This window comes from Electrophorus electricus, chromosome 3 (genome assembly GCF_041902795.1).
Source record: "Electrophorus electricus isolate QZ-2024a chromosome 3, ASM4190279v1, whole genome shotgun sequence".
NCBI classification, from domain to species: domain Eukaryota; kingdom Metazoa; phylum Chordata; class Actinopteri; order Gymnotiformes; family Gymnotidae; genus Electrophorus; species Electrophorus electricus.
Genome location: NC_137499.1, coordinates 22,022,296 through 22,093,568, shown reverse-complemented (window position 1 = coordinate 22,093,568; position 71,273 = coordinate 22,022,296). Strand labels below are relative to the sequence as shown.

Genomic DNA, 71,273 nt, shown 5'->3' with positions numbered 1-71,273 from the left:
TTCCTAGCTTCCGTCTTTCTCGTCTTCATTTTGACGTACTCGATATACTGAGTAGAGGTAAGCGCGGGTTTCTATGAATACTTAAATATTTATGTGCAAAAAACAAAGAAACAATCGTTTTTTGGTCTTGAAAAATAGTTTCCTGTCGTTCGTCTTGGAAACCTCAGTGAGACAGTGTTGCTATTACTTTTTAAAAATTGGAGATCTTTTTTTCCTTCTTTGCAATCGCACTCAGCTTTTTTTTCTTGGTCCGGCCGTTGTTGTCTCTTCATGATGGACAGCATTACAAAAAAAGAAAACAAAAAAGAAACAAAACAAAAACAACAAAACAAAACAAAAAAAGTGCTTCAGAAACGGCTCTCGTCTCGTCTTGAGAACGGGGCTAACGGTTGCCACGTCCATCCGGCCGCGTCTTCCACGACGTGGAAACGACGACCATCCCGCGGTCCCGATCTCGCACTGTGACTGACGCGGGAAGAGGGATGCGACAGGACGGTCACGATGACCGCTGGAGGGACGATGTCGTCCGAATCAAGACGCTTAGAAGCCTGAGTGCCTTAGGCTGGATCCACTCGGCGCACCCCCCCCCCCCCCCCCCAACTGGCTCCACCGTCGCGTTCATCTACCCCTTTGCTTTTACAGACGAGTTCTTGTTCTGGTTAAATGTGTTAAACGGCGATGTGTTCAGCCCATGGCGTGTTTGGCAGGTGTTCGTAATCTGTAATAGGAATGTTAACTGTATAGTAACAGCATGACTGACCAAATGCTGCAACGGCATCCACATCTGCGTTTCCTATGGTTTGGGTTGGGTTTTTTCTACTGTATTGTTATATGCTAAAAGCATGGCATCACTGAGAGATGACAAAGATATAATTTTTGTAATAAAATTGTGATATAACAGATTTTTAAAATTATTTTGGTTATTAAGAGATAAACCTCTGTATCGTGTGTATGAGTGAATGGGAGGTCAAGAGCCTGACAGACAAAAAAAATGGAAGAAGGAAACACCAAACAGAAGGATGACTGGGGATGGGGAGAGATATTTGTGGAAAATGGATCAGTATTACATGAACTGTAACGGAGCCGAATTCTGAGTGTCCATCGTACAACCAAGGTCACAGGGGTGATGACCTCAAAGTGCCACGGGCAACAAACGTGTGCATGACTGACACCTGTCTCTCCTGAGCACACGAGGGAAAACGAGAGACATATCGGAAAAGAAAATCATTATAAGGAAAATATAAATATGGCGTGTAATTCTTAGCTTCGTAACCACTCCGACGAGTGCGAGTCGGCACAGGATCAGGGCTGTGATGCAGCGCCCTCACGTGCCAGGTGCTCGGGCTCGAGGGGGCAGTACTTTCAGTTTGGAGTCACGGGTCTGGGTCCCATTCCTGGCACCAGACGCACCCTGTGTGGGCCTCATCTGCAGTATTTGGGGGTTCTGTAATTATCTTCACTTAGCTAAGCTGGCCAAGCTAAATTAACCTCCACAGGATCAGCTTTTATTAATTAACATTAACAAACAAACAAAAAAAAGTGAGGAGTGGTGAATGATGGGAGTTTGGGGCATATTGCTTTTCTCTGAATCAGATCTTGAGATCAGACGCAAACTACATGCGTTCATTCAGGAACCACAGATTCAAATAACAACCATGAGAAACGGTTCAGCTCCAGCCCTGGCCACGGAGGCCTACGGCCATGCACCATAACTTCAGCCCTCTCACACAGGATCCAGCCGATCAATTCTTCAGGAGCATTTTGGTACAGGGCCATGGTGTAGGCTATGAGTTGTGCTCAACATGGAGGGTAGCAGATGTACAGGAACAAGTCTGGGCAGCGAGGATGAGAAACCTCCCACAAGCCTCGAACACTGCACAGTTCAAAATGTTAGACTCTGCCCTTACAAACAAAGCCACAGAAACGGGGACATTTTTAGATTTAGATTTAGGGGCAAATACTTAGGAACATACATTTTTTTTAAAATGCTGTAGAAAAAGACCTTTTGAAGCAGAAGGATTTTTGGTTCTTATGTCAGAGGGCGTGTTAACATACATGGCTGCTTTGTAAAAAAGCTCCTTTGTGCTAAATCTCCTTCTCTACCACTCTCTCTCCAGCAACATGAACTATTCATTATGACATTTAGAAAGCGAATAAATACGTCGGGGAGGGTGCTTACTCATTCACCTTGCGTCACCAAGGCAACAGGATGCTAGCGGAAATGGTGATGTCATAGTCACCCGTCGGCTTGCCTTGCAGGCAAAGCCTGTTGGCTTTCGCTGTGTGAAAATGGGCCAGACCGGGTTACGTTCCTGATCGCCGGAGGTACGGCTGCGAGCAGCTAAAGCTTCGCCATCCCCCAGTGCAACCCCATGCTAAGCTGACGATGGGTTGGTGCGTAATGCTTCGTGCTGCTCGGAAAAGTAAGCCTTTCAACCTGGGATGGAGAATGTTAGCTGCCCTAGCCATCAAACACAAGGTCACTGCACATGCCAGCTTTTATGTTCTCTCTCTCTCTCTCTCTCTCTCTCTCTCTCTCTCTCTCTCTCTCTCTCTTTCTCTCTCACACACACACAATCTCACTTTGAGGTTAGCATGATTCAAACACCACTATGTATTACACAAATCAGCATGGAAAGCTGTCAAAAATTAGAATGAAAACATAACATCAGCAAAATTAATTAAAGGTTTTAGTACCATAAATTAATATAAATATTTTACCCTCTGTGAATATTTCAAACACAAAAGAAATCAATCTTCAACTCACAACTAATGCTCAAATAAACATGTAAACATCCGAATATCTAAACATACATATACAACAAGTGACACTGAACCCTGTGACTGACTCATTTGTGTGAGCATGTGTACACCAGCTGTTATGGTGCAATCAGCCACTTCCAGCCATTTTCTGCATTCTGATAAGAAGATTTGTAGAGCAGGTCTGAAACTAGAACGCAGAGCCATGCAGCACAGAGCTCCTCCTCCTCTCTCTCTCTCTCTCTCTCTCTCTCTCTCTCTCTCTCTCTCTCTCTCTCTCTCTCTCTACCACCTCTCTCTTTCTCTTCTGCTGTTCATTAAAGGCTATGAGTGCAGCCTCCGCTGCCTCTGGGACACTTCGAGGGAGACTGGGAGAGAGAGAGAGAGAGAGAGAGAGAGAGAGAGAGAGAGACAGGAAGAAAGAAATGGAGAGGATGGTAAAAAAGAACAGACAAAGAGAGGAAGGAGAGAACCAGGGATAATGAGAGAGAGCTCAGTTCTGGTAGTAGAGCTGTGAGCATAGGACTAGTGTCAGTTTCTAAATATTGTTATATAATGGCTTTTAAAAGGAGCAGAATGTCAGACTGGTCTGGGATCAGGGGTAAAGGCTGGCGGAAGCACCACTGGTTTGTGTTAGGGAGAAGATGCGCACAAACTGGGAATATAAGGGATGAACTTTCCCATTTCCTCAAGCATAAAGATTCATTCTTCAACCCTCCTGACCAAAACTCCTACATTAAAACTTTCCGGTGCTGTATGCACAACTGTTTGGTCCGAGCTGATCCAAACACAGTTCAGCACCCACGGCTAAATCCATTTCTCTGAATTCTTATCATAACAGTAGAAACTGATCCTTGGACAGCCACTGTCCCCGGTATCTCCATCCAAAGAGAACTGGTGGGGGAGGCTGAGGACATACGGTTCACGTCCCCTGCTGATGACCCGTTGAAAGATGCATGAACTGGGGAGGTGTTCAGCCAGACATGAAAGAGGCAAGGAGCGGATGGAGGGACGGAAAGAAAGAGAAGAGGAGGTGACGGATGGAGAGATAGAGAGAAGGGAGAGGGAGAGAGGGATGTGTAGAAGTGGAAGAGATATCAGACAGGATGTCGGAGTTGCGACAGAGGGAAGCAGTGGAGAGGGGGTGCTAGAGTAACCCCTGGAGATGTGCAGATGTACCTCCATACTGTTCATCTTATAGCAGATTGCCATGCTAAAACCACTGCCAACTGCTATTGTTACCCCTCTGGCAAAAGAAGTTAACACCTCCTGTTATGCCAGTACAAGGGGCGTGATTGGCACTTAGCCTGTGATATGTGATTTACTAGCATATATTAGTTAGCGTATCTTTAAAGAAAAATAAAATATAAGCAAATAAACAAACAAATAATAAACAAAAAAGGTTCATATTGTCATATCGCCCCATTTCCTCATCTCACTACAACACCCAGCAGGCAGTTTGTCACCCAACCCAGCACTCCACCAATCCTGAACTTCACATCAGATCGTCATCACCAGAATATTGACCGCACCTGTGTACTTGGTTATTTAAGTCTCAAACACTCTTCTTCTATGCATACCGAGTGTTATTTTGTATGACCGTTATGTGTTCTGAACCCTGACTATGTTTATTTGGTTTCTGATTTCTGCCTGCCCCTGTTGGATCTATTTGCCTGGATTTTGGATAGTCTTTCTGGTTTTTTAATTCTGACTGATTTCTCCACATTCAAGCTACTCCATTCCTTGAGTTTTGTGATCTGCTCCACTGCGTGGTCCTGCAATAAAGCCATTTCATTTATCTGCAAGCGTCTGATTTTGGACAGGCCGGTTACACATATGTGGAACAGAGCACGAGTCCAGCATTAAGCCCTTTCTTACCAGGGCTTACTGGCGGCTTCCCACTCACATTCCTCACTATTATAACTACGTGCATTTCATATTAGTTTTAAAATATAGATGCTAGATAATTAAGAGGGGTTGCTGAATACTAACCTTTAAAATTAACAACTGAATAATAAATGTGGAGTTTAAGAGGTAGACTTCCAACTCGGTGTGTTTCTGAATCCAAAGGTAATAGTTCACCGGTTAATTACACAGACACACATGCACGCACACGCACACTAGAGCATGGCCCCGAAGCTCATATGAAAACAGACCGACATTCTGAGAGTAAGAGTCACGCCTCATACATATGGAGGAGACCTAGTCTTCCCTAGAGGCTGGAAGACTCTTACTGTAATCAAACTACACTTCACAGAAGCCCCGCAATGCAATGCTTTGTGGGAAGGTAGTCACAGGCAATGGAATGGGCTAATGATCCTGACCTTGGCTGTCCTCCTGGACTGCCTGATAGCAGAGGCGGTGTGATGAAATAGCCATGAGTAGAGACTATAAGGCTGAGCAAGTCCACCAGGGTATAGGGCCTACAACTTCCACGAACCACGCGGAACCACACAGGAGCTACAAGCGCTTCTTCAAGAGGTGCGTTACGGCGGTGGTGGAGAAGGCGGGGAGAAAGAAGGAAAAGGAAAGGAAGGGAGAGACGGATGAAGAAGAAAAGAGAGAAACAGTGAGAGGAAGGATGGCAGAGACACTGGGTGAAAAAGAGAGATGAGAGCACATCTAGCATCTTCTTCTCTTGTTCCAATAGCCTGCTTTCTCAGCCGCTGTGTGTGTGTGCGCACGCACGAGTACTTTCATTGTGAATGCCTTTGAGCGGCACACGCCAAAGCGATGGCAGAATGAATAAATGAACACGTTCAAGTCCGAATCACGCTGCCCTTTTCTTTATCCTGCCTGTTTTTGAATACGTTTGGGAAACCCACATGCCCCTGGAATATTCCCCCCCCCCCCCCGTTCAGAGGATTCACTAAGGAGCAAAAGCAAAAACAAACAAATCAACAAGCCCCATTCTCTGGGGCACAAACTAAAATGTGATAATCAGGGTGACTCTGGCAAGTCCCAGAATGCACTGCTGTAACCACTGTTTGACCGGTGATTTGTTTATAGTGCAATGCTCTGAGGGAGATAACACTGTCTGCCCTCTTTACATTTAAACTGAATTTCAGCTTGCATTGACTTGGATTTGGAGGCTCTTTACACACACACAGCTTTGTTTATTAAAAAAACTTAGCCAGGACAAATGAGATAGGGGAGACTGGGCATGGTTGTAACAGTTTCAGTTTCAACACCTATATATACATATAGACAAATACCTATATTTGTGTTAGAGCCCTTTGATCTTTGTACAGGGCACCCTTATTTGTCTACTCCAAGTTGCAATGTTTTCAACTATATCACAGAATTCAATACTTGATGCCAAATACAAGGTGTTCCATTGTTACAACCTGCCCTACTGGAGTAAGTTGTAACATGACTTGTTTTAAGTTGTTTGCATGTAAATGTAAGTTGTATGTAAATATGCATCTAAATCAATTTACTGTGCACAATCCAACACTTAAGCATCTAGCAGGATTCTACCTGAATACATACACCTTAGTTAGTTACTCTGTGTGTAACGAGGCGCGTTCATGAGGAGAGCAAGAATGATCAGGGGCAAATTTCTCACAGTCCCGGGTCAATGAGCAAATGTGGAGAGTTTGGGAAAATACAGGGAACAATACGAAGACAAAAACGGAAATAGGCTACAACCGAAAAACACTAATGCAAGAAACAACACGAGACAGGGTAAGCATGACGACAGGGTGCGAGGGTGCGTGACACTACGATCCCGACACAGGTGTCCGAAAACAACAGAGATCATAATCACGGGCACCTCATCCTGTACATATCAACACAGCCCACATATAAAAGAGCCGATACATGCATATGCATGCACAAAAGACCCAAATAATGACTATGTGTGAGACTCTGATCTGCACGTGTCAGGGCCTCAGTAGGCCTGCCTCGTGAGGGGTCATCCCGAAATACAAATCTGCTGCACTTGTGTTCCTAAGCAACCGGCACACATTTCGACTGCTGTGATAGCTCACGCTGGGCATATGTCTCGATCCTTGCTCTCTGAGTTTTCATAATTTCTTGCAGAATCTGTTCAGTGTCATATGCAGACATTCTCTACGGCGAAGGACTGTGCTCCCCTGCCTCACCTCATCTGACGCGGATTTAAGTGTGCGCAGTTTCTCTCACCCAGTGAACTGTCACTTGGCAAAAAAAGGAGAATATAGAAGAAAAAGGTGTACTAACCCCTGCCAGTTAAGACAGATGTAGCAGCATAGTGGCTAGAAATGAGCATAGATGAAAACCTACCTATAATATAATCCAAGCTATACAATTCCAACTTCAACAGTATCAGTACTAATTCAAATCTACACTTGGTCCAAAAATCTACATTCTCACCTCAAAATAAGTGGTTTTGGCTGTGGAGACTGCGTGCATGTTCACACAGCTTTGCAGTTTCACATACACGGGCAGGAATAAAGTGGTCGTACATGAAACTGGTCACACGTTGTCACAACCTTCCCCAGAACAGCAGTCCAAAGAAGAAGTGGAAGACGGTGTGGTTTATGCTTTAGAATTGGATTTCAGAACCTCATCAGTCAAATAAACGTAATAAGTGCAGTTCAGCTAAACTCCAGTGGCCACAAGCACAAACACCTACATACAGGTGTACTGGAAGGTGCTTAAGGAGGGGACACTGTCCAAGGGGCGGGGCTTGGCAGGGACATGCATTTTTTGGGAAAAAGTGTGGCAACCACGGCACACACTGAAGCTGTGCTATAGCTGCCTACCTTAACGTAACATAAATGATGTCATCTTTAAAAACACACTAGCACATTGTCTAGCACATGGTGGCCACTCACTAGGCCAGTTGACTGGATACTCAAACAAAGCGTGGAGACCTGCAGTGTTGTATTCATTGTCATTTTTTGGAAACATTAATGGTACTTAAGAAAAAAAAATCTGATATTCTTTCTTGCTGTTCTTTCTTGATGGTGTTACTTGAATGTGTGGCCATGTAGATAAAGAGTACAAATAATGATAACAATTTAAATATATTTTTCACACGCTTCTACAACTCTGTTTAAACCCATTCTACACACAATTTCTGTTTTGAATTTTTTTGGTTACAGTTATTGCTGAGCGTAAGAGGCTACAGCCTGAACCCGGTAACTACATGCAGCACGTGTGTGCACATACACAAAAACACACACACCATCTGATGTAGGTGCGTGTCCAAGTTTGGTCAGACATCCTGGGTTTGGTTTAGCCTTACGTTTGTAACCAGACTTGATCCACCAAGCTGTCAAACACCAAACACAGCTGCCCTCAACATTATATCACGACTGTGAGAACTTTAAAAAGAAAATAACTTGTGTTAGTAGTAAATAATGTCTAAAACAAGGATAGGTGGAAAAGGGCAACACTGATATAATGGCCTCTGAGTGGCTACCATGTCTCTGTGAAAATTGTAAATCGCCGCTGCTTGTAATTTGCAGAGAAACTGTAGCTGCGGCGTCGATACCATTAGTCTTTTCATTGTGTTTTCTTTCTTTGATGGTTTTTAGAGGAAAAAGAGTGCAGGAAGATTCCTTAAAAAGGGAGAAAAACACACTATAGCAGTATGAGATGGAGACAGAATAAACAGGATTTACCTGAAAATGTATTCAGTAAACACCATATACTTCTTATATAAAGCTTATTTTTTATTGGCTAAACTTTTTTTATTGGTTATTGTTCTAGTATTCAATGGCAGTAATTATTTCAGAAATCTTCGGGAACATTCTTCTGCCTGTATGGATCCATTTAATGTTAACTCTGAGGATGGCGATCGAACAAATGAACCTTCAACTGTCCTGCTTCCAAATCAGTTGTCGTGATTCCCACGGCGCTAGTGTAGTGTCGTGTTGTGTTTCTGTCCTGTCACCTTGTTGTGGTGTTTTTGTGTTGCTCCTTGTTCCTACCCTTGTCTTGTCATGTGTTTCCACCCCCTGCGCCGGGGAAAGCTCTGTTGGGGGGTTTGCAAAGTATGTTGAACTTTGTATATTTAACCTGCCTCCCTCCTTCAGATGAGGTGAAAAAACAGTTTTTAACAAACTCTGCAGCCTTGCCCAGGGCCACCTCAGTCCTGCAGTCTGCAGTCTCTATGTCTGTGCCTCTGCCTGTTCTTCTGTTAATGTCTCCACCCCCTGGCGTTGCAGATGCCACCCTGTCTCCATTGTGGACACTACTGTCGTCTCTCACCTCTGGCGTCGAGGACATTGCCTCTGCCTTGCCGTGTCTCCGTGAGGGCATCACCTCCACCGCGCCCTTCAATCCAGAGGGCATCGGCTCGGGACCTTGCCGCCAAGAGGGTACCGACCCCACGCCCTGCTTATGTCATCCACACACACCCTTGAGGGAGTGGGTGTCCATGCCTCCACGCCTTGCTTCCAGAACCTTCCAGAACCTTCCACTCTGTCTACTCTTCCTCTTCCCAGTTTGCTTGCCAACCTGGCAAGTTCTCCTGATCATCCTCCAGGTGCTGATTATTTTTTTGTCCTGGTCATGGTATTAGTTGCTGTCCATGTCCCCACGTCCACACTCCTCCAGTCCCTTATCCCGTCTCCTATGGTCAAGTGTCCTCTCCAGTCCCCTCAACCGGCTGTTGAGTAGTCCCAGGTCCCAGCTATTGTCTTGTCTTTTGTCTCCTGTCCTGTCAGGTGTCTTGTCCTCTGTTTCCCTTTCCAGGTCCTCGTCCTCACCCCAGGGGTTGGAGACAACTGTCCTCATCCCGGAGGGGGTGATAGTAGGTTCTGTCACGGTTCCCCCCCCCCCCGACATCCTGGTTCCCATTGTGCTATTACCATTGGGTTTTTGTCGTGTAACCATGTGACTGTCTTGCATTAATTCCGCCTGTGTTTTACCTCAATTCGCTTCCTGGTCCTTGTGCTTGGTGTAATTCAAGTCGATCCATCTTGTTGTTCACTCCATAGAGCTTGTGGTTCACACCATATCCCTGCTTTTGCGTACTTTCGTTTCGTTTTCCCTCATTTCACTCACCGTCGACGGTTATGGACTCAACCCCAATAAAGTGCGCTTGTTTACGTAAACGCGTCCCGTCTCGCTCCTCCGAACGATACGTCGAGCCTCATTTCCCACTTCATTTCTCTCCACCTCAATACAGCTTCAGACAAGCAGCGAACTAAAGGCGGCAGTGAAAGAACGACACGGGCGAAGCCGAAGAGGTCGTGCTAGTTATGCGCTCAGACAGCGCTCAGTGCGGCTCTATTCAGAGCGCAGGGCGGCCTTGCTGCCTTTCTTCTCAGCAGACAGAGGAAAAGCTCCGTGGGAAGGTCAAAGCTGTCTCACTGACACGGAGAGTGGCCGGGTGGGGGTGTGGATCCTGCTTGACTTCAGGTTCTAAAAATCCTGAAATCTAATTCGTATTTTGTTCTTAAATGATCATAGGTGTAACGCGTTACAGCATTTGACCGTACAGTGTGCCGGCCACCAAGGAAAACCTGTGGCGTGTACTGAATATATGAGTTGGGAAATAATCAGTAAGAATGACCTCCAGAGTACACACACGCACATACACAGAGAGAGAGAGAGAGAGAGAGAGAGAGAGAGAGAGAGAGAGAGACGCTCTGGCAGACACACACACAGGGATGAATAGCTGTAAGTTATCAAAAAAAAATGAATCACGAATTTTTGATGGTTCATTTTCCTTCAACATCAGAGGCTAACCAAAAGGGCGTGTGAGAGATATATAGGTAAAGAGAGAGTCTGTTGGCATGACTAAATCAGAATCTCCCCTCTGGGGCCTCTGTGGGTCAGAGTCTTTCCCGACTTCAATGGCTTCAACAGTCTCTAAAAACTGGGATGGACAGCAGCTCTCCTTCTGTCTCTGTCTCGCAGGGGGGACAGTGTGTAGCCTCCAGTCTCATAATAGAACTCTCCTGTCTGCTCTGTGGCAGAGGTGTGTGTGTGAGTTTGTGTGAGTGTACTGGAAAGTACAGGAAGGAAAAGGAGGATGTGTGTCTTTGCAGAATGCCGAGCTTATGTAACAGTGGGTTTGAGCGGAACCCTTTGCTCTGTCCACACACACACGCACAAACGTGCATGAACACATGCACACAAGAACACACACACACACACACACACATGTAGACAAGAATACACACACACACACACACACAAATGTAGACAAGAATACACACACACACACACACATGCACACAAGAACACACACACACAAATGTAGACAAGAATACACACACACACACACATTTATATTTACATTTACAGCATGTAATCAACAATGGCCATTTGTTCCACTGTGTGCTTTTACATAGCCCTTCATCGTTCAGTAAACCAGTCAGATTACACTTCATTAAAATCTCAGTTTTACTGTTTCATTGTAAAAAAGTGCTGTTTTATAAATACACATGAATCATATCAAGAATGCCCCCCTCACTCACTCACTCCCCCACCACGCACCACACTGGTCAGAGATCTTCTAGATCCTCTTCAGTAAGGTCCTCCACACCTGGAGACTAACACACACACACATATGCACACAGACACATATGCACACAGAGAACTACAGAGCTCAGGATCAATAAGCTCAAACACAGATGGTGGTTATAGCAAACCCCTGCCATTGCCACCCCTGGCACTAGGGAAACGGATCCGCTCTTTAAGAGTCCACGATGAAGGTGTCATTAAACTTAGCAGCTAACCTTACGCAGCCAGGAGCTATAGCTCAGTGCTAGCTTAGATACTCTTATAAGTCAGTTTTCCTGCATAACTGATTCAAATCAATCAGTCAATTGGCCAGCCATCCAACCAATCAGATCAACCAACCAGCAGCCCTACTGTACACACTGAGCATCAGACATTGTGGGCAATAATCCGTGGCAATAAAACTAGCATGGACGGAGAGGGCGGCCCTGTTTCAGTGCCATGCCTCTGCCATCTGAAAGCCCGTGGAGAGTTTGTCACACTGAGGCAGTTAGCCAGGCCAGAGTGAAGACACAGCAGACACAGGGTAATGGTAGTGCTGTGCGGAAGTCTCTCAGCCTAACGCTCCAGCACAGGTCACGTTTCAGACATTAGCACTTACGGGTTCAGGGGGTGGGGACGGCTGCTGTAGGTTTACACAGCTGATCTAGGGCCAGTCTGCAGTTTTTATTGTAATTAGAAGAATGAAGAGTTGCTAAAGGTGTAACTGATTCTGAGATTTTGTGAAGGAAACAAACAAAAAGTACCGATGAATTATTTCACTTGACATTAGTCTGAGTAAGCCACGATATCTAGAAGCAGAATAAAGGAACATACGTGCCACAAGAAACATCAAGGCAGCGTCTGCAGCTGAGACGGTTCTGACATTTGACTAGAAGACAGAGGTGTAGGTCTGAGTGCTGGTCTGAGATCAGTAGCCCAGCACAGTTTACTGCGCCGTGGAACACGAGACGTAGGGGGCGGAGCCTGTCGTCTTATCGAAGATTTCGCACCGTAACCCGGACAGCCTGCGTAGATAGGACAGAACAGTCTAGAATATTCACTCACTTCTAAGATAAACATAAATAAAACTGTTTTGCGGGGAAGCTACATAAATAATTTTTTGGGGGGGAGCTACATTTATTTGCCCTTGATCCAGTTATATGAATACTGAGAGAGAGAGAGAGAGAGAGAGAGAGAGACCGACCGACCAAGTAAGAGAGAACTGCCCTAATAAACCACACAGATGTTTTTGCGCCCGGCGTTCAGTTAAACTGAATTCTGAACGAGCAGATCAATAGCTGCATCCCAGGCTGCAAACGGCCCGTAAAAGAAACTGCCTTGGCTGGCGTTAAAATGTTAGAATCTGTTCAGTTATTGGACGCCATCCTGTCGATTGCGTGATCTGTTTGCGAAGCGCATCGACACCCCCCACACCCCGACTTCTCAATCTGTACGCCATGGCTTCTGGAAACCGCTGTGGTTTCCAGTGTTCCCGACATGTCCGTCCGCCTGTGGCTCTTCTGCCCAAACGGGAGCCGGAGCAGGGAACTCTGCTTCCCCGCCCTCGCAAACGGGCCTTTCTCCGTCTGTGCATTCCCATCACTTATAAAACACACAGGCCATCCGGCCAGATGCCGATTTATGACTTTTTATGCTCTCCCTGCCGCCGACAGGTTTTCCATTGTGATCCAGAATTCCTCCCCCAAATCCTCCCCAGCACTGCCGCTCCACTTTCTCTCATTATTCCTCGTTCTCCTCTCCTCCCACCGCCCCTCCTCTCTCTCCTCCTGTGTGCCTGTGCTCTTTGCTCCCCTCAGCACTTCTGATGGCCCCGCCCCCTCCTCCGCGCCAGTGACTCTAGCCTTAGGCTCCGCCCCTCCGCCCCAAACACAATGCTGCTGTGTTTGCACTTGCCTAATGGCCCTCTGATGCTAGCGTTAGCCCAGCGTGCGGAGACGGTGATTACACACTTCTGCGATGTTCCGCTCCAGCGCCCTCCAGCGTCTCTCCAGTCTCGCGTCCCACATGACTGCGTACGACGTTGCGTGCAGCCGAATGTGGCGATCTGGGAGGTTTGCCGTCCTTCCGGCATTCGCATCGGAGTTCTGGTACAGGCGGGCATAGCTACCAGCCCACTGATGTGAGCTCCGCCCTCCCGCAACCCTGACAGCATCCTGACTCCGCCCTCCCGCAACCCTGACAGCATCCTGACTCCGCCCTCCCGCAACCCTGACAGCATCCTGACTCCGCCCTCCCGCAACCCTGACAGCATCCTGACTCCGCCCTCCCGCAACGCTGACAGCATGCTGCCATGTCTCGGTGAAATCAAACGCACGATCTCCAGTTATGCATGTGCTAAGCTTCATGGCCATTCTCAGAGTGTCAAAGGTTTGACAAAGATTTTCAACAACAACAACAACAACAACAACAAACCCTAACAAGTATGTTTCACTGCAGTGTGTAAGTGACTGGACAAACTATGAGAGCTTCACCATGCACTCACACACACTTCAGTTTATTTATTTATTTATCTTTAAATAAAACAGAAAGGACATATTGTACTCATAACAAAACACACACACACACACAGAAACACAAACATATAAACAACACTCATGGACAGCCAAACACACACAGGCACTGGAATATATGTGCTCACAAAACAGGGCTATATGCACACATGCACGCACTGCTGTAGTCAGCGTTTTCCTGCTCGGAGCTACTTACAGATGCAGGTGGGGTTATTACTGCCACCCCTCCCACCCCTCCCACCCCCTCCTACCCCTCCGGGGTGCTTCATTATGGCTGTGCTGGACGCTGTTGGAAACACCCTCATAAACATTCACAATATTTTCTCATTTCCACTGCAGTCACAACTCACTGCTACAGTATTATTAACTAAAATACACACACAAACGCACACACACGCGCACAAAGATATATGAACAGTGACATGAGCATAGATCACGCCGACGAACAGAAGCAATCGTAACCTCACAGGCCCGGTGTGAAAGATAACAAAAAAAAATGATGATGATGAAGGCTTTTCTCTAAAAAACACGGAAAATGAGAGTCTGGCATTTGGAGTTCTTACCTGTCCTCTCTGCTCCAACTGGGAATTACCCTGGCAGCGGTACGCGTGGAGGAGGCCCCACTCTGAACATTCTCCCAAGCCGTTCATTTCTTCAGAGGCTATATATTCCCTACAGGAACCCCGACTGAGAGATGGAGGAGGGGTTCTGTAACAGGGGGCCGGGGGGTCCCCAAGGAACGCCCCTCATCTCCAAGCCGGGGAGCCCCATTTGCACCCCCAATCTCTGGCCTCCACTGCTGGTGGTGGTGGGGGGTAACGTGCGCGGTCCTTTGTGGATGTAATCGACACACAGACCAGTGTCCTGGAGCACGGCGTGGCTGAAAATGGAGCAGACCGGCGGAGACGACAGCTGTCGTTTACTACACAGAGCAGGTACCTCTGAACCACGGGCGCGGCGCTGACTAACTACTACTGCAGTAGAGCAAACAAATCACCAAAATAACAAACTTCAAATTATAAATATGTATGTACTTCTTATGCTTCTAGTGAACAGAGCAACAGGTGCAAGTCTGTACAGTACTAGTTACATTTTTATTAAATTCTTCACACACACTTGCGCACACACAGAGCGAGGCAGACGCCCTCCTCCCCGATCCCCACACAGAGCCAGAGATCTTAATAAGAGCTCAGTCTCTGTACTCTCTGTGCCCTGAGGGCAATCCGAGCATGACGGCTTCCCTTAGCACTTACTGCCGTATCTAGCGCTAATTATACTTCATTAGCTCAGCTGTGAGCAGAGATGTGGAGCTTAGCCGTGCACTTCGCTTTGGGAAGGGGGTGGGGGTGGGGGGGTTGACCGAGATTTTACCGATGTTGTACTATCTCTCCGTGTGAGGCGTTTTATCGGAGCCCTAATGAAGACATGCTGATACTCAGGGACACCAGGAGCCAGAGAGAGAGAGACAGAGAGTGGGGGTTGTAGACAACAACAGACAGACAGACAGGGAGAGAGAGAGACAGAGAGTGGGGGTTGTAGACAACAGACAGACAGACAGACAGACAGACAGACAGGGAGAGAGAGAGAGACAGAGAGTGGGGGTTGTAGACAACAGACAGACAGACAGACAGAGAGAGAGAGAGAGAGACGGAGAGTGGGGGTTGTAGACAACAGACAGACAGACAGACAGACAGAGAGAGAGAGACGGAGAGTGGGGGTTGTAGACAACAGACAGACAGACAGACAGGGAGAGAGAGAGACAGAGAGTGGGGGTTGTAGACAACAGACAGACAGAGAGAGAGAGAGATGGAGAGTGGGGGTTGTAGACAAAAACAGACAGACAGACAGGGAGAGAGAGAGACAGAGAGCGTGAAAAAGAGAGAGAGGTTACAGGTGCGTACAACAGATCAGGCAGCTGTTAAGCAACGTGTCTAATGAAGGCCGAGATTTTCTTCTCTCGACTGCAGCGGAAATATTTACGAGGCTTTCAACGCTTCCTTTTTCTTGAGAAGCACACAAATTTCATGCAGGCAACATCCACCTCCACAAAACACCCACAGGCTTTTAAGCCGCGACAGCGGTCCACACACCGGACCACAGGCTACGGCATCGGGAGCACGTGCTCTCCGTTACTAGACCCAGAGCAGGCACATCCAACAGTTGGCCCCACAGGTGCGGACGGAAGAGTTCCCAGAACTCCTGAAGGAGCGACTGAGACACAGGAGCAGGAGGAGTGGAGGAGCGGCACAGCAAGGAGGGGAAGACGAGGGAGGGGCCGAGGAAAACCAGAGAACACTGGCCAACGATGATTTTTGCTGCAAAACAGGCAAACAAACAAGTAAGCAAAAAACAACTAAACCTGTTATGAATTTTTGCATGTTGGACCCAAATATGCTTGCAGACTTTCTCCCAGAGTTTGCTGTTCCAGTGTGTTCCCATGTTATTATGTAGAGTATGGAAAGATGGTACCAAGGAATTTTGACCCCCTCTATATTGCCCCTCTACTGCTGGACACTCAAGAGACAGACATACACACCAAAATCACATACATTTTACAAGTTTGTCCATATTTTAAGTGTAATAAAAACCTTATTTATGAATAAGTAATATATAACTAATGTAAAATTTAATTGCCCTGTAACTTGTATGTGAAAGCAGAAGATGTACTATAAGGTCCACTATAAGGAAACAAACAAACAAACAAACAGTAGAATTTTTGTTGCTCGGTGGTATGTGTTGGATATTGGCAAGCTGGGCGGAGTTTCAGGCGTGACCCTTCTCTCAAACGTCAGTTATTACACAACAAATATCATCTGACCAACACAAAGAATCATGTCCATTACTCAGGTAGTCCTAGTTACAGCTTATACCGTGCGAGGTCCGTGGAGTAACGCTACGAAACGAGACTGTGTGTACGCTATCTGCGACTTAAAAAGCGACTCAACACTTTCGATTATTCATCTTCACTTCTCTGCTGAACTCCCAGCGTTTGCGCGCCGGAGGAGGCTCGCGGAAGGGAATTACGTAACCGTTATATTTTTGCACCATCGTGCAAATCTACGGTGTGATACGCCAGGAGCCTTTAGCTCAGCCAGATCCACAAAGCATTACACCGGCTCGCTCCCGGCTTGACCGCGCGTAGAGGGTGAGACCCCCGCTGGGCCTCGGGCTTTCGGGATAAACGTTTGGAAATGTCGCAGCGTTCCTGCGTCGGCCGGGGAAGACAGCTAGAGGACAGCAGACGGCTTCAAAGTCGCCCAGGGAAGGCAGCCAGCGCGTGGGTGTGTGAACGTGTCATGGGACCGGGGAGGGGGAAAGACACGACTGCAGAAATGCGAACGCGCACGTGCATTCGTACGCATAACGTGCCTTGAGAAGTATCCAAAGCTTTTAAGTCCTCGAGTTTGTCTGGATTACAAAACCTGCACATATTGGCGTGTAAGAAAGAAATACGGGAACAATATACTCTTAAAGCAAATTTTTCCAAATACATTTTATTGTTATAAAATAAATGCAGCGAGTCCCTGTATTTACAGCATCCATCTGGCCTTTAGTTTTTACCAGATGCCCGGTCCATGCGGTGAAACGCATCGCCACAACACGGTGCCACCACCCCCGTACTTCATTGTCGGGGTGGTGTTTGTTGAGTAACGCTTCTCCACTCTCATGCTTTCTGCAAACGCCACACGTGCTTTGATGTTTTTCCGCAGCAATGGCTTCCTTCTGGCCATCCAGGACACGCCAGTCATATGCAGAGCTGTCGATATTGTTAACTGGGTTCACTTTCACTCCAGTTTCATTCACCAAACCTGTAGCTCCAGCCAAGTCACTGTTCCATGTCTGTGCCTTCCCTCCAGGTCCTTTTCTTGCTCCCACGCAGAGTTTCGAAGGACAGCCTCGTCTAGACAGTGCCTGGGTGATATGGTGAAGCTTCCACACGTCTGATGCAACTGTTCTCACTGGGCTCCCCAAACGTAGCATATATATGGATATAACTTACCGGCCTTTTCCTACTGTTTGCATGCCTCTAACTTAGAAAAAATGATCTAGTAAAATTAACTACCTAAGTAAAAAAAAAAAAAAAAAAAAAAAAAATCATTACAACGCTCTTTGGTCTTCATCGTCACATGTTTCCTTCAGATCCACAGTCTGAATTAAAGGTGAATTTGTTGAAATGAATCATGCCAGCTGTCCCAGTCAGGGCTCAGTCTGCCAATCCAGATTCCACAGCACAGGAGATTAATGTTAAAGCAAATGGCATTTTCACTTAGTAGTTGTTTTTTGCCACAGAATATGTGCTTACATAAACCAATATCATTTAATTGATTTTGAGTGTCGTTCTTTTAAAATAAAATATGATGGCACAAAATGAGGGTAATTTGTAATGCTGATGACTTAAAAATGTTTGAAGGCACTGTATATGGAATTGTTAAAAGAATGGATGCGCTCAAACAAGGGATTCACTCACTTAAATAAACAAGGGATTGACCTGAAAAAGGGTCCCCCCACACCCCACAACAGTGTGAAAGTACTAACCCCCATCAAACATATCTTCATTTATTAGCTACATTAATCCCACTAACAGAGGGACTCCTAACAGGACACTGTACTAATCTCTCCACCAGCAGGCAACTGTTCCCATTAGAGAACATTGCCTTTAACTCTGCCCTCGACAGACGGCACACACTAACCCCCACCCGAACAGATGCACCGTACTAATCCCCAGAGGGATAAGGCTTGTTCTGTAATAAGTGGAGGGTTGCCCCAGTGCGCTACAGCGTACATCTCTCTAAATGCACCCATATGTCCTCTGTGTGCGATCGAGTCTCATGTGACTAGTGGTGGGCTGAGGAGAAAAATATATACACACACATCATGTACAAATTACATGTGTACGAGGTGTACACGGTCCTTACACACAGAACACGCACACTGAGTATGAAAATGCCTGTTCTTGTGAGATTAAATCTTTCAAAATGTTTTACTGTTGTCACTGGGATTTAAGAGTGGGTGTGAGCAGAATGACAAATAAATTAATGCCATTCGCCTCTGTGCCAGTGCGTGTGTGTGTTTGTGTGTGTGTATGTGTATTTATATATTGCACAACACTGCATGATATTATCTGTCTGTTCCACTGGATCTACTTGTCTAGTCTTCTGCCAGCGCAGGCGTTTATGTAGGTACTGCGTACGTATCTGGCACTAATCAGTGTCCATGTATGCGAATGTGTAGGGGTGTGTGTGTGTGTGTCTGTGTGCGCGTACTAACACACGTGAAAGCCAATCCAAGATCACTGGTGGTGTAAGTAATGCCCCGGTTGCCAGATTGCGACAGCGCATAGCTCAGCGGTCTGAAGCGGATGATGTTCAACTAGCAGCTGCTGCCATATTAATATTTATCCATATGAGGGTGGGCTCAAACAAGACCTGGCAGCCGCGCCAACACCCCACTCCCAACTACATACGGTACACATCTAATTTCTCTCCCCCTTCGTTCTTTTCTCTCCAAAGATCTCTCTTTCTCTGTCTCCTACTCTTTCACTCTCCTATCTCCATCTATCCCTCTCTCTCCTGCTCTCTTCACTCTCCACCAGCGATCGGATGTTTGGTAGGTGTTGCGGTGGCAACCCCTACGTCTCTGGCACAGTATAGGAACCTCACCCTCGTGGCGGAATTCCCCAATCACGCTCCACCACGTTCCAAACGCATACCAATAATTCTCCATCATCCACGGGAACCTGCACATCTCCAGAGGGACAGCTGGCTGCAGTGCTCCACCATAACCAACCCTTGCAAACTTCAAAGTGATTGTACTTAATTTGACAAAGTAACTAATCGACCGAATATTTAGCTCGACTCCACGAAAAAGGAGGAGTTCACAAAAAAAAGGAGGCATGTACATCAATGGAGAGAACAAGAGGAAGAGAGGCAGAGAAGGGGGAAGAGAGAGAAGAGAGGAGAGATGAACAGAAAGGGCCAATGATGATGAAAAGTAACAGAGAGGAAGACAGCAAAGAGATGGAGAGAGAAAGAGAGAGAGAGAGAGAACCAAAACTAGTGGTGAACCGATACTTTGAGAAATTCTTTTTATTTGGCTGATACCGATAAACCCCCCGCCCCCAAAAAAACAAACAAAAAAACATGAGTTCAAAGTTCAAAAGTTCAAAGTGGCTTTATTGTCATTTCAGCTATATACAAGTACACAACAAAAACGAGACAATGTTCCTCCAGGACCATGGTGCAACATAAAAACAACAGTGCAACAGACAACACGCTACACAAGTGCAAACATGAATTGGCCACATTGGTTGACCGCTACTCAAAACTCAAGTTTGAATATCGGCATTGCCATGTTCTGTCTGTAACAGTCTCTGCTGGGAGGAAAACACCACGTGGTGCTGGTTAAGGCTTTGTATGACCTCTGGGGTCCCCCATTCCGGTTCTTCTTCTTTTGGCTTTTGCTTTTTTCTTCTGAACACTGGAGCCAACATCTGAATGTGGGTGTGTCAAAGACGGTTTGGATGCCATGGTTTATGCTTAATGAAACATAGCAGGATGTGCAACTCCAACCACCCGGATGAATGGACCGGATCCGTGTGCGGAGTTCATATGGCTGCAGAGAGGATGCACAGATCCCATCGGGTGTCCAAGCAGCGATGGGGAAACAATTACAAAACGTGATCCATGTATGAGGGATGATGAAACTAGCCAAAACTGCTGATTGGTCCTTTCAAAAGTCCAAACTGACCAATTGATGCCCTGGAAACAGAGACATGTGTTTGTGAGTGGTGGAAGCCCTTGGTGGCGATCTCCTGGGGTAAAGCAGGGCAGCTGAAAATGTTCAGTGTGTACGGAAGCTCTGCACTGACTTTGGTGTTAGCAAAGGCCCTCTCTAAAGAGAATGGCACCAGAGATTACTACTAATTGACTACCTAAAAATAACTTCCAGCCTTTCAGTGTTCAAGGGCACCGTTAGCTGAGGTGTACAGTTCAAATATTCTACTTATCTCTCTTTCTCTCTCTGAGATGGGATTTTACAAGTAAATAAACTTCCCTGTGCTCAGCAGAAAGCGCCATGTTAACCACGGGAGCATGTGGGGGGAGGGGCTTCTACATCTAGACAACATCTTTTAGGCTCCAGTTTTTACGAAGGTTTTCATATGACTCTGTAAATTCTCTGAGGAGATATATGGCAGTTTTCGTTTTTTGGCTGGAGACTCGGACTGAGGACCCACCCGGAGGGTGAAGCAGGCAATGAGTATTGAAGACCAGAGGCTTTTAAAGGGATGGACATGCCACGAGCCAGCACTGGGAACAGTACGTCCCCTTCTTTGTCTGTCAAAGTCCAAATCCAGAGTCCCTTCCTTTCTGGGCCCTTGGCAGTTTGAAAGGTATCCACTTGAAGTGCTTTGATGTGAAGGACATGTACAGCGGTCGTGGTAAGGTGCAGGTGCAGACCAATCTGACAGGCCTAGTGGGTACTCCCATGTAGCTGCTCTGCAATCCATCAATGACCATGCCAACAGGGCATTTGTAATGCACAATTGCCAACTGATTTTGCATCCACTTTATTCCTATGGTGTGTGTTTTCTCTTTTTCAAAGGGAAACTTTTATTGTTTTTCTCAAGGGCTTTTTTTAAGCTTTAGTTTCTTTACTCCTTGTAATCTTTATCTAAAGAAAAAGCAGAAATGAAGCAGGGAATGACTGTTGAGGACCAGAGGCGTGTAAAGGGCCGGAGCAGTTAATCAACTAGTCAACTTTACTTTAGGTTGGGCTTACACACAGATGTTTTAGTAGGAAGAGAAAAATGGCCACAGGTGTCCGCACAATTACAAATAGTGTTTAATCATTGATAATCTTTTTGTAGTGAAGCCCAAAAATGGTTTCGATAGTTTGTGCTCTCTGTTGAACCGACAGTTTGAAACATGTGGCTCAAAGTAAAAAAAAAAAATCTCTCATTGCAGTGGAAACTGTAATTGGTGCAGGTCGATATCAACACTCACACCTCGAGCCTCGATTCCCTAGGCCCGTTAGAAACCAGGCATGGCCAAACGATCCCTGATATGCTCCTAAGATCAAACAAACTGGGATCAAAGGCACAGAAATCGTATGCTTCTGCCTGTAGCCTTGATCTGCTCCTCTCCATTCCCTCCTGGTTCAGAAAGACCCCAACACTTTGGAGGGGTTTCCCCTGCTCTGGCTGAGGGGTGGAAATCATACCAATTAACTCAGTGAAACCATGATGTTCTCCCCTTTATGGGGGTATAACGAGGCAACAGTGGTGCCTCCATGGGTTGGGGCAGGGTGAGTGATTATGCATATTGACTGGACAAAGCCCTGTATCAAAGACACCTGCGTTGGCAAATACTTTGTGAGGAACAGACACGAGCAAATTCCTCTGCTGATTGGGCAGCACAGAGAATCCTGAGCACGTCTGGGATCAAAGGTCTGGACCTCTAATCCTCTGCATTTCTCTGGACTGTATGCCGTTGCAGGAGGAGTGTGTGTGTGCATGCACGCAGTAGCTGTTCTTGTAGCCTCGGGCACTCAGTACTGCTTTCAGGGCGTGTGTATGTATGTGTGTTCTGATAAATAGTGTTGCTGAACATACACACTGAGCGCTACTGTCTAAAATCTGATGCTAGAAGCTTCCGCTCTTAGTGCTCACAAGCCTTAATCTTAATCACAAGATCTTAATCTGAATCTAATCCTGAGCTGTAATTTGTGAGTTGTTTACAATCCAATTTCCTCAGTAACACACCTGCACACACACACATGTTCCACTGTGGATGTGCATCATGGATTATTTATGAGAGTATAGACAGCTGTCCTACGCATGCCCACCCAGGAGACGCGTATCCTTGGGAGCTGATCTCAGGCCAGCCTTCCCGTAACACCTTTGGGAGGAAGCTGCCGACTGGACTGCTTTGCAATCAGATTCCAACAGCCCCATCTTTATGGTGACGACACAACTCCGTCCTGTCCAGGACTCCATTTGAGGGGTTCCACTGACATCCTTGAATTCAAGCAGTGCGTTGAAAATTCTAGAAGCGAAGGGAATTTCCGATGAGAGTATGAACTCTAGAAATAAACTCACCTCACCCATGAAAGGGTTAAACGGACCAGTTCAAATGACCTCCAGGGCAGGACGGCCCTGCCTCTGGTGAGCGGCTTCTGCTGTAACCGTGTGACCAAGCTAAGCAGTAGAGTAGCTGTGTCCCTGTGCACAACACAGGAAGACGAGTGTGTGACTTCTAGCGAGAAGAGTGTGTTTGGGGGATGAACGCCAGTTAGCAAGAAGGTGACGAAGAGCTGTTTAAAGTCTCTCTTACTTTCCTCCGTCTCCTTACAGCTGCCACCTTTTTGTAAAAGCCAAAAAAAAAAAGACAACACAAGCCTCATGTGGTGTTAACAGAAACTCAAACCAAAAGCGAGAGAGAAAGGAAAGAGATAGAAAGATATCAAAGGGGGGGGAGGGAGAGAGAGAGAGAGAGACAGAGAGAGAGAGAGAAGGAAGTGAGAGGGAGACAGAGAGAAAGAAAGTGAGAACCCCAATGAGGCAGAGCTGTAGTCTTTTGAATAACTGTGATGGGATGAAGGTGACAACCATCCCCCCACCCCCCACCTACCCCTGGGAGACTGCACCACTGTTCATGGTTCTGACAGGCTTCAAGATCACAGAGCCCTGAACCGGGGACCGCCCCAGAAACCGGTGTAGGCACAGGCTGTGTTTCCACTGCGTGTATGTGATGTGGGGATACACTCATAGACTTTGATGAACAGACAGGGAGCAGAGGGATGGAAGTGTATACGTGTGTGTGTGTGTGTTACAGATCAAAGCATACTCCCATCTCCTCTCGTTTTCTCTAGTTGAATTCTCTTGTACTACCACATTTCTACTTCCATGCCTCTCTCTTTCACCATTTCTGATACAGAAGGAGGCTACCAACAGTGTGATTCATGGAAGGTCTCTGGTCAGCAGTAGTAGTGCTCAGTCCTGGGCCTGCAGTCTCAGAGAGTCTCAGCACTGCACAGCTCAGTGTGTTCTTGACCAATAACCATCAGCTTCTAATCCAAACCCTTTATGAGTTAATAACCAAACTCTTCATGAAATAATAAACTTCTTATGAGCCAATAAACAAACTATGAACTAAGAACCAAATTATTTATCAGCATATAACCGAAACCTTCATCAGCTGAAACAAGTGAATTTAGAGCAAGGTAACACTATGCTGTGCTACCACACAAAGTAGTGTGTTTAATACCCTAATAGTCTAGTCTCTAAGACTCTACTGGTTCTCTCTCTGTCTACTCCGACGTCCTCCTGTTCTGGGTGGAGCACCGGTCCACACATGAACGTAACCACACCGCACACATAAGTGTGACCTATTTAAACAGCACACAGCACTAAATGGAACTTTGTTTTACGATTTAAGTGCAAAGTGAAATCAGTGTAGCTGCGACACCACAAAACACACACTTACGCCCCACTGATCGGTCTGCAGTGACGCTGAGGGCAACAAACGTAACAAAAAAACAAGAACAAAAATAATAATTATCAAACGGAATTTTAATACAGATCATATCTTCATATGTCTCATTCTTTTTCATCTCCCCAGACAAACATCAAAAGAGACCAGATCAAAGGAGACGTGAACACGAGAGATGTATCTGGAGTGTAACGTTTCACTCCCAGTAGAAACTGAGGCTTCTGAGGTCTGGCCCACTCATGGGTCTATGCCGACTCATCCCTGTGTGTGCGTGTGTGTGTGTGTGTGTGTGCGCAGACACTCATCCCTCTGTATGTGTCTATACAGAGACTCACCTCTGTGTGTGTGTGTGTGGGGGGGGGGTGTCTACGGAGGACCAGAGGGGAACCGTCTTCGCAGGTATTCTCTGGAGCGAATGTCAGCCTGCAGAATGCACACACAGACAGAAAAGTGTGAGCCAGTCTCATCCTCACACTCAATGTTTTAGAGCCACCAACTTATTACATTAACACAGCAAACCCAGACCTGATCTTTTTCCCTAAACTGCTTTCAATCACTCGGGTATCATCGCAGCAGTAGCCTGGCCACGCTCCATTTTTCCCTCTACATTTATAACTCAGTCTCTTTTCAACAGTGCCAGGCGCAAGGACAGGAAGTCATCTGGAAGTCAACGTGGGCAACAACTCTAGAACGTTCTCCCATTCTAGAACCCATGGCAGGTACTTCAAGCTTGTTGCTCACACAGGTGTGCAGCATCACCAGTTAACCTCTCACATCCCAGGGCGCTCAGCTGTTCCCAAGCAACACGCTTAAAGATTAAAAACTGAAGGACAAGCCTGGAGTACAACAGGCCGAACAGACGATAACTGTGATGTGAGGAAGTAAAACTGGCTTTGAGTGAAAAGGCCTAATGAAAAAGCAACAAAAAGTTAGTGTTTGGCGAGTTCTCACGTTCGTCCTTAGCCTGGACGTTTCAGGCCTGGTGAAGCTTGTTGGCATTACATAACGTGCTCCGCAGAGCGAGTTTGGATGAGCGCCTCACCGGTCCTCACGCGGCCGTTAACTGGGCTATCTCCCAGCGTCTGTCCTACAAGGTGTTTGTGACTCAACTTGCAGATAAAGATGTGCGTTGGTGTGTGCGTGCGCGTGCGAGCATCTGTGTGTGAGAGATTTGACTCAGCACACAGTTAGACAAAACTGTTCATGTGTGTGAGGTGCAAGTTTGTATGAATTACATAACTTGCTACTGACTTTGTGTGTGTGCGCGAGAGAGAGAACAAAAAGCTGCAGCTGAGTGTTAGGGTGTGTGCGCACGCGCGCACTCCTCTCCGGAAGCCTTCTGCCACTCTGACAGGAGCGTCCGTCTGCTGCCCACAGGAAGCCCCCATAAAGCCAAACTATGACTAATATCCCCAGCATGCCTAGAGAATCAGATGGCACCTGATCCCCTTTTAAACGCAAACCCCACTCCGCCCCGGAGCGCAGGCGGGACAGCAAGCCAGAAGAGAGATGTCAGGGAAGCTCAAAAAAAGTTCAAAGTTGCGGCTAGCGGTGTCCGCGGTGTGGTTTAGCACTGGCCTGGGCTGTGACATCGAAGCAGATGAGGAGGTAGAGAGAGGAAACAGCTGGGAAAAAAGGAGGCCAGAACAAAAAGGAAGCTGGATGAAGAGTGGGAGAGAGAAAGAATTAAAAACATGGATGAGGACAGAACAAAGGGAGAAACAGAAAGAGAAATATTAAACTAATTTTTACTATAGGATTCCAGTATAATCTCATCTGAGACAGGGTCAGTGTGTAATGAGCATAAACAGAGACTAGCTGGTGCGTATGAGAGTGTGTGTGTGTGTTTACCATGTACAGGGACCCAGTTTAAGCATGATGTGTGTATGCCCATTTTGCTTTGTTCGGGCACATCGGAAGAGTCCCATGGGAAAATCTGGCGTGTGCATGTATGCTCGCCTGCATGTGTGTGTGTGTGTGTGTGTGTGTGTGCGCGCATCCGCATTTGTGATCCCGCTTGCTTGCATGTTTGTGTGCTGTAATTGTACACATGCTTCACAGATTGACAGGGCGGAACAAGCAAAACAGATGATGTCCTATTGTTCTAAATATGACATCATATATCATGGACACGTGCTAGCCGGCCCGCCCAGCGGAGCATGGAGGACAGAGGATGGAGCACGGCTTCCCTCGTCAGTCTTGGTCCTCCCAAAGTCCCTTCCCAAATCCCTGCCCAGGCAGTTTTTCCGTGCCACTGTTTTCCTTGGCTTGCTCATTAGGGATCTGGATTCAGGCATGTGTAAAGCTGCTTCGTGACAAGGTGTTGAAGAAAGTGTTGTAGAAATAAATCTTTGACTAGTGCAAACCAGAGGCACACGGGGCAGTGTCGCTCTCAGCTCACGGCTCGCTTCAGTAAACAATGAACGCAGTAAATCAAGTCAATAATTGTTCTGTCTGCGATGCCCTGCTTAGGTCTTCACCAGAGGGCTGGATTGGGGCTTGTCCCCTCACCTTCTAAACACTCATTAAGGATCATTAATTATGTTGGCACTGTGTGTGTACAGTGCTGGTTTCTTTCTCATCACGGCTCAGAAGATCCTAATTCCGCCAGTGTTTTGAACTCACCTTAAGTCAAATATGCCAACATTTTCTGACAGGATGATGCTAATACATGGTCAGTTTGTGTATTCAGTTACACTGTGTGGAAAAACCAGCTCAATTCCCACTCAAGTCTGCGGCTGGACAAACAAAATGGTATCTGTAGTTTCATGTCAATCCTTTGGGGGTAGGTGGTGACGACTAACGAACACACACTGACAATGTGTAGCTGATAACTGAAGACAGAAGGAAATTATGTCATTAGGTCCGTTTCTGGAAGCTGTTTGGCTGGGAGTAGGGGATCGGGGAGGGGCTGAAGTATTTCAGGGGCCCAAGACTGAGATCCTGCCAGAATACAACCAAACCAATGTGATGCCCATAAACACACCAGGGGGCTTTTTTCTGCAACTCTGGCACATTATAGAGTGACAGTCACATGGTAACAAGACTGTGGAACCCTGCAGAATGAGAAGATTAATATTCAAAATGCAATAAAGACTCCGGTTACTGTTGGTTCGGAAAGACTCGGAAAGTAAAAAGCTTTTATGATAATAGCTAGATGATGTGAATGTGAAAATAAGAAAATAAATCAGGATGCTGAAAAATAATTTCAAGCCAGTAGTGTGTGTGTGTGTGTAGGGGAAACACAAATGAATGCCAGTGTTCTCACTGTACCCACAATCCCACTGAGAGCCACAGAAACACTCTGGTTTGAATTTGTTCAACTGAGGAGACCTCTCTCTCTCCCCCCCATCTCTTCCTCCCACTTCCCCCCCCCCCCATCTGTCTCAGAATTTTCTCCTCTTTTCTTTGCCTGTTCCTCCACTCTCCTCCATCTCTCCTTCCGTCTTCATGCGTGTCCCTCATCCTTGGTCGCTACAGGTGCCTGAGACAACGACGCCTCCTTCGCACCCGCTGCAGGCAGCAGGTGTGGTTCCTCTCTGCCAGATTCACTGGAGCTGCGGTGGGTTTATAACGCCTTTGGGGAGGGGGGAGCACTGTGCCAGAACGCATCACGGCAGGCAGGACAGCGGAGGGCTAAAGCAGACCCCCGCAGCCCCCAAACAAATGCCTGCATCAGCAGAGAAACTGCCCCACTGTAACGTCCACTTGCAGACACAACAGGGACCGAGTGCTCAAATGCATCTTACTTAGTCTACTGCATGGCCACGCACATGCGAGCATGCATGTGAGGAGGAGATTTTTTTCTTTATATTCTTTTGCTTCTAAATAAATAAATAAAAATAAAAACCTGCAGTGGCCGTCAGACTGGCCCCCATCCATATGCAACCTGCGTGCAATGAGAAACCCGGCCCGGCTGGGGTGATGAATGAGGAACGCTGGGACCGCTTAATTACTGTGCTTCTGGTCACTTGGACCGCGGCACTCTGCTCCAACAGCCGGATCGAGTTTGTGCCGGATCTAGTATAGCGCGTTAGCGAGGGCTGCCATCTCCACCGCAGCAAAAAGGAAAAGAAGGAACAGCAAACTCTCGCGCTATCATTTTCTGCTCGGGGGCACGGCTACAAGAAAGGAAACGAGTGGGAAACACGGCAACAAGAACAGGAACGGAACATCGTTGCTCAGTTTCCAGGGAACGTGGTTCTCTGTTTTTTAAAGGGTACCATTAGGACCTCAACACAGTTGTTTTCCAAACTAAAGTCCCTGCCATGTCATGTACGTAGTCGATCCACTTGGTATTAAAGCTGCTAGCAGCCAAATACCAGTTCAGCCCAGCTGGATGCGTGGTGTTCCCAGTTTCACCCAGCTGGATGCGTGGTGTTCCCAGTTTCACCCAGCTGGATGCGTGGTGTTCCCAGTTTCACCCAGCTGGATGCGTGGTGTTCCCAGTTTCACCCAGCTGGATGCGTGGTGTTCCCAGTTTCACCCAGCTGGATGCGTGGTGTTCCCAGTTTCACCTAGCTGGATGCGTGGTGTTCCCAGTTTCACCCAGCTGGATGCGTGGTGTTCCCAGTTTCACCCAGCTGGATGCGTGGTGTTCCCATGGCAATGGCCTTCTCTGATGTGGGCTGGTTAGTCACTAATTGGATTTAAGAGTTCGCAGTGGCCATTAGCAGCGATTACGGGAGATATTTGCTAAAAGGAGAGAAAAAACAGGATGGAGAGTGAGAGAGGGAAAGACGACAGAAAAAGAGGGAAGGATGAAAGAGGAGGTGGACAGAGTGTGAGGAGAGTGGGAGCCCTACAGGAGATGCAGGGTCCAGGACATCCATCAGAGACACGAGGAAACCATGTCCTCTCGGTGCCGGGGGTTTCGTACACGCGGAGTGCCAACGCTTTTTTATTTCAGCTTCCCACTCTGCTCTGCCAGTGGAGGTGAAGACAGCAGCAGAGTTCTGTTTGGCCTCTCTACCCCCCCCCCCCCCCAACTCTCTCTCTCTCTCTCGCCCCCCCTCCTCTCTCCACCTTCACCGTGATTCCCACACTCTCCCCGTCTCTCGTTCTCGGCTTCCCTCCTAAAAATACTCCTTCACTGACATGAAATCTCTCCCAGAACCATCTCTCACGCGCCCTCATCCTAACACCACCCATCTCACCCTGTTTCCGGTCTGCTCGTCCCCCGCCCTTCTCTGCGGGTGGGACCGTCCCCTGTCGGTGCCCTAGATATGAGAGCCTTCATACCAAGACTGTGATGAAAGTGTACCGAGAGCTTTTGGCCTGTGTGTGTGTGTGTATGACACAGACAGACAGAGAGACTATGTACACAATAATGTGTCGTGTGGTTTGCTGAGAATATGACACATTGAGGGCTAGCTGTGAGGGTGTGTTCCTTAACGAGAAAGCTAGAGGGAGGTAGAAAAAATGGTGGGGGGGGGTGAACTATCAAGTAGTTGACAGAAGTTAAAGATTCTATCACATTGCTGCCACACAGTAGGCACACGGCTACAATGTTATTTCCCCTCTGATTGAATTACTACACACAGATGGGCTGCACACCAGTGCTCAAATACCTGTGTGTGTGAGTTGTACACCATGACACACAGATGCATCATGACTGCACTGCAGAATCAGATGCTGTTTAAGGGAAAGAAGCCGAACGTAATGATATACAGAGATGTCAACGCCGAATGACACTGGTATACTATAGCTGAACAGCACCTCCTAGAGGCAGAAAGGCCTTTCTGCAGTGTACATGCCTGTCCTGGACTGCATGTTGTCTTCACAAAGGGTTTGGCACTAGAATCATTTAAAATGAGTGACAAATCAGGCATAATTTATTGGTGTGTGTGTGTGTGTGTGTGTGTGTGTGTGTGTGTATCTGTCATAGCAGCTCAAGTATGGCTATGCCACATAGGTTCAGGGTTATCTGGGTCCAGGTATCAGTGCAGATGTGTATGTATGCGGTAGTGTGCTCAGGTGTGTGTGTGTACCTGTCTGATGGGTTCGGGCACACGGTAACGACAGCAGGAGTGTGTGAGCCGGACCGCAGTATTCAGGCTGATACGATGGCCCACAGACACATACACGGGTTTGGAACTGCTGTCTGAACTCTTCAGGGCCTGGAGGAACATTATACACACACACACACACACACACACACAGTGTAACAATTATATACAGATCACTTATGAAATAACATTACTTATTGAGTAACATTACAGTGCGGCTCTGCCAAATGTGGTCTTGACGAAAAGTGGGTGGATTCACGGGGGGATGTGGGTGGGACCATAGAAGTGTCTAGAGTGGTGTGGGAGGAGTGTAAAGTGAGTGTGGGTGAAGCCTGGAGGGAGTGTAGGCGAGCTCCAGAGTAACCCACCTGCCCGAGTATTCTCCCAGTAGCAGCAGCCAACGGGAAACTATCTCCAGCTTTCTTCAGGGCACTAATCTGGTAGGAGAGGTGGAAGGGGAGAGAGAGATGGAGAGAGAGAGAAATTCTTTTGAGAAATTGCAGAACATCTGGGATTTCTTGCAGAGTTCAAATTAGGAAGGGCGGGGGGGGGGGGGGGAGTGGTGCAGTTAGGGTTAAGCAGAAACAGACAGGGGCATGGAGAAACATTACAGGGCAAGCAGGAACAGGTAGGGTCACGTACTTACACACACACACACACACACACACACACACACACACAGTCTCTTTTATAACTCTGCTGCAAGTCAGGAGATACTGTCTCTCTCACTGAATACAGTAAGACCTCTCAGAGTTTCATCTCTGTGCTCAGATCTCAGTTCATCACCACAAAGACTGAACAAATGACAAGCACGCAGACTCAGAAAGACATCACCAGCTACTCCCCTATGCTGTGGAGCTCAACCCCTCTGGAAAAGCACTCATTTCATATACGTATAGACACACACACACACACCCTCTGGGAAACACCCATTACACACTTCGACACCCACCAGGCACCTCTAGGAAGCACAATACCGCGCGGGAGGAGCTGGGTGTTAAAGTGATGCAACGTGCGGAAAGGTGACAGCTCTTAAAATAGTGAGCGCGCGTGAGAACGACGTCTCCCACCTGGATTCAGAAACAGGGCCAATCTGGCTGCCAGTTACACAACCGCATGGCAACATGCTTCCCTCATTCAAATGACTTCAATGTATCTGAAATGCATCGCAGGCCTGTTTGGCATAGTTTTAGTGCATGGTGCATGAGGTTTAGATCTGCTGAGGGTGCAGCCAGTCCAAAACATCTACCCTAACATCTTTCTGTCGTTTATCAATGATTACACGGAATTTTTTCCTCTCCATCCTCTTCTGTCTCGAGTTCCATTTCTCTCCTGTTTTTAGTCTCTGTCAGTTTCCTCTCTCTACTGAACTTCTCTGTAAGGATATGAAGGTATAGCTCATCTCTCTGTGGGTGTACCTTTTCATCTGCAGGTTAATAACCGCACAGAGGAGTCTCTTGGCCTTCCGCAGAGCTCCCGCTGATCCTGGAACAGTTCAGCGCGTTTAACGCTCGGAGGCTGCTAGGTGAAAGACAGGGCAGGATCCCGGCATTCCGGTTTGACTGCGATAGCTCTGATTTATCTCCACTCACCCTTCCTGTCCTACACGATTAAGCACGTGCTGACATTTCCAAACACGTGGCTCTCCTTTGGCTCAGAGCTCCCCTCCTGGTATTCCCATCCCAGTAATCTATTCCTCCCACTACGACACGTCTCCTCCCACTACAGACAATCTTTTCCTCCCACTAAAGTAGATCTTTTCCGCGGTGAACTGTTTCCTTCCAGTAGAATGTTTCTTCTTCCCTGAGTAGCTTCCTCCCAAACAGTGAGTCTTCTCCACGACAACCAAACCTTTCCTCCCACAAAAAGATTTTTCTGTTTAGGTCTTGCAATCCCTTTCTCTGGTTAGCTACGTGGGTGCGTCAGGCCGTGGTGACAAACGGTAAAAAGCATCACGACTGATCCAACCGTAGTTTTCCTCTCAAACAAACAAGCAAACAAAGACAAACAAACAACAACCAAAAAACCCCACAGTCCTGGTTGGGAAACCAGTGCCCAGATCAGCTCTCTGGCCATTAGCCACAGTGTGGGTGAAGTGACTATGGTCTCCGGCACTAATCACCAAACAGCTTTATCACATGCCTACGACTTTGTAAGGCACATGTGTCCAGCAGCTTCACTGCACGTGCGCCGTTAGCCACGTTGTTAGCGGCTTCACTGCAGTGTGCAGCGTTATTGTCTGCACGTACGCTGCTGGCGCCATTTTTACACAATGGCTGTAAAAAGCACCACTGCGAGTGTGGCCTTCACACGGTGTACTGTCAACACGTTTTTATTACACAGCTGTGTTGTACTTTACTGTAAATTTAGCAGATTAAATGGCATGCATGCTATTGGCAATGTTATTGTACTTGTGAAGTCAGTGATGCTATTGCAACCAACAGATTTATTATGCACGTGTGCCATTAAGCAGTTTTACTGCATGTGCACCTTTGGCAGCTTTGTCGGAGGTGATCCCCGGCATCTTTACTGCACTTCAGCCATTAACAAATTTACTGTATGGATTCTGTTAACGACTTTACGCAGTCAGGCATGTTTTTTTTTTTTTTTGCACTTTTGCAGTCAGGACAATTATTGCACGTGTGGCGTGTGCTCTACTACACAGGGACAGCTTTAAACATGCGATTAGCAGGATTATGGCACTACTGCACGTGACATCGGCAACGATACTGCACTTGTGCCTTGGCTGGTGGAGGACTGATCTGCGGAGGAGTTCATCGTGGAGACGTACACTTGACGCAGCTGACGGGCTTTACATGGTTAAACTATCCCCAGAGCTAGAACAGGCCAAAACTTATTGCTATCTTAAAGTTGCGCCCCTATAGGTTAAAGATCTATGCATGATGAATCCTGATGAACCGAGACGAACCAACCAGTGCTCAAAGCACGATCCAAACGCTCGTTACGTCGTACCTGTGAGAGGTGGTCCTCACTTCTGATCACTCCCTGCACCTGGAGGAGGTTCTTGGCCACGCCCACACAGGGCAGGTCCGAAAGCACTCCAAGGTGACATGCCAAGCCAAACTCTGGAGAGACCAACCCGACACGGTATGAATTCAGTATCAATTAACTCAGTCTTTCAGTGGTGCCATCCCCTGTGTGGCAGACTCACCTCGGTAATGAAAAAGACCGTTCCCGTCCACGAAGAGCACCTACCACCGGGGGGGGGGGGGGGGGGGGGGAACGACAAACAAAAAAAGGAATTCAGAAAGTAAACTTGAGAAAACATTCATCAGTGAACAAACAAGGAGGACGGGGCCAAGAATCGTGCTTAGGCAGGAGAGACTCAGATGGCCGGGTGACGGGAGAGAGACTTAGTCAGCGTACAATACGGAGAGGGAGAGAGACACACGGGGGACGGGCGGGAGTGGCCAGGAGGAGCTGAAAGGGGCGGTGATGGTACGACAGCGAACACGCGACAGACGGAGAGGAAAAGAGAAAAAGGAGAGAGAGAGAGAGAGAGAGAAAGAGTAGGAGTTGTACATGGGCCGAGTGAGAGAGGAGGAGGAGGGCTGCGATTGAGAAGACTTTACAGTAGATGAACCGATGCCTGTGGGTGGGAATGAGAGAGAGGGACAGAGAGAATCACGCCAAGGGCTCGCCAAGCACCCGCAAAAGCAATCGGGCTGTGCAACTTTTCAATTGCGAAGACACGCATCGGGTCAGAAGTGAGTCTTATTTGCGAAAGTCGAAACGGTACAAACCAGTAATGGGTCCGGAAGGCTATATTTAAACCCAGAGATCAGATCTTTTCCAAGCAAACCATGAATGCATGACCAGAGGGCATGCCGATGAGTGTGTGTGTGTGCATGCGTGCGCGCATATGGGAGAGAGGCACATGCCTTTTTAAAAAACTTCTGTCGTACAAAACCATGATGTAATGCAGGTGGGCAAGTCTTTACCCTTATGGCACTTGGTTTTCTGTGAGGTTGGCTATAACTGGAAGATGCTCGTACGCCTGTGCTGTGTTCTTGGTGTGTGTTGTTCTGATCTACTGAGGTGTGCGTGATTTGTTAGTCTGTATGCTTATGTCTGCAGCCTTTGTAGGTGTGTCTGTGATTCATTTCATTGTGTGTGTGTGTGTGTGTGTATAACCTGTGGCATGAGGCAGGGCTTCTCTCCCTCCAGCCTCTTCAGAACCTGAAGCAGTGGTGGACACTCCCTGAAGGCCAGATACCCTGGCAGATAGGGGGCAGTGAGGGTCACCATCTCACTGTCCTCATACAGCAGCTACCGGGCAGGGGGCGGCGAGGGAGAGACAGTGACAGAGACAGAGAGAGAGAGAGAGAGAAACACTCAACATCTCACGCCATCTCATTCTGCCGTGTCATGCAGCCCCTGACTGGCACTTTAATTACCGTGGTGCCTGCTGCCATGGTGACCCTCTGGGACCCGGGCCACAGCGCAAGCCCTCATCCAGCGTGACGCTGACAGCAGGCAGAAACCCGAGGGGAGGAACAGCGACGCAGGTGTCACGATCCGTCACAGCAGCGGGTGACGGGAGCGTCACTTGGGTAACGTGGGGTGACGCGGTTCTGTGCAATTCATTACGTGCTTACGCAAACTTGGCCACCGGCTGGAATTTCTCGGAAAATCTCTAAAATTAATTGGTACTAACGAGATTTCATGAACGAGAAAGACGTAAAGAGTGAAAGTTGGATGACCGTCGCAATGGACAGACGGTTGTAACAGACAGACAGATCCAAGTGCAGCCACTCACGAGAAACGTTCCTTCAGGCTGCTTCAGTGCCCGTCAGTGAACGTTCAGCAGCTTTGAGACTGTTTTTGATCACACTGTGGAACTCGCAGCCAATCACAGCCTTACTTTTGAGGTCTGCGTCTTAAAATCAAAGTCGAGACGAGACCTGCAGCGACCGAGCTGAGAGGGTTTTTGACTTGCGCTGGAAACACTGGGCAATAATTTGGTCAGCGAACGTTACGATCAATAAATGTCTAAAAAAAAACCCCCCCAAAAAAAAACCACGAGAGCGCTTCCATACCTGCATGTCGGGGTAGCTCAGCACCACGAGCTGAGCGCACGCGTTTAAGTCGTCGCCTTTAATAAAAGACAAGTCGACGCCACCGACCCTGGCCAGGCCGCTAAAGCTGCCGCTCTCCTGCCAGGCCTCCGTGTTCTCCTCCAACAGGCGCTCCTTCAGGCAGACCTGCTCCCTGCGGACACACATCTTAGCTTGTAGTGGGCCTTAACGGGCAGTGGCGCCTCAGTGGTTCAGGTACTCTCCTTGTAATTGGAAGGTTGCTGGTTCAAGTCCCACCGCTGCCAAGCTACCACTGTTGGGCCCCTGAACAAGGCCCTTAACCCTCAAGTTGTACTCAGTCATAATTGTAAGTTGCTTAGGATAAAGTATCAGCGAAATGCCGTAAATTAAAGCGCACCCTTAGATGCAGGCCTTGGCTCTCATCCCCGCCAGGGAGCAGTGCGGGGATGTGGTGAAGATGCAGGTTGCTGTCGGTTCCCTCTCATCATCATCATCATCATTATTAGCTTGCTGCACCATCACCTCCCCCCTCAGTATGCTGTGCATACGTACAGCTAACCGCCTCTAGACCGTGTTGACTTTTTGAGGATGTAGAAAGCGAATGTTGTGAATGTTAAACTGAACATCGGCATTTGAAAGTAAAGCAAACCTTTCCCAGCGCTTCACCAGCTCCTCGCCCGGGGACAACATCCAGCACGCAGTGCTCGGGATCGCGTGGAAACGTCCCACTTCCGCATCGTGAAAGTAGGGGTGTGACGTTGGTAAGAAAGGGCGGGACCAGAGATAACATTTAAAGAGGCAGAAACTACAAAAGGTGTCGGAATAGCCCAGATAATTAGATAATTAATTAATTTTAATCTCTCTCTCTAAGATGGAACAAAGTTCACGGTTATCTTACCGACCACAGCACACATGGCTGTATCTTCAGTTTTGCTTCCTCTTCTCCGTCATGTACGACAGCCTGAACGTTGTTGTGTTTTTTTGTTTTGGGGTTTTGTATTTAACACACTAAACGATTAAAAAATATTTTATATCAAATGTAAGGCATTAAGTAGTTAAATCTATAATTGCAATGCTTGCATGTGTGGTTGTGTGTTTTCTACCACTTTTAACCGTCACGGGGTTTCAAGGTTACCGAGTTCGACACTGGGAAAATTAAAGTTGCGACAAAACTGGGTGGTACACTTGAGTGCATATTCTGACATTTAAATTTAGCAGACGCTCCTATCCGGACTTGGAAAAAAAATGCTTTTAAAAGGACCCGTTTGTTTTACTTAGAGCGTCTGTCATACAGAAGAACATGAATAATAATGATAAACTAATAACGCTGCACGCCTCTTTACTACTTGCGCATAACTGGCGACATCTAGTGGCCATGAACGTGCAGTGCAACGAATCTTCCCTTCAAACAAAAGCTGTAGGTACCGAATAAAACACGGCTACTTTGAATTGCCATTACGGACACACGAAGTGATGCATTTTGTTTTGCACACAACACGCCATAGGGAAATAAAGAACGGAGTGGAGAGACGCAGCACAATCAATTCACCAATTCAAGTTTAATAGTTTCAAAAAATGGAAAGGTGTTACTTCGTATATTAATTTTTTTTAATTCCACAATTTCTCAGATAGATATGCAGTGTATAGGAGTGGGGAGGTACTGTATGTTTTGTTGGAGAAAAAGACAAACACTTGAGAAATAGACATTTATAGCCCTCATACACCAATAAGACAAAAGACTCAGTTAGGAAGTAATTCGAACACGAAACAGGTCGAGATTGTGACCATTGTAACCATCACCAAAACCTGATGAAAACGGCCTCAGCTGGTGGCATGAGTACAGGTTTGTCCAAATATCCTGATCCTTTGACAATGAAAGAAGATATGCAAAGCACTGAGCGATAGCGTTATGGACTTTAAAATGGATCATTGTCCATCTACATTCCACGTAGTGGATGTGTGGATCACACGTGGAGCAGGAGCTGTGCTGTAAATCTACTTTAAAAAATGCTTGTCGTGGTGCATTCCGAGGCCAGTGGTGGAAAAACAGTGCAGACCGCTGGTGCAATCAGCATTCTGTCTCCCTCGTGTTGTGCTAAGCCTGCTTTTCAAATACACTGGACCAGGGGAAAAAAAAACAAGTATACCCAAAAAAAACACAGATGGTGGCGGAGACGAAGGCCTTGGTGGAGGACTTTGTCTGCTCCTTTTTGTCCACTGTAAACTGTTGAGGATTAAAAACTTGTGCATTTCTCAACATTCACGGGTTAGTTGGACAGCCACAGGTTGGCACAAGGACAGCTGTATCCAGCAGTAGCATGCCATGTGGAGGCTGACGGTTTTGGGAGCACAGGACAGAAGCAAATTTCAGAAACACACATGTAAAAAGGTTTCAGAACATCAGACTCACAGTCTTCGAACACAAATGAGCAGCCCTCTGTTTTCGTTTTTTTCCCCTTGTTAAAGAATAAAGCATTTTATGGTTATTGCAACACTCGACAAGTTTAAGGATTTTTGTTTGACATTAAAATTCTTTGTTGAAAATACATTAAAAAGTTTATGCAGTAGAACTTCAGTGTTTGTCTTTTGTATTTTTAACCCAAAAAAGAGAAGAAAACCAAACAAAAACAACCTGTGTCAGACAGCTGAGTGGCTGAGTGATGAATCAGGTGGGACAGACCTTTTTTTTAAACCAACAACCCCCCCCCCCCCCCAAAATGCAATAAAATGCTAATGGTCATCAAATTTCATAAATCACTCTGAAATGGCAGCTTGTAGTAATGTTGGGTTCCAGTCTGTGCTTCAGAAGCAGCGTGTGCAGGTTGCAAGCATGGGGAACACAATATACATGTTTTAAAGCTGCACTCTCGCCCCCCTCCCCATCAAGTGCACCCTCCAACCTGCACACACACCCTCTCACTCTTCCACACCAGACTAAGGGGTAGCAACTCATAAGGGCCTGTACCCGACCTCAGATATTCTCCTTCAAGTGTAAACATAAGGAAACTGATCTGTATTCGGACACACCGTCAAACGGTTGAAGAAACTTCAGAAAGGATCTCACACACATGCTACAGCTAGAGTAAATGCGTGAACATGACCAGGATGAATCTACACGATTTGACCTGGAGATCAAAATCCGATTTCAACATTACAGGATGATTGCTAACCGCAGCCGAGCTTCAGGAGCGCTTCACAGTAAGGGCGCCTTGCAAGTTTACACTAGACAAAAGGATGTACCCGGGCAGGTGAAGCACCTTTCTTGGCTGAAGGGGCAAATCTCTACAGTACAGCAGGGTTCAGTGTCCTCTGCTCTGCTTCCTCACTCAGGAGCACAACTCTCCAGTGAACTGGGTTATTAGCTCAGGCGTCCACTCTGATGGGGTGGATAAGCCAGGCCGCCACTCGCGGGAGTCCTTTATTAACCGGCGTCAACCCCTGTTTCAAAACGAAGACGGGTCTGTCTAAATAGCTACAGCGCAAACTGGTCACCTACTAAAATGATTACAATTCAGATAGGTGAGCAGACATTAGCAAACTCTGTAGGGACGTCAAGACCTCTGACGGACCTCCTCAAAACTTTGCTGTAATAATGCATGACACTGTGATTTATTCACTTTGAGTCTTAATCTCATGTATGACAGAAGTCTAGAAAGCCCTCACCTGAAAAGACCTCATTTGTAATGCATGTAATGTGATCACTGCTTGGGTAATGATTCAAAAGAAAAAAGTAATCAGTCCATGTTAATTGGCCTGACTGGGCCCAATTACACCGCCCTCATTCTGAATAAATACATGGCAGGTGTAATACCATCTTTAATAAATTCAGCAGATTTGGAAAATGGGAATCATTTATGAAGGTTTTATGTGCAACTTTTCTATTCACATAATATATATTTTATTGATTTATATAACTTTAGAAGGGAAACACTGACATGCAAGTAAGCTCTTTACACAACAAATCTACCTGACTGCAGCTTTAATATGGTCACTAGAAATTTACTACAAAAACCATAACACCCAGTTTCCTGTCACTCAAGAATGTGACCTATAAAACAAGTATTCCTCGTATTTAGACTAACTGCATAGGAACTGATCAGTAGCTAGTGTGACTATTCATGTCGAGGCATTTCCATAAATTCAAAAACAACTTTAATCGATATGTGGGGCAACCACTAGAAGCAGCACTAAAATTAGATCACAAGCGCTACTGCTTTTGAAAGCACTGAACATCAAGACTTTGAAGCAGCCAGACACTACAGCTAAGCACTAAAGAACATAGCACCCAGAAGACTCCAAAATGTCTCTAGAGCTATGTTAACCCCCCTCCCCACCACCCCTCCCCGATAAATACAAACCCAAATGGTAGAAAATGTTCCTAGGGTTATTGCTATGGGCAGACACCTTGCCACGTGTTTTTAAACCTGTACTTTGACCTATAAACGTTTTATTAGAAGAACAAAACTCTCCCAGCAGTATGGCATAATTTATCGTATACAGAATTTGAAGAGTCTGTGTGCTGTGTTTGTGCACCTGTGTGTCAATGAACTGGTGTGTGAGCGTGTGTGTGTGTGTGAGCGTGTGTGTGTGTGTTTGTGTGTAACAGCGCATTCCATTTCTCCATTTCAGATCCAACACTATTCAAAAGTACATGTATTGCTAAGTCCAGCATCAGGTCCAACAGTGTTGTAAAAATGTTTCATAGACCATAATGTCTCCCCAGCTGATAGTGGGAGTTGAAATTATGAAGAAGAACAAAGATGCCCGTGAACTGACCTGCAGCCCAGCTGAGCGCTATGGCAACACAGATCCAAGCCCTTGTAAAATACTGACGATGACCATGTAGCTCTGAAAACTTTTGCTGTTATTGTTTTCCATTTTCTCCATCTCATCATCTGTTGTGCAAGCTTGTTTCAAAAGGGCCAGGGTGCTTGGGGTGGAGACACACACACACTACATACTGGCGCTGATCCGGCAGGAGAGTCCCGATCACGTGCCGGAAGGTTCCGGTTCCCCCTCCGCATTCTTATCTGGAGATCATAGAGCTGGACTGCGACTGGCTGGAGGAGGTGGTGGCCGCACTGAGCTGGGAGAAGCCACTGTGGCTGGACTCCAGACTCGTCATCGAACCCCTGAGAACAGAGCACAGGACAGGACGAGGAAGAGAGTGGGGGGAGAAAAGAAAGTGCAGTTGATGAGAACACCAGCACGGCCATCATAAAAGGCAGATCACCTGGCGCAACCCGAGCCCCACTGTGACTTTGTCGCATGCCCAGTCCTGTGTCCACAACATGCAGCAAGGACTACAGCGGGCCTGCATGTCAACTGCTCCCCCGTGCAACTGCTCCCCCTAGCTTAAGACACAGGGCACTGCAACTGGATGAATTTTTCACCTCCTTTAAAAGCAGACCCAATGCATTTCATCAGTTAAGGAATTGTGTTAGCGAAGAGGACAAACAAATAAACAAACACACAGAGCAGTGCATAGTCCCCAGAGGAACCAATAAGTTAAACCATTACTTCACCAAAAAATGCTAGCACGGCAAAAATGATGAATGAATGCCAATGCAGATCAGTCAATGGCGAGCTTATTAGCCTTCTTTGCTTATCCTGGTCAGCAGCAATGTTGGTATTTTTAGGTGAAGTTTTCCTTTCAGCTGCAGGTAATGGTCACTCTTGACAGGACTGAACTTACTCTTGCGTGGGTAATTGGGCAAAAATGTCTGAGAGCAAGTCAGAAAACAACTGAGCCGTGAACAGAACTAAAGCTGCAGTCGTTAACGTAATTCCAAGCCAGAAATGATCCATTCACACCGGCGAAATACACCAAGTCTTGGGTCAGCTAAGTGCCAAACATGCGAGCCAGAGTCAATTCTCTCCCCATGCTGTGCCCACATCGAACCCGCCTGTTTGTTAAAGTCACCAAGGCACTAAATGACAGTGGGGCGTGCAAGAGGTGGATATCTGCCGCCGGCGCCAAAAAAAACCTGACAGGGATATTTGGATCCAGTTCATATCAACACAGCCCTGACTGCTGGCTTTGGCGCTTCCCTGTTTAGGGTTCAGTATTTAAATTAAAAACTTATTGAGCTCAGAATTTCTAACACATGTTCCAGTGTCCCAGAGTGGTGTTCTAGCCATGATATCATTCCTTCAGTATCAGAGATAAACAGAAAAGCCCGTTATGAGGTTAGTAGACAAATTCATCATGGATAAAGCATAATGGATTTATGGGTTTTTTTAGCCTCTTGCACACATGGCATTGAGGATATTTGCACCAGGCCTTCATACCCGCCAACGTTACACCGTTCCAGCTTTACATTTATATAAATGTGAATACCAACAGTAGTAGCAGCAGTATCCTTCACATATTAACCTTTATGTTATAAAATAATTACTGCCCAATTCATGTTGTGTTTTTTTTTTTAATTGCGATATGTTGGCCTTGAGCAAATTTATGCCAATGTGACATTGTCTCACGGCAGTCTTATGCAGGCTTAAGCCAGACCTGTACATGCTTTGTGAGCAGGTAGAGTTTCCGACACCCAAGACAAGCATGAGTCTGGTGGAGCTCGAAAGCTAGACTAACGGCAAACAAGATCACTTACAAACTCTGCACATCGCAGCAAGCCGTTCTTTACGGAGAGAAACAGAAAGGAAAGCAATCGTAAGGAGATAAGTGCAGGAAAGTGTGCATGCGTGCGTGCGTGTGTGTGTGTGTGTGTGTGTGTGTGTGTGAGAGTGTGTGTGTGTGTGAGTGAGAGAGAGAGTGTGGGGGGGGGAGTCGCAGCAGGCTTGAACAGTGGACTCACAGGTAACAGTGGGCTAGTAGGCAGTTACAGCGGTTGTGGCAAATAAGAGTAAATAAATAAATTACAGAAACACCAAATCACGACTAATGCAACTAGCATTTTGCTAATAAAGCACTAATATGAGAACATTAGCTACAACACTTTTGCATAAAGAGATTACTGCTATCTTAGTTACTGCTAGTGTTATTTATACAAGTAAACAACCCCCCCTTCTTAAATCTCAAGTTCATCTAACATTTTTACATCTCAAAAAAGTTCCCTAACGTATTCTTTATTCAAAAACAATGGAAATAGAGCCACGGAATAAAACGTCATCTTTGTCAAATACGCAAATGATAAAGGTGGCATGTTCCTAAGGTCTGTCAACCTTTCGTGACCTTTTGTTACCAAACACAATCTTCTATATAGATGTTGTCAGACTCTTAATGAATGTCCTCAACGAAGCGCTACAGTGGAGATTTCGTGGTAGCCGGTGTGTATGACTGGTGTGTAGAAAGGTGCTGTGTACCTGAAGTCCTCGGAGCCTAGAACCTCAGTGTAGTACATGACTTTACACTTGTGGGAGGAGACCTGCAATGTGGCCAGCACGTCGTCCACACGCGGCAGGTTAGTGGCGGCGCACGCGGGCATGGAGTGGAACTTCCACTGCAGGATGTAGAAACCAGGCCAGCGGGTCACGTGGGAACCCTGGACGCAGAACGGTCAGAGGGAGAATGAACAGAAGTGAGGTTCAAGTTAAAAGGAAGTTACACATAAAATATGTCCAATCTGTATGCAGTGTGTCCATCTTTCAGGTTTATCCCCTTCAGACCTTCATGAGCGGGCATGTCAGGCATGTCAAAACAGGAAAGCTACTGCAGAATGTGACAATGTTTGTGTGCTGGTCTGCTCCAGAACTTGGCCTGAACAGCCGCACTGCTGTGCTTGTCCAGCGGGGGCATACCTGCACACTCTCGCCCTCCTTGCAGGTGAGGGGTGACTCCACCATGCTGTAGTCCTGCCCTAGCTGCCACGACTTGTCGATGAGCTGCACGTTGTTGCCGCCGGGAGACGTGATGCCGTGGGCGCCCAGTGGGTCTTTCTTGGGTGGTGCTGGCGCCCTCTTTGAGTGGTAGATGTTGAAGATCACATCACCCTTGCACACGTCAAAGTCCCATGTGATGACCGAGGAGGCATCGATGATCTCGATCAACAGCTGAGGGGAGGTGAGAAGTTTAATACTATTCTAGCTGAGTGCAAACACACACAGCTGTGATGCACTTCATCTCCAGCAGGTGGCGACATTAAAACAAACAAGCCTAACAAATAAAAAATGTTTTGTATTAACTGCAAATCTATGCAGTGCTTTTTTAGTGCTGTAAATAGACACCCCTGAGGTAGAGTGAGTGTGCATATGTGGCTCTTACTTCGTGTGGCGCTCCTTTGAACACACTGGCGCTCTGGTAGATGGTCTCTGTCCACAGTCTGATGTCATCATTCTCAAGCTCCTCTGGGGTCCGGTACAGAGATTTTGGTACCAAGCCGCCCTCTGGGACTTCACACTACCACACATCCAAGCCCAGTCAGAGTGCTTTCTTGTGACATGCATTTCTTGCACAACACTGAATGAATGATAGGAAACATTTCATGTCCTAGCCATATACAAGACACTTTTTAAATCTTCACTCACACCTGTAATCTGAACTGCACAAAACAGTTTTGAAGCATGGTGTGATGTATAGAAACGTCACCATATTTAATTACTGACAAAAGAACAATGCATTTTCATAGCTAACAATTTATTCCATCCCCACAGGAGACTTTCAAGTGCAAAGGGACACGTGAACTTGTGTTTATAAAAAAAAAAAAAAAAAAAAGATTAGAAATATAAAACAATAGAAATTTAAATAAATACGCCGGCACGACCAGTGTTGATGGGTAGGCATATACACAACACTGAACACCTTCACAACGCAGCCAAACGTGCCGTGTGTCGCAGAGATTCACAGCTGCAGCTACAGTGGAAACAGACGCACTCGTCCAAGTGTCCTGTAACCATGACAACCAGTGCTCACCATGCATTCACCTCCCAGGAAGTCAGGGATGATCTCTCTGTCGATGTAGTCAAGCAGGCCTCCGGGACCCTGGTAGTCGTTGCCGGCGTAGATCAGGAACTTCTTTCGCGTGTTTTCGTCGATGAATGGGCTCACCTGGTGGACGTTTACGAACAGGTGAGATTACGACAACAGCACATTTTGGAAAACTTACAAATAATTTCTCCCCCCCTCAAAGTCTCAGGGTTTCTTGTCATGTGCACAGCAAATCAGACAGTAATACCCTGAAATGTTTGTTCTCACGTGCTCTACAGCGGAGCATTGTGAAGTACCAAAATATGAATAACAAAAAACACCATTTACACATGCACGCACACGTGTTATGTGGGAGTAAGTGCTGATCTTTCTGAGAGAACCAGGACCAGGATCAGGAACAGGACCAACACTTATTAACCTTAGGCTGACATGTGCTATTCCAGTACTCTCGGTCAATCAGGAGCCAAATAATGGACCAACAAGGAGAATGTAAAGTGGCGCGTAGGGTATGTTGTAGAGCAACACTGCCACTAGGGGGCAGCAGTTCACACTGCAGCACCTTCACTCGCAGCAGAGTCGGTGAACTTCAACACATTAGGTGCCTGCAATAGTGTTGCAGCACAGAGCTCAAACAGAACCAGCAGGTGGTACGAAAAGAGAGGGAGGACAGCAAAAGCACCACAGTGTATCTGAATGAAGAGCAGCGAGGTGTCTCACCAGGGTCCAGAGGACGGGGAAGACGCGGGGCGCACGGAGGATGAGCAGACGCCCCAGCGTCTCTGGGTAATTAGCCTCCACGACCTCGATGATGCGCAGCAGAGCCTTCACGCCCGGACGCCACAGATGCCGCATGTTCAAGCCCTCTAGATCCACCAGACACGTCCAGCAACTGGGGAAAGGAAGAGGGAGAGAGACGGGTGCAAGATGTGAAGGGAATGAAAGAAAAAAATATTTTTTGCATGATTCATTTTTATATTTGAAGTTTGTTGTTACACAGCAAGAAACTAAACTGGAAACAAATTTTAAAAAGTTAACTTTTGGAGCAGAAACTCGAATTAGATTACATAAGATGAAAGGCCTTTTTTGGGCCGTTAAAGCCACAAAGCCAAAGAACAAAATGTGCACACACAAGGCATGATCTCAACGTTACCTGATTGGCCGACCAAATACTTTGGTATTCTCTTCACATCTCCTCAAGCCCTCCTCGTTGATGGACAATACCTAACATGTTGAAACACATGATATGTTGCCGTCATAGTAGCAGCATCTGTAAAAAGTGATATCTGAAGCGAGGCATGCTGGGAATCTTACATGTCTCAGGAGAGACTCCTCCCCGAGAGCTCGCACCAGGCCCTTTGTGTCCATCTGTCCCAGACGCAGTATATAGAGAGGACGACCATCTGCACCACACACACACAAGTTTGAGATCAGCAGTTGAATCAGAACGTGGCCATTTTCCTGTGTTCTGTGAGGACAAAGTGAGATTCTGCGAAAAGGAAATCGGTCCAGACCACGTCTTTATTTCCATGAGTCATGCGGTTAATTTATACCCATAAACAGCCATGACCTAGTTCAGCATAATCACTGCACACCACTGAGAAAGAACCAAGACTGTGTAAGATTATCAGTACAGGAAGTCATATTATATAATAAAGCCATAAATTGGCATGTGGGCATTTCTTCCAATTAAAATTCTAATGTGGCACACGGCGTCGTCCTGCTTCCGCCACACACTCCAAGCATGTCCAATTCCCTTAGTGAGACTCATCTACAGTGCGCAAGTCTGACAAATCAAAGTGGACACGCACACGGCCCTGACGCAACACAGGAACGCCGATACAGGGAGAGATCAAGCGAGCACAGGAACAATGGAGAACGGGGAGGGAGAGAGAGAGAGAGAGAGCGCGCTCACCGCGGTCGTGGTGGTGCCAGCCGCCAGTGTAGTAGTCAAGGAGGACCTGTGGGGAGGTCCAGGTGTCCAGCAGGTAGTCCACCTGGTGCTGCTTCCGCCAGGTGAGCGATTGGCACAGGGTCTCCCGGGCCTTGTCCAGGTTGAAGTCCCGCGCACGCAGGAAACGCAGGATGTGCTGGTCCTTGGGGATCTGGGGGGGGGGGGGGGGTGTTTAGTGGTCCTCAGGCCAGCTCAGGTTAGTCTGTCGCCGTGTCTAACAGGCATGCGTGTGGATTGAACACCTCAGTTCCTTAGCCTTTCTTCACCACATGCATGTGCGTGACCAGTTTCCTCAGAGCAGACGTGCATTTGCTGCACTTCATCTGAAAAAGGGCTTTATCGGAGCACTGTCGTTTCACCGAGCAGACAGCTAGCGGAGCAGAAGATCACAATGTGTGTGTGTGTGAGTGTGTGTGTGTGCGCGCGCGCACGCGTCCCACCTTGCCCTTGTGTGTTTCCTGTAGCCAGCTACGGAGTCGTATGAGGCAGCTCTCCTGAAGAGGTGTGAGGTCACCCAGGTAACGGTTGATATAGTCAGCATCCAGTTTGTCTAAAAAAAAAAACAAAACAAAAAAAAACACATTTTACATTCGCATGTACAGCCAGTTTACAGTATGTGTTTAGACACAAACAAGGTGTGTGTGCATAACTCTAGGCATGTAGCATTTACAAATGTTTTCATACATTCTTGCTGAATTTTTGAATAAGGCTTCAGCAATATACATCTCATAAACTTTCAGAATTCCTGTCTGGGTTGGGGACCAGAGAACCACTCGGACCTGCTCACCATCGGGCGTGGCTGGCAGTGCCTCACCGGGACCACCCACTGGGCTGACCCCGCCCTCCTTGCCTGCCTGCCCCTCTTTGGAGGTTTCGGAGGGTGCCGCGATGGCAACGGCAGGCATGGTGGGTAGCGTGGTGGAGTGGGTGTTGGGTGTGACAGGCTTGACGGGTGAGGCGGGACGCGGGCTCCAGCGTGGCACGTGGGTGGTGCCCTCGTCTTCCAGCTCATGCAGGTAGTACTCAATGATTTCTTTACCCTGCAGAGGGGTCCAGTTCACACATGTCTATGATCCCAGCATTCACAGCGCAGATCCCACTCTACGATCCCAGCATTCACAGCGCAGATCCCACTCTACGATCCCAGCATTATCAGTGACTGTCACCCACGGCCTAATGAGCAGAATTAACTGCGGGTGTGGCAGCTGATCTGAGATCAGCAGTCGTACCTTTTTGATGCTGTTGGCATACTGCTTCATGGCAATCTTCTCCACGGTGCTCTCAAAGCCAAAGAACGACTTGATGTCGAGGCTGGCAGACTGCTCAAAACACGTCCAGCCCTCATTTTCGGGGTGCACCTGCCACCAAAGGGAGACGAAAGAGTGCAATGGACCCCAGTTTCTCTCAGAAGCAATAGATTTTGTACAAAATAAGAGCTTTGGCATACACTAAATATACACACATAGCACATACTAGATTTACAGTTGTGCGTCATAACCTACTCGTATTCGCAAGTAAACGCATGCCTTGGTTGTTTTACAGCTCTTCTATAATCAGGGCTGTTTAAAAGAGTAATTCAGGAACTTTGAGGTGACCAACAATCTAGAAACAGGACCGGGACAGATGCAGGCATCAGCAAAGATGAAGCCCACTGGCATCATCAGCCCCGCAGAGACACACACGCTCGCGCACACGCTACTCTGCTGCATTTTGACTGCAAGGCCAGTGCAGACTTGGCCGTGATGCTGCCAGAGACTTCCGGAAGGTCCTTTTAACTCGTACCTCATTTGTTTATACCAGTGGACTAGTGCAATGCTGTCTTGTGTGCGCGCGCACACACACACACACACACACACACACACACACTTTTCCTTCCATGTCTTATAGTGCTGTAGACTCTTTTATAAAGCGTTTTACAACGAGAAGCACAATGTTTATGAGCATTACTAAATGTGAATAATAAACAGACTGGTATGCTGTTTTTAAAACACACCTCTCTTTTTGTGTGTCATTTTTAGATCGCACACACACCGTTTTCCTTCCCCCTCTACTCTCCTGTGTATTCACCTCAGGAGACCTCCCCACTGAGTGCTGACCCCAGATCAGGCTGCTCTGTGAGAATAAGCATTTGCTATGGACCACAGACCATAAGGACAATACTGATCCAGGATCAGTATTCCACAAGGGTTTCCCGGCCCTGCTGTTTCCCCATCTCACAGACACCACAGCCAAGCGGTGATCCAGAATTCACTGATCCAGAATTCCACTTTGGAATATCAAGCTGGAATGCAGCCTAGGAGATCAAAGAGCTCTTCATTTCCACAAGTCGAGTTTTTCCCAAAAGGGGAAATGTGTTGTTAAAACTCTTGCGCTGTTCGTGGGGAGGGCTCGTTGTGCATGCGAGACAGGGAGGTAGAACACGACCGGGAGAGACACGGCTAAAAGTCGTCACTGCCTCGCTGTGCCCATGATTAGCTGCTTTGCATGTGGGATAGATTTGGGGCACAGCGAGAGGGGAACAGCCCTGTGTTAGCCCAGCTGTAACCCCCCACCACCGCCGCCCCCACCCCAGGGGCTCTTGGCAGTGTGTGTTTTGTGGAGAACAGGTGCGGCGCATGCATGGACGCGCGTCTCACCGAGTAGCAGCACTGTTCGTGGATGATGACCCTGTTGGAGAAGGTTTCGTTGTGGGACTCGATGTGCAAGGTCCTCTCTCTGCGATTCAGCGTGTTCTTCTGGACAAAGTAGACGTAGTCCACCCCCGCAATCTGAACATAGTCACAACCGTATCGACTTACTCTCATTCAGCAGTGTACAGTTCCTGGCCTACTTCTAAAACCTACAGGCTCTCAGTATATCGATAAAAAACACTGCCCTTAATTTAGGAATGGCACAGAACTTCTGGAATGCCGAAGGAATTCCGTAAGTGGACTTCAGAATGCTGGTGGCATTCTGAAAAACAACTGGCAACTTGTGAATGGTGGAATGGGAGAAACCAGCTGCCACCCGTGGGCCACTGGTATCGAGGCTACGGGATTGGTGCGTTACCCTCTTGAGAAGGCGGGGAGCATCAATGTCCAGTTTGCACCGCCTCTCGATTCTGTGTGTGGAGTCGTCATCACTCTTCTCCTCGCTGATCACATCACTGGCCACAAACATTGGGATGAGGTGACACGTAGGGAACCGTCTCTCATACGCCTGAGAGAGAGAGAGAGGAGAGAGAATTAAGCCATAGTTAAACGTGCTAAGCCCAATATCTTAGTGTGGCTGTACATGAGAACAGCTGCCTAAAGGAAATGTACAGGAGCGTAGGCGTAGTTTTGGTGCCATTACAGCAAGTGCTCAAGAGGTACTGTACACAAATACACTCAGACAACCTTTAATAAGAGGTGGGGGGGAGAACCAGGGACATTTTGAACATGTGTGTGCATGGAGTGTGTGACTGTATTTGATTTGTGGGCATGCATGTAAACACACACGCACGCACGCACACACACGCACGCACACACACACACACACACACAGGCACACACGCACACACACAGGCACACACGCACACACACAGGCACACACGCACACACGCACACACACACACGCACACGTTTCAAAGAACAGGCTCTTTATCTGTCATCACTTGAGATCTGATTACTGCTGACGTGTTATACAACAGCTCCAGCTCTTCCAGATCCGAGTCCAGCCAAGACAGCACTCTTGGAAGGGAGAATTAAATCCAAACCTGCCAGCACAACCCACAGACCAGCTTAAATGTCCCAAAAGGGAAAGCCCAATGTGTACCATACTGTAGAGCTCAGCCCAGCTTCAGCGCCAAAGCCAAAGGCCAGAATCTTATCTTATCAGCACAGCCCTCAGATATGTTTGGATGGTTTTCTGGCCCGATGAGGGATCAGTGCGCAGTTCTGGTCTGAGCAATGGAGTGAACTTAACCTTCACAGACTACTGTATTTCAACTTGGAGACTGTGTTTGTGTTACGTTTTTATTATGTGCTGGGACCCTGCTATAGACTGCAGATTTGTGTGTGTGTGTATTTTGCGATTGTGTGTGGATGCATTCACCCGCAAGACCCCTATTAGTCTCTCAAATGGAAATAAACTATCAATATGAACACATGTTCTATTAAGAGAGATGACCAGGAGGACACACACACACACACACACACACACACACACACACACACACACACAATGTGGAGTGAGAGCTGCACTGATAAACGAGTGGGCGGGGCCAACGTGAAGCGGCTCAGACTCACGGCTGCTGAAACACAGAGCTCTTCTGGACAGAACCGAGCAGGGCCAGGGTAACACCAGGTGAAGAAACACACACGTCAATACCTCACACAGCATGGGTTGTCTGGCTAGAACTCCTTCTGATTCCCATTCAGGGTTACTGCTCGATTAGAATCCTTATCCTCGTTTATCCTGAATTACTTAGAACACACTCAATAGAATGCACCAAGTTTTGCACCATCACAATGTGGAACATGGCTTTTAGCATACGAACCATGATATGCCGTCATACATGGTGTGTGTGTGTGTGTGTGTGTGTGTGTGCGCGCGCAGGACAAGTTTGGATAGATTCACTGGGGTGCTACAGAGTCCCAAACAGTTTTGCAGAAAGTCCAAGTCACAAGAGACCTGTAGAGACCTGTTCCCCCCCCGCCCCATACAGCACTGCAAAACAAACCAAAAAACAAACAAACCTAAACAAACACCGGAAAACCAGGAGGAGGCAACAGAGGAACATGATGCAGGGTTTTGAAATTCCACGTCTTTGCGGAGAAGGAAATGCCATGTTGGAGTTTGAGAGCTCCAGTGAGAACATGTAGAGGGAGTCTCCCAACCCCTTGAATGGATACCAGATCTCAGTGTTCTGGCCCTGCACTGATTCCAACAAACATTTGTTACCTTGGCTTCTCTTTGCACTCATGATGGCTTACTCTGCTGGGATGTGGGTTTCTGGAAAGCTACTTTTACAATCTCTGCTAATGAAAGTGCCGGAATTCCTGTGAGGGAGGGACCACCCCAACCCATCAACAGGAATTTGGCAACCACATCCGAAGGGTGGGTGAGAGATGACATGCCTCAGGTGTCCCTGAACTAAAGCTCAGGTCTGGTCATGTTTTAAAAGGCAGAGCGGAATGCCATCGCCTGGAGCAGTAGATGCCAGACGCCAGCCACGCTCTGGCACGTCCTTGGCAAAAAGCAGCAAGCTCCCCAAAATTCATGGAAACAAACCACACCTAACCGCCCAAACCTTGATTTTCAAAATATAATTTCACTGGGAATATGCAGAGTTCCACAATGCCTTTGCAATGGAGTCCAGACTACAGCGTTATCTTGGGGCACAGCATTGACCCCCACTGTGAGATTAGACCTTAGCCAGAACAATCAGCTGTTTAAGGCCAGACGGTACGGCACTCATTACTGTGGCAACGGAATAGCGGGATGGGCTGAAGACCCCCCCCCCCGACACACCATCACTATGGCGATGTCAGACAACGCCTCCCGGAATCTCAGTTTAATTTGTTTGGGCTCAGAAATGCCTCACTGAGACGCATGCATGTGGGCTGCTCGTCTAGGACATCTTTTCCCCTCAAGCTTTGGGGAAAAAAGAACTAGTTTGGTACAGAATGTTCTACTAACCTCCATATTACACCTTTGCTTTAAAATCACCTGACAAACTGTCATCGAAACACATTTAGCAAATTACACCGCACCACTGCCAAATAGAACACCACATGGTGAGCAAATAACACAGATAACTAGGCTAAAGACAACACACACACACGAACGAACATACACGTGCATCCAATTACACATGAATGAACATGTAAGAAAAGCACAGAGAAGGATTTAGGCCACAGCTATTCACCAACATGATACATGGAGGAGGAGGAGACAACGATGAAGAAGAAGATCGACAATGTGAATGGAGAACACTGACCAGTGTGGAGTCAACGATGACCCAGGGCGGCGGGGCGGAGGACGAGAGTGGTAACCTGCCACAGTGGCAGTGCCCCACCTCGCTCCACGGACTACTGCGCCCTCACCATTTTCTTTGCTTGGACACTCCATGGTGTTCTGTAGTTCACCAGACAGGAGCCCAGTTTCCTCACATATAACTGCCGTCACACACACAAAGGCTCGGCCCTCCGGCTAACAGAACCTTTGTGTGACGGCTCTGACTGGCATTTATTGCTGACTCCACACCTGACATTTACTTTCTGAGCTTCACTGCAACACTGTCAAAAAAACATTGGTTGGTTCCAGGAATTGTTTCTGGGACGACCTTGCTGGCAACCAAATTAAACGTTCAAGAACGCTCTGTTCTCTAATGATCATCAATGTAGGTTCACGGGTGTGCTAGGATTCCATAAGCCTGGTTTTGAGTGAACAATTGAACTAAGAAGATGGCAAATGAAGGGTCATCAATGGATCATCATCATTATAGATAGATAAATAGCACCACATTCATTCATACATCCCAGAGAGAGAGAGAGATCCGAGCTAAAATACCAGGGCCATTAGGATGAACTGGGTACCCTGCCATTCAAACAAAGTCCTGCCTCTGTTTGGCAAAAACTAAACATTCACTATTGGCAGATGGAGACAGAGAGAGACACAGAGAAACAGAGAGACAGGGGGAGGGGGAATGTTACCATCATACTTGGAAATGAAGCAAAATCACGAATGGACCTCGAACAGAACAGTCTGCTCTTCCTGAAAGGTCACACCCCACCCCTTTAATACACCATTTGATGCACAAAAACAGATCGAGTGAAAGAACAAAAGGAAAGAAATTGACAGAAATTGGGGGGGGGGGGTTACATAAGAAACTTAACAACTGGCCGTGAGCTGCTGTTTGTTTAGATATCATTTCACAATTGCGGACAATCCTGCCTTTATCCCAGTGTTCCAGTCAGTATGGGCTCTATAGAGGAGGGGGCTGAAAAGAAACAACAAAAAAAATAGACAGACAAGTGTTTGATTCACAGTAGGACTCAAGCTTGCATTGTATGCAGAAGAACAGAATGCGTGCAGGGCTACTCTAGGGTTAATGCATTAATGACCCAGAGGCATGCTCCAAAACATGCCGCCCCCCCACCACACACACACACACACACACACACACACACACACACACACACACACACACACACACACACACACAGTCCAGTTCAAACACACTTCTGGTCTCAAAAACAGGGATGGTAAGCATGCATTTGTGTGCGCGCATGTGTGCATGCGTGCATGTCATCTTCCCCCAATTTGAATTTTCCTACTAGGAGCTCTTACCTTTTACAGCGACTTTATCCGGGAGAAATGATGACTGTGGGCAACAAATATTTAATCATGTAATATTAAGGATTTGCAGTGAATTTGGAATATTTGAGTTGCGTCGGGGTCACAATAGGTAGCAATCCAATCGTGAAGCAGGACACTTATAAAGGCACTGCAAAAGCTGTCTTAGCCAGCCAGGGGCTAGCATGTCCATACCAATCACTTTAGCACCGACCCTCCACAAACTGGCTACGGAGCAAAGACGCAGGCCAACTGTCAGAAACAATTTGTTTCACTGATATACAAGTACCACTGAAACATTTAAGTCCTACTACTTCCCCTGTTGCTACTATTAGCACGAATGCTACTGTTCAGTGTCAAAATGTTAGCTGTGAGTCACATGCTGACTCAAAACCCAAAGTGGTCGGGGTGGTCTTTTTTCGGAGGATTCATGTGAAAGCTCCCCTGCAGACAGGATGAAGAGCTGTCGGTTCCCTAAACATAATGCGAGACATCAAATCACCACCACCCACCACTGTGCGTCACGGCCAGCTGCTGCACAACACAGTCATTCTACATGCACACCTCTAAAGAAAGCAAGCTACTGAGGGTCTAAGCGTTTACATTTGGCATTCAAAACTGATTGCTCTGAACTTGAACATGGGCTGTCTAACAGCCGGGCGTGCGGGGTGGTGGGTTAATAGTGGACACCATGAATGATCTCCCAAGGGAATTCATGAACAGGTGAACTTGACTGCGTCAAGGGGTGACGAAATGGGCCATATTCAAATGGCCAGTGAGAGGAGAGAGAGAGAGAGCGCACGAGCGAGTGAGCGAGCAGGTAGGTGTTTGTCACACCTGAACATCTTGGATAATAAAGGTCATTTCGAGAGCTATATTTAAACCTTCTATGACACATTCAAAAAGTAGGTCGCGGGGGGGGGGGGGGGGCCTGTAAGGTGGCCATGTCTGGCTTATCTTGGGGAAAATAAAATGCACCAACTACAGTTATAGGCACAGTTCAAGACTGGAGAAGCTAGCAGTTTGCGGGGTGACGTATAAGGAAACAGCACCCAAGAAGCTGTGAATTAGGAGCTTACATCAGCAAATCAGTCAGTCATTAAAAAAACAAAAACACAACACATGGTGGAGTGGAATCTTCATATTAACAACTGCGTGAAATACATGGAGCATGAACTTGACAAGAAAAGCAGGGTTCAGCACAACATGGAATCAAGGATTTTGACCTCCAGCTCAAATCCCAACCCGGTCCTGGATTTGGGATCACTGGTAGTTAAACGAACAGTTAATGCAACTAGCTGGCCATTAGGGATGAATACAAATATCGATATGGCAATATATCGTGAATATACTCTATACCCTCAGTATATACCGATACATGAATGAATAGTCATAGCGTCAATATTTATAAACGTTTATGTTCTTTTCCTCCCAGTGTGAAACTGATGCATTCAAGTTTAAGTTCAGCATTGAAGACATCCTGCAGGAGGCGCCTCAAAAAGAAAAGATGGCTTTAGGAAAAAATGTATAAATAAAAAAATGAATGCGTTAAAATCCACACATTTGTCCAGGACAAACAACGGAAAAGCAGCTGCAGTCAGCCTCTTCAAAATTTAAATCTGACAATTTGGGGGAATGTGGGTAGGAAAATGTTAAAGTAGAAGTGTTTAAACATTTGTGAGTTCTATTAATATTCAGAGTTAAATCTTTTCCTGTTAGCGTGAGGTTAGAAGTTATTGGCTAGGCAGGAATGACCTTTTTTTTTTTTATTACTCCCTTTTGGGTTCTCTATATCGGTATTTTAAATTTACTCTAAACAATTATTGTGCCATTATTGTTTATTAATGAATTATTGCTAAAAACCAAACAAACAAAAACAAAACATAAACAAAAAACCCCACCAACACCATGGTAAAGGGACAGAATGAAATCCGGCATGCCCCTGATCATCAATATCATTATTTGAACAGTTAAATCATTTTTTCATGGTGTGAAACCTCAGCCTAACGGTCATCACCCCACATCAGCCATGTTCAATAGTAGACAAACCATGCAGAAAATTTCTGTTCTGCACCCAGCAGAAACTAATCGAATATTTGGCTGCTTGGCATGCCTAGGGTAATTCCCTAGACACGTCCGGTCCAGAAAGCATCAGCCCTACAACGAATTTTGTTCCAATTGCTGGGATTTGTTTATTAGCTCAACTCAGCAGGTAGAACTAACTGAAATTAATTCAAAATAACTGGGTGAACTAGGAAATCATTGCAGGGCCTCATTTTATTTTATTCTTACATTTTATTCTCAGCGCAGGGCAACACACAAAACAGCTGTGGCAAAACTTGCTCATCTTGCAGAGTTGGGCAGATGGATCTCTTTATTAAAACTTTACACAGCCAAGAGTGCTGATCTAAGAGAACTTCCTGTCCACCTCATTTTTAGCAGTACACGAAAAAATGAGGAAGAGGACAACAGCAACAGCGGCACTGTGGCACACAGTGGCTCAGGGCCCATGTGTTTACAAGGCAGTAAATACCGCAGTACCGCAGCCCTATCACGGCGTCTTCCTGGATGAGAGCTCGGCTCAGTTCGCTTGTTTTTAAGACACGCGGAGAGCACTTCAGGGCTAGAGTCTCACATCCCCTGCCCACTGCATCCATTTTGTATTGAAAATCTGACTCTAGATCCTTTCACTCAGCGAGAACAGGAGCCAAACATGGAACAGGAAACACGTCTGTCAGTCATCGTACAGTGTTCCCATCATAACAGGAAACGCAAGCACCCATGCTTGCACACACACCAGACAAAAACCTATGATTTCAATGAGTGTTCAACTCTTCAAGGTTTTATATATATATATATATATATATATATATATATATATATATATATATATATATATATATATATATATATATATATATATATATATATAGTGTGTGTGTGGTTGTGTGTTTTTTGTTTTTTTTTGGATCGGTGGAGTTTGGTCTCAGACCAGCAAAAATGCGCTGACATATCTGACACCAGCGTAGTGCACATGGAGGTTATCTGTAACCTGGTTGCAGTCTCGCATCACAAACACCCTGTTATCAACAGTCACTGCCTCAGTAATTTTAGCTTTCAGATTTTAATAGCTGGTTTAATGTGTTTAAGAGGTTAGTGAACAGTTAACCTTTGCATGGCAGATTTGAGAGGATCTATTAAGATGAAATTCTACATGCGAAATTTAAATGTATTATTTAGGGGACCTTTAATGCACAGCAATAAACACACACACACACACACACACACACACACACACACACACACACACACGGGGGTTAACAACTGAACGGCTGCATTAACTATAGATTCACGGGCAGATGGCAGTGGCTATAACTGTGATTACACACATTTTTCCCAGATGAGTGAGTGGGCGAATGAGCACGAGGGGGAGGGGGTGTGGGGGCTTAAGTAATTGAGTTGCTAGTGGAGTTGATCGAACATGGCACATATACTAATAGGATTGTGTGTCTCCATTTGCTCCATGATACAGTCTAAAGCACAGTGAACACTCAAACAAACATTTGGGCAATTTATCTGACAGCAGTGACGTCAAATCTGAACAAGCCGTTTAGATCAAATACCCTAAAAGCAAACATGGTGCATTTTTGGGGACCATAATGGGTGTGTGTTTCATCATTTCAGAAGAGCAGGTTTGATTAGAGATGAGGAGCAGCTCTTGTGTATGGCTGAAACATTCTTTTGATAAACAGGATCTGTCTGTTTGCAGACTCCTGTGACTCAGCCTTACATGAAACAGAGGTCTCTGCTTATGGTATGCAATAACACTTTGCGTGCACACACACGCCAACACTCTTAGATAACCTTGTGTTTCTCTACCTCACGCTCTCTGCAAGTGTGTGTGTGTGTTTAGCATGAGCTGGGGGATGGGAAAGGCACACAGGGTCAGGCAGACACTAGGACCCTGCAGCGTGGACATACATACAGCCACCTACTCCCTCTTGCTTTTGCACCCTCGGTCTCTCTCTCTCTAATGGAAAACATTACTTATATTACAGTAGTGCACACACAGAAACTCAAATAACAGCCTTGCAGCAGATCAACTGCACACAGTGCGCACACACACGCACACACAGAGAGAGAAACCGTCACATTTCTGAATCAAGCTCTCAGTGAACTGGCAGCTTCTCAGCTTACTCTGCCAGCCCTGTGGCTGAGACACTGAGACATGAAACACGACTTGAGGTAAAACACACAGCTCGACGTCGCTGTTTGTGAATGAAGGAAACACAAACAGGCCTTAACGTGAAAATTGGTCATCTCCATTGGGGAAAAAAGGTGGATGACGTGGCCAAGAGCTCATCAATGCAAAGGGATGTTTCCTTCAACATCGCTAATGTTTCCAGCGAAGAATGAAATTAGCGAGATTCCAAGTTGTTCCTGTTAACTGCATTAAAGAGGAGACTACACACGAGTGTAATTCAGTTGAAGATCATTATCAATGCTGGCTTCTGCATATGCTATCAGTTCACAGGCTTCCTTTGCTAACAGGACGGAAGCTGCGCCCCCCCATGCCCCCCTCAACCCCCCTCACCCTCCTGACTCTCAGTGCAGCAGCTCACAGGTAAGACGCACAGCATGTGCAGACAAGATTAAAGTGGAGAGGAACGGAATAGTCCGTACCACCGAGAGCCAAAGAACATCTGCTCCATTTCTGCAACAGGGAGGAAGGGTCAGGCAGTGGCAATCAAAACAGCAGCATCCGACGGGAAACGGATCGGCGTTGGGACAGCGGCGAAACAAAACACACACACACACACACACACACACACACACGCGCGCGTGTGCACACAACAGGCCAGCACCTGGCCCAGCAAATCATGTCGGAGATGGCTTCAAAAAGGGAAGTGGACGCAATACTCAGAACCTCGTTTTAACAAGAGACGCGAAAGCGCCGGCATAGAACAGATCAATTGTACAAAAAACACTTGACCGATTTCCAGATAGAAAGCTGCGGGTATGGGCAGTGAGTCCAGTGAGGTCTGCCATGGAGCTGGTTCGTTATTTAGTGGACCGGGACATCAGCCTGCGCTCTGCAACCTCAGACAGTACTCAGACTGCCGTCGGCTTCGCAAAGAGAGTAGAGGACGTTGAAATGAACACAGCTTTGGCAGAGTCATTTCACGCCTCAGTAAACAGCAGCACCAGCAGTGTGACCACTTCCGCCATGTTAAGAAAAGAGACGCCTGTGTATGTGTCTTGACATGGGGCGAGTTGAAAAAAAAAACACCCATCAAACTTTAACTTCCAACTTTTTCAGATCCATGTCCTCAGAAGGCCTCCAGAAATGCCAAGGGCCCGTTAGTGGGGGTTAAAACGAGATCACGAGAGGCTCGGGGGCCTTTGTGCCTGCCTGCACAAATCTGCAGCACCATATGTCTGCCTTAGTTTCGTATAGGCTGCCCATCTGCGATGGGGGACTGGAGCAAAAGACAGGATAGGCTGTGCTGGGGGGCATTTACCACCACCCCCTGCCACCCAGGGGTGGCTTGGCCCCATAGATTACTGTAGCCAGTATCTGGTTAAAGCAGGCTTAGCTCGCCAATACCCTCTCCACGAGCTGAATGTGAACACGGACAGCAGCCAAAAGGTTCTCCCTAAATGAGAGCCTGGTCTCATCACAAAGCATACCTGAACTTACAGGGTTACCTTTTCGAGCAGGTTTATCAAGCTTCCCCGTATCGAGGTACACAAGCTACTAGGGGTGTAACCGTAAGTGTGCTCATGACGAATGGTCCCGGCACGCACGCAGTCGTAGGAGAATATGCTGTAGCCCATGTGCGAAGATTGATGAAAACAATGTGGAACAAATTATATTTACTTTAATGATACAAGAGATGCTTTTTGGGTTCGTAGCCCATTGGGACCTATTGCCTTTTTTTTTTTTTACTGTTTGTTTGTTTTTTAAGCCCTACATATGAGAGAGTGCATGTTCACTGTTTATACTTTACTGCTTAATACACTACAGCCCCATTACCTCATGGAGGACTATGCGACTAACTCGCACTACTGCCTGTTCAAAATAAATGAAAAGAAATCCAACCTTTTGCAACCTTATGCCTCTTTTGTTGCTTTTCCCCCCACCACTGTATACCAAAGGTGATAACCACACTGTGGTGTGAACTGAACCATATCTTCAGTGTACCGTTACACGTCTCATGTTCCTGGAGCTCTACCTTTGTGCTCCATTTAACTCCAGCGATCACCTAGCATGCCTGGCGTGAACCCTGAGGTGCCGTTCTACACCTAATTCAATTCAGTTCGGCGAAACTGAACCTAAAAGAGCTTGACTAGCTGGGTCAGGTGTGGTGGAGCGCCTCTTCATAATAAGGCTGACCTCCAGAGGTGAGGCTGGTAATGAAAGACTGGAGTAGGGATCCCACGGGCTGCTAATTGCTTTAGCTCATCAGGCTCCTAGGGCGACTCTCACGTGCACACGAAAGCTAGGTGTTGCACAAAATTATGGCCCAGCAGGAAAAGAGGACTCCTTTAAGAATGGCTGAACAAACCCAGTCTTTCCTTTTTACTTTCGACACCAAGGCTTTTCAGCTGCCAAACAACATTATAAAAACATGACTATTGCTATTACACTCACCAGCTAGCTTATTACAAAAGCCTACCTTAGAAAAACAGTCACTGAGCACTTGTAGTAGATAAAGTTCTCTTAGATACATTTTATAGATGTGCTACCACATGCCTCACTGCTCAGTTTCTGAATAATACTAACAATATTATTTGTGGTCAGAAGCTGATTAATCAGGAGCTAGAGGACAGCCAACACAAATCTTTCAGGTGTTTCTAATAGAGTGCAGTGATACAGTATACAGGCCACGATATCAGCCCTTACTGGATAGGCCAACCCAGATTTAGATCTCAGGAAGACCTTGCCAAATCAAACATCCCAGCAACACTGATCAAACCACACACACACACACAAAATAACAAAAACAGCAGGGAGCAGAAATCTGCCATCCTTACCCCAGGGAGCCAGAGCCCACGTTCTCCCAGAATGCAGCACACTGCATTGCTTCTGGCCAACAGCTCTTCTTCCTGTTAACCATTTTGGGGCCAGTGAGGAGTCAGAGCGCTGCACAGACCCCCAGCCAAGATCAGACACCCCTCCACCCCTTATTACTGCTGTCATGCATCACCCGTCCTCCACACCCAAGTTCAGAAGAAACATCTGGCTACGGTTACGTGCCAGGCATGACTCATGAACCACGGCCAGGGCCTGTTTTGACATTATTTTGCACCTCTTGGATGCAGCGCAACCAAACTAGTTTTTGAGATTTCCGTGCAACGGAGTTGCGATAAACAAGCTACAGGGCTTGTTTTTCTACACAGGGAACTGGACTGGATTAAGGAAGAGGTATGTCAGAGAGGAAAGACTGTGCTCTGGAAGAAATCTGTGAAATAAGCCACTCCTATATTGATATTAGAAACATTTTGCCAACTGTAGCTAGCTGGAATCAAAGTTTTAAACTTAATTTCAAGATTTTTTTCAGCAGTCAAATATAATTAGTAGTAAACTTGGTAGTGAACTGCAAGAATGCTTGAACAATTATTTCCACCAGACTAAACCAAATGATTAATTTCCAATTGGTTCCAATGTTTTTTTGGCCTGAACAGAATTTCTCTCATTCATAGACTGGCAGGCTGGTTCTGAGAGCTTGTTACTGCAGTTTTGGCTCGGGCAGTTGTCTTCTCAGTCTTGCCTTTGACATGGTTTGGTGGCTAAGACGAAGCGGAAGCTCAAGCCGCACTAGGCGACGCGGCCACCCTGCTGTCTGCACAGTGCTGCGACTTGCTCAATGCGACAGGGGCTCGGAGAAAGGCTTCACTGCGTCAGCGGGACTGCGGAGATATTTCCCCTTCCCATACAGACCCCTGTTAACTCAGCAGTTCTGTTCTCAGAAACGAGGGAAGTTGCCAGAGGGCACTGCACTCATCATAGGCCAGAGTTCCAGAATTTTCTCTAGGGTGGCATGAGACAGTCGGCGGTCATGGGCATAAACTCCATCTGCCTTCCTTTCCGTTAGTCACACAGCGCAACACACCACCACACAGCCTACAGTAGACAGGACTACTTAAGAAGGATAAAAGTGTCAGCTAAATAACGTAAACATCAAGCAGTGAAGAAGTTCAAAATTCTAAAAAGCAAGTCAACACAGCGTTCAGGAAGCAGACCAGATGCTAGATGGAAAGATATTTAGCTGAAACCATTTTCCCCCCTCTAAGAGTTATATGGGTAGCCTGGACAGCTTCTACTGTGGCTAGAATGATGTCAGAATTCAAATTCTTTGCTTCCTTGGCACAAACACACACAGAGAACTGATGAGGATACAACATTCCTCTTGTAACCAAACTTAAAAAAATAAATCCATACATGAGACTTCAAATAAATCATGCCATGCCATTTCAAAAACAATTACTTGAACCCTACAAACAAAACACCACACATAAGGAAAAGTACATGAAGACAGCCCCCGTACAGCTTCAGAAATATCTGATGCAATGAATCAACCCATTAACTGTCAGTGTGGGGGTGCCAGGGCTATAAAAGTGCTCGTAACTCAGACCACGCTGCTAGAACCCTGCCCTGCTCTAAACAGTAGGGCAAACAGTTTAGTGCTCAGAGGCTACCATAAGCTCTGCTCTCTACTCCAGTTTGCACCTGGTGCAGCAGAGACCTTATTTGCGGTGGAGGACGCGTGCTTTTTAAAGTCCCTCCAGGAGCTATTTTAGTGAACACAGATCCTCACGAGCGGGTTGCAGCTCCTCACACACACACAGATTTCTGAGGCTGTCGCACTGTGATGAGCCCAAGCTTTTAATTCATTGGGATTTTTTTGGCAGGTAGAAACTCAAGTTACATATAATGACCTCATATACAATCATAACATTTAAGGTGAATGTGTCATTAGCTCTCAAAGTTGTGAAGAAAAAACAACAAAACAAAACAGTAACAACAACAACAACAAAACACTGCAACTCATGAGCTCAGATTCAGATAGGTGTGAAGCAAAAGGGAAATATCATTTAAATATGCTATTACTGTGAGGGGCTACAGACAGAGAACTGCTGGAGGCAGAGGGTTTCTGCACATAAAGTCTTAACTTTGTACATGTATTTGTTCAGAGAGGAGCCTACAACAGGCAGTGGTAGTTTAGAACACGTTTCCTTGACTGTCATCCACGCCCACTGCTGCTCGAGCCCAGACCCCAGCATGCATGCATCACGTACTCAAGTCTTCCCTTGACTCCTTCCATACAGAATTTAGGAGGGTGAGAGCACTAGCAAAGAGCATACGTTCTTTTTCAAAGCTGCAAAATGACAGCGCAAGCTCTGCAGCCAGACTCCGGTAAAACAACAATAGCCCATCCCATGTGCGCATGGGAAGGGCAAGATCCTTAATCCCATGTAAGACCAGGAATTTCACAGTGTTTGTTCCACAAAAGCATCAATACCTTAATTCATTATATGGTTCACAGTAACCGGAACAGGTTGCTTCCAAAAACAAAGCAGCAACTGCATAATGGGTTAAAAACAAACAAACAAACAAAAAAAACACTTACGGCCATGACCAGCTCAAAGGGGTGTTTGTACACCCGCACGGGGGACTGATATTTCTGCACCATGTTGCAGCCTCAGCGTGTGCCAACCTGAAAACAAAGACCACAAAGAGAGAGAAAGAAACGGATCAGACAAACACCATTAATTTATGCAAGGTAACACTGGCAGGCTCAGTCATGCATTTTGGAATTAGAAGGCTTACACGGTGCCCTCACATACGGAAGCATTGTTGGAAATCACTGAGAGCAAAAGGGGATCTGACAGGTAATAGCAAAGGGCCGCACTGGGCGCTTTGCAGGCAATTGAAATGCCTCTCAGGTTCAGCGGAGAGGCGGCTTGTAGCTGGCAGAGAGCCCGTGCATCTACAGCAGAGCTGCCCTAGCAAAAATACTGCAGGGAGGTTCTGATTTGGGAAGTGGAAGGGACAGTGCTGCATTATTGACAAATCCAGGGCTCTTGTTAAATGGCCCAACAATACACACCGAAAGTGTACCACAAAAGAGTGGGTGCACTTTCGTGCATTTCACTTTTAATCTGCAGAGAGGGACTGAAAACCAATCAAAAATAATACAGCATCTTACACACCATACCATACTGTAAACAATAAGGAACACTGAGGTGGGTGGTTGTGTATGTAAAGAGGTAAAGCAGCCCAGAAATTCCTGTTTCTCTTGGTGCTCTGTTGACTCCAATACCTGATTACACAAACAGATGTGCAGTTCCTGGAACATCTGGAAATGTCCTCAGTATAAAGAGTTTGCTTATACTCATACCAAAACGAAAGGTCACAATTCTTAGGCGTTTTCAAACACAAAGTCACCTTTGTTACTGGCATTCCTCTCATTACACGATAGCCATCCAACCCCGACTCGTCCTACAGAACCTACTTCAATAGCTAGATAGCTAACCTACATACAGCCATCTGTTAACTAACAGTTGAGAAAATTAAAAGTTATAGACCCAACCACTAACAAAACGTTCAAAAAAAGCTCTAGTCAGTGTTACAGCGCTAACATACACAGGGGAAAAGTAAAATGCTTCGAGAAAACTGGTCTGTGCGACTAATACAAAGCTAGCTAGTTTAGGTCAGCTCCACCAGCACCTTCATATACCACAGTACTAGCTGGCTAGTTAACTTTCACAGGTTAACTAGCTCGCCATGGTTACCACGCTCAATCAATTAGGTTATATAAGGTCACTTTATATATTATCTAAACCAATAACTTATTAGCCGCTATGCTAAAGCTGTTCATGTGACAGCAGCCTGTCGACAAGCCATGTCGCTCGCTAGCTTAGCTAGGTTAGCGTGTCAGTAAACACTCTTAGCCGGTCTGACACAGCTGGCGTCCAGACTCCAGACCTCAACACCGCGTCGTTTAAATGGCGTTTCGAGTACATTACCGGACGGGCTCACTTACCCCTCGGTTGAAAAGTGCCCACGGCGGAGTTAAGAGGTGTTCCGTGTCCTGTGCAAGTCCTAAACCACCATTAAATGCGGTCAATCTTCCCACATCTACGCCGACAAGCCTCTTCCTCCAGTAGTCTAAACGTTCACACGGTGGGCGACCGCATGCTGCAGATTCACTAACTCACTAACTAATGCACTTTTCTCTGGGTCCTTAACCCGGCTCCCCGACACGGGCGCGTATAACCGACAGATACCGCGTTTGGGGGAGCCGAGCGCTCCTCCCCGTTACGCCCCGCCGGTACCGCGACGGTGTCACTTGGTATTTTTCCAGCTACCCACACATGTGAAGTACCTGCGCGGCGCTTGAACGCAGGGCGACGATAAGAAAACGAGATGGTTCAGACATTGAGACATCCATGCAGAACTGCAGTCTGAGAAATCGGCCACACATGACAACCACATGACTGATACGATAAGAAGAACGAACAGCGCTGCAATGACCTCGATCGGTGAAGATCTGAATGTCACAGACTGACGGACCAACTTTAGAGAGAGAAAAAATACGAAAAATATATTAGAATAACTAGGAATAATATTATAATAACTAGACATATATTAGAATCACTAGAAATATATTAGAATAAATAGCACATGCCATTCCTGCATGTCCGCGCATATTTATACGCTACTTGATCCAACAGACCAGATTAACCCGAGCAGTAAATAGTGAAGTCCACTCAGTTATAAGCAGTAACCCATGGCCTACGAAACCAAAAACCACTGTAAAACATCAACCAGCTCTAAATGCAGTCTAAAGACAACTCGAACTGTCACTGGGAGTTCACCATTAAGTTAAGAAACCAGTTATTTGGTGTAAATGGGCTCCGCACACTGCTGTGGAGTAATGGAAATTGTTATGCCTGAGGCTTATGCACGCATAAATGTTTATAACGCCCAGAGCTGTTTACATTCTTAACACATACTCTCACATAATCGGTCTCCCTTGTGATTTCTTTTATGAATGTACGAAACTCTCTGAATGAAGACATCTACATATGCGATTACGCAGTATATTTCCACAGTTTGCATACTGACATTAAAGCTCCCGTGGTCTAATTTAGGTTAAGCAGGGATTCTTCATATTATGAAAGATATTATACTGACACCTAGTGGCCTGGATGTGTCGAAACTTTATACCAAATCCGTTTTAAACAGGGCCGCCTCCATATGGGGGATCCGTGACATGGAGCATAAAGTGGTTCATCTTATGTGAGCTGCAGTTGATAGAAAAAAATACACTTAAAATCAATTTACATTGTTTGCTACACACCAGAAGCTCAGCTAGTTTACAAAGATCGGCAGACATGTTTCTGCCCCCAATCTGTCTTAGAAAAGTAGTGGAATCCTTGATATTTCACTAAACAATAATACATTCTGACTAGCGCTGACATTTTTCTTGAACTCATAGTAATGTCAACATACCCAGCAGAAAAAAAGGATTTACACCAGATGTGATATTGAAGGTATTTATTCTGGTCTTGAAAGACCAAATTCATAGGCCCTACAATGTCACATTGCTTGCATGAGCTACATTCTTGTTTACAGAAGAGACTTTGTCAAGACATCAGCAAGCACAGAATTTCCCACTCAACATTTTGCATAACAGTAGAATCCAAAGTCACAACACTGACTGTGATTTGTCTAAAAGGTATGGGGAGGGAATGTACTACAACCGAACAGGGTTCCTGGTGTTTAGAAAATATTACTCAAGTGGTCAGGCATTTACGTAAGATGCATTACAAGGCACAGCCTGAATTAATAATGCATTCAAAAACACAGTTTGTGCAGTTTAAGTCCTCATTTAGTAATTTAATCCTTCATTGTTTTGTATTATTAATGGATGATTAGATTCATAATTAAATAAGGCACATATACACATCTCTTGCTTAACTTTTGTTGTGAATGTGCAAAATGACATTCAAACGTAAAATCCTTTCTGGTTATTTATGTCTGTGACATCACAGGAATGTCATTCTGCACACTCAAAGAATTTAAAATATAGTGAAAGCTGTACAGATTTTAACTACATAAAATAAGAAAAGAATCCAGGTATGGTGAAACAAAGCTAAACTTGGTGGTGATGAGCTCCCTTGATACTGTGAGGAGGAACGCCCTTATATTTCACCACTGTCTGCGAGCAATCAGGTAAGCGCCAACACCTACCAGCTTGACGTCACCCTGCAAAAGAGAAAACAGAGCCTGAGCAGAGCCAGAATAGGCCTATACACAACATACCCACAATTATGAGCCTGAAAAATCCATTTGTATGAGATCTATGTGCATCATTGTAGGTCCCAGAACATCACTGACAGGGAAAAAACAATTGTACGTAATTAAGTGCATCGCTGGCTCTCCTTGTAGCGTGTCCTTGTATTAAAAAGGTATGGCAGTTAACAGCAAATACAATACAAACTTGAAACAAACAAAAAGTAGGAAAAACAAAAAGGATTGTGGGCAGTATCATACATGAGCATCAAACAGCTGAACACATGCTCACACCTGCAACTGCCAAGTGAAACTTCTCTTAGCCTCATCTGGTATAATATAGGTCCTGTTAGGCAAGCTGCAGCATACGCAAACGCGGCAGCTCATGCCTCAGACCATACAATTAACGTAATTGACATCTGAAAGGATGTGAACAGTGTGAAGGCGTAATTCTTTACAAGCGTTTCAACATTACCGCATGTTCAAGACAGTTGAATGTGTGAAGTCTGTGCGTTTTTTAAGAACTGCTCCACGAGCGCGCAGCTATCGCGAGGGATAAAGTGCAAACCGCTTATTGCGGTAATGGGAAGGCCGTCGTGGGAGAGTCTCACATGACTACACCTCTACCTTCACAGCTCGGTCAGGAGTAAAACTGCATCATCTTTTAAAGCACATGCAACCCGATGCGCACACATAACTGACATTTAAATGGAAAACTGAAAATGACTCTTGCTACAGTTCGTCTAAAGCCCCATGGACAGCAATATGTTAACATATACATTATCCGTGCTACGCAAAAGGATTTGCTTTGCAGTCACTGAGAGGACACAGATATTCCTAAACAATAAACACAACAGTCCAAGCATGTGGCTAACGCTAGCTAAGCTAACTCACGCGCCAAAGCTGTCTCGTACCATTAGACACGTTTCCGAATCGCTGCTACTCTCCATAACACGTCGGATGAGTTAAACTCGAGTTAGATTTACACACTGCGACCAAAAATCCTTCAACAACAAACCTTCCCCTTTGCTCAACAGATAGTCTCCGCGTACCTCGCGGGGACCCACGAGCTTACAGCGCTTAGAAGCCACAACGCACGCGCAAAGCTCAGATAACGTTCGAGCCAATCAAAAATGACCGGATGTGGTCACGTGGTAAATCGACGCCTTCTAAGGGCAAAAATATGGTCGCTTCCTATTTCCAGGTGACCGCTACATAGCTGTGGTGTGTTGGGTTGTTAGTCTTTATTTATGGCCATTTTAAATTAATGATTTTTCATTTTTAATTAATGATTAATTATTTTTTTAGATAATTTTACCTGGAAGGATTACGCCCTGAAGATGCTGCTAGTGAATAAAATAGCTATTCCTCTTATGTTACATAACTTTCCTGCATTATTAAAATACATAAGTTTACTCCAATACATTTTGAAAGAACAAATCAGAAATTAATTTTAACAAAAACAAAAAGCAAATACCTTGGTGTCCTGTCAGTTCTGTAACATTAATTAAGTTTCCGTTGGTTTCAACATCAAGAGTATAGCTTTTCAGTATTTTCTAGATATGTAGGTTATGGTTGGAAATAAACTCTGCAGTAAGGTAATTTTTAAGGAACAGGGCTATAAGGTAACAGTATGCAATGCTGAAGAACTTGGCACATGTTCCTAAAGGTAAGTCTAAGAACGGGTGGCATTTGTGACAGTACTTGCAAGAAAACCCTTTTTGGCCCAAGATGAACATTAAGGGTGTAAACCTTAGGGTTCACCATGATACAACACAATTTCTATTTTTAAGGCAATATTTACAGTTAAGTTTAAGTTTTTAAGTTATTGATATCTATTATGATTCCTCTCAGTAATATAGGATCAGCATGACCCATATGTGTGGCAAATAAATTTGACCTTCCTGTTTCAGTTCCCAATTAAGTACTGAAAAGAGGTTGAATGTTAAGTTTTATTAAGACCCTTGCTACTGTTCACTGCACTGTCTAGAAAGGACCTCTGTAACAGTTTAATAACTCTGAAACCTTTTGATTGTTTCTGTCACTTCATAGCCAACAGTAAAATTTCTGAATCTCCTTTTTCATGGCAAAGTCCTTTTTCATACCCACTTTGAATTGTGAAGGCCGTAGAATTAGAAGTGGCCTATAACGCAAATGTGCTATATAAATAAAATTTGTACTGAAATGGCCATAGGCTGGAAATGAGTCAATTGAATCAATTGACTGAGAGACTCAATGCATTATTATTAGCCTGCAGCAAGCACAGCTGAAAAAGAGTTGCTAAGTACATAAAGAGTTTGTGTGGTTTGAATAAACAGTGAGTGGTCCTGCAGCAGTTTTGAACAGTGGGTGGAGTGCACAGATCAGCCACCATGGTTTTTGAGTTGTGAGGGCCTTCATAGACCCCAGTACCTTGCACTGACAGTGTGAAATGAGGTTAACGGGGTGTTGCAGTTCACTAAACACAAGATGGTACTGAACAAACGCAGTGGCAGCACGTTCATTATTTGGCCATTATATTGTATTCTATATTTTAAATGGTGTTTTGTTTTCAGGAACCACTAACAGTTCAACACTAATGGAGGTCAATAAGGAACAATTAATGGAATAATAATTACATTTATTCATTTGTGGTCATTAAGTCTTCATCAACATTAAAAATTTAATCTACATAAAAGTCTAATCTACATTTTCAATGTAAGGCTTGATTGGGCTCAGGGCTGCCATACATTAAACTCTAGATTATCTTGCTGACAAGCCTTTAATTTTAGGAGTAAATAATCTAAAATTTACTTTGAAAGAAGTGTGTGTGCATCTTACTGGCTCTGTCTACGAAATGATGTGAAAATGAGGATTGAAAACACCTGCACCAAAGCCAGCTGTGACAGCAAGTTTGCAGAAACTGCCAACCCTGTGAAAATGAAACTTTGTTTAGCACACAAATCCTAACGTGATTAGATGCTGCACATTACAGAATCACAACAGTTTTTTGTAATGGCAGTTTTAATAATTTTATCAAGCAGAAATAGGTAACTTGTACAACTTGTTTGACTGGGAACATCTCTAGTATTTTTTAGCATCCCAATTATATTTGAATGCATGAAAGTTCCGTAAAGCAAGTTGAAGCTGGTTGAGAAGTGTATAACTTGAGTTATCCTAAATCTAGATTTTGCATTTGTAGTGGGTTATATTGACAGGAATTTATCATTATTACAGTTACATGCCCAACATATTTCCAGTATTTCTGTGGATGTGGATGTTTTGGCTAGTTACGTATGAGACACAGCAAAGACTGAATGCAGTGAAACCTTGGAACAGGAGCAGTTCCTTTTTCACTCAAAACCTTTTTCTTTACATCAGTGCAGTAAGCGTATCTTCACCTCTTCCTTCTATAAACCTCTAAGAATTCTACAGGCATTTTATATGTATTCCTTAGAAAGATATAATTTGTTGTTAAGGCTTAACAGTGGTTTGCATCTTGTGGTAAACCTGAGGTTATGTTGACATGTTCTTTACTTTATGTTAGTGTTTGACACATCTAAATCTATATCCTGTCTTTTATCTGTATAGAAAATAGGTATTTCCTCATGATTAATAGAATTTTTTCATCATCTACTGGCTTTGCTGCTTTTGTTATAATATGGAGAGTCAACAGCAACACATTCCAGATGCAAATAGTATATTTAGAACACATTTAGACCTTTTGAATTATGTAAAGATATAATGGCACACACTAGGGCAGGAAAATTGCAGGACTGTCTATAAAAAAGGGGCTAAACAGTAATACCTACCCTTGAATTAAATGTGAATTTCATAGTCACCATCACACCAGTGCTGTGCTGCAGTGTACTATACTGCTTGCTAAACCCTCTTTGTTTTGTGGAATGCCCCACAGGGGCTCAGAGACTGAGAATTACTTATATGAAAAAAGGGGCGGGGTCTTTGTCCAGTAGGTGGTGGTAGTGAACTGTATGAGCCAAAACTTGATGAGCCTTTTACTAAAGTAATACTGCACAATACCACAGGTGTGTGTGTGTGTGTTTATTTATCTGCAAATAAAAAAAGGACAGGAAAAAAAGATGGAGATAAACAGAAGTAGACTATGGATCTGCAACACTACAGAATGGCTCTGACCAATCAAAACAAACCCACAAGCCAAAGTCAAACTGCAGGACACTAGTGTGCATAGACTAAGCCACACTACTGTCTGACTGGAAGGCAAATCAGTCCTTACAGTTGTATCAGCAGGGAGCAAAGGTAGTTGTTCTTTGCCACAACCACACCTGGCACCTACTGCAGCAGGAATACAGGTCTTTGTCAGTTTACTATTTGGGAAAATGCAATTTCATCATGAGGAGAAACTGAAAAGTACAGCAAGGTAACTCAATAAACAGTCACACTAATTCCGATGGCATGGGAATCTTGTTTTCGGAGATGTTCAGGCATGAATTTATATTTTTATTGCACAGCCCATAGAGTAAAAGGTACTCTCCATAATGATACTAACACTAGTGTTGCCTT

At 46.0% G+C, this 71,273-nt stretch overlaps 3 protein-coding genes and 2 long non-coding RNA genes across 11 annotated transcripts in view; 2 read left to right on the top strand and 3 right to left on the bottom strand.

Annotated features, from left to right (window-relative positions):
- The window catches only part of LOC113578830 (neuronal pentraxin-1), a 3,978-nt gene extending 3,076 nt beyond the window's left edge, over positions 1-902 (top strand). Inside the window, exon 5 of the mRNA XM_027012311.3 lies at positions 1-902. This exon is cut by the window's left edge and continues 256 nt beyond it. The gene's annotated coding sequence lies outside the window, so the exon portion shown is untranslated.
- Positions 903-14,738: 13,836 nt separating this feature from the next.
- LOC113578864 (endonuclease V) lies at positions 14,739-36,067 on the bottom strand. 5 transcript variants are annotated; one of them, XM_035528882.2, is made up of 9 exons: positions 35,944-36,054; positions 35,295-35,466; positions 34,390-34,524; positions 33,407-33,446; positions 33,208-33,320; positions 30,603-30,671; positions 30,217-30,345; positions 24,562-24,649; positions 14,739-16,051 (listed from the first exon to the last, which is right to left on the bottom strand). In XM_035528882.2, exons 1-8 carry the CDS (start codon positions 35,982-35,984, stop codon positions 24,593-24,595), a joined length of 756 nt encoding a protein of 251 aa, XP_035384775.1. In that variant the 5' UTR covers positions 35,985-36,054; the 3' UTR covers positions 14,739-16,051; positions 24,562-24,592. The 5 variants fall into 5 exon arrangements, with proteins under 5 accessions (XP_035384775.1, XP_035384772.1, XP_035384776.1 ...); XM_035528879.2 differs by lacking the exon at positions 14,739-16,051 and adding an exon at positions 19,897-22,780; XM_035528883.2 differs by lacking the exon at positions 14,739-16,051 and adding an exon at positions 19,897-20,494.
- On the top strand, positions 16,544-18,058 carry LOC113578845 (uncharacterized). The gene is made up of 2 exons (XR_003410801.3): positions 16,544-17,017; positions 17,594-18,058. It is a non-coding gene; the product is annotated as an uncharacterized LOC113578845 (long non-coding RNA).
- Positions 36,068-36,833: 766 nt separating the features above from the next.
- Positions 36,834-64,963, bottom strand: si:dkey-237i9.1 (SEC14-like protein 1). 3 transcript variants are annotated; one of them, XM_027012333.3, is made up of 17 exons: positions 64,498-64,962; positions 63,082-63,168; positions 49,175-49,324; positions 48,763-48,894; positions 47,356-47,484; positions 46,914-47,166; positions 46,567-46,676; positions 46,088-46,277; positions 45,487-45,575; positions 45,326-45,396; positions 44,893-45,064; positions 44,161-44,295; positions 43,513-43,647; positions 43,050-43,301; positions 42,615-42,793; positions 41,903-41,929; positions 36,834-40,426 (listed from the first exon to the last, which is right to left on the bottom strand). In XM_027012333.3, exons 2-17 carry the CDS (start codon positions 63,142-63,144, stop codon positions 40,321-40,323), a joined length of 2,193 nt encoding a protein of 730 aa, XP_026868134.2. In that variant the 5' UTR covers positions 63,145-63,168; positions 64,498-64,962; the 3' UTR covers positions 36,834-40,320. The 3 variants fall into 3 exon arrangements, with proteins under 3 accessions (XP_026868134.2, XP_081566730.1, XP_026868135.2); XM_081710604.1 differs by lacking the exon at positions 48,763-48,894 and having other exon boundaries at positions 64,498-64,963; XM_027012334.3 differs by lacking the exon at positions 41,903-41,929 and having other exon boundaries at positions 64,498-64,960.
- Positions 64,964-65,999: 1,036 nt separating this feature from the next.
- Positions 66,000-67,838, bottom strand: LOC113578846 (uncharacterized). Its single transcript, XR_003410802.2, has 2 exons — positions 67,667-67,838; positions 66,000-66,725 (listed from the first exon to the last, which is right to left on the bottom strand). It is a non-coding gene; the product is annotated as an uncharacterized LOC113578846 (long non-coding RNA).
- Positions 67,839-71,273: the final 3,435 nt, after the last annotated feature.

Bases quoted from the DNA above. Each gene is read 5' to 3' on its own strand.
- LOC113578864 (XM_035528882.2), bottom strand. From the start codon at position 35,984: ATGTTGTCCCCGGGCGAGGAGCTGGTGAAGCGCTGGGAAAG. The intron at 34,525-35,294 runs GTATGGAAGCGC...CCTGCCCGGTAG, and splicing joins TGAGCTACCCCGACATGCAG to CTGCTGTATGAGGACAGTGA. The intron at 33,447-34,389 runs GTTATACACACA...CCCCGGTGGTAG, and splicing joins AGCCCTGCCTCATGCCACAG to GTGCTCTTCGTGGACGGGAA.
- si:dkey-237i9.1 (XM_027012333.3), bottom strand. From the start codon at position 63,144: ATGGTGCAGAAATATCAGTCCCCCGTGCGGGTGTACAAACACCCCTTT. The intron at 48,895-49,174 runs GTAACGCACCAA...GACTATGTTCAG, and splicing joins CTCCCCGCCTTCTCAAGAGG to ATTGCGGGGGTGGACTACGT. The intron at 46,278-46,566 runs GTGGGACGCGTG...CCCCCCCCCCAG, and splicing joins AGGAAACACACAAGGGCAAG to ATCCCCAAGGACCAGCACAT.